Below are 72,089 nucleotides of genomic sequence, written 5' to 3' on the forward strand. Positions count from 1 at the left end.
ATTCACCTAATTAATGCAAGCTAATGATGAATTAATGTCAAATTAAATTCTAGTCTAAGTTGGTAGTTGAAGATACTAACAAGCTCTATCATCTTCCATTTACCAAATTGTTTAATAAAAACAAGCTCTTTGAATTAAACCTAACCTAACTAACCTACTAAACAAGCTCTTAGAAATAGATTGAACGATCTCATTACGTTTTGTGTGAATGGTCCCAAAAACATGCAATACTTCTCACAAGCTCGGAAGCATGAAAACGTGCAATCTTAGTTTAAACCAAAGTTAATCCGATCACAAAATCAATTCGATGTGTGCCACTTAGCATCAATTCATAAAACAATTACGGATTTTACAAATCAAATAACGAGAATGAACTAACCCTAATTCGATGTGAAGCACATTATTCAATTACACTATGACTAACATATATATATATATATATATATATATATATATATATATACCATTTAAAAATATTTTCATATAAATAAAGCTCATGAATTTCTATGAAGTTCATGTAACGGACTTCCAACCAAAACATCCAGACCAGACGACCTTAGTGTGCTAGATTTACAGAAATCCCTCGGGTTTACTTGTCCGAACTTCACAGGCCACAAAGTAGCTTTATCTAAATCTCTCTCTCTCTCTCTCTCTCTCTCTCTCTCTCTCTTATATATATATATATATATATATATATATATATATATATATATATATATATGTGTGTGTGTGTGTGTATGTTTGTTATCATTAAGTTCATGAATTTCGATGGAACCCTGTTAAACCGTTGTCGCACCCGATTTAAACAAATAAAATAATCACTGATGGTTGCACTAAAAATATAGCACATGGAATGAGGGTCAAATTCTTAGGTACACAGCCTAACGGTCAATGCCTTTTTGCATCAGACACATTCTAGTCAAAACTGAAATTATTAAAAAGGACATTTTGAATTAAAGTAGGAACTAAAATTTGCAGTGAAAACAAATTAAAGGAAAATCAATAATAAAAACGATTTCAGCTGTGCTGCGACTTTTCTAATCAAGCAATCAGTTCAGATCTGGTTATTTGAGATGTGGTCTATCTAAGCTAGTACTGAGAAAAACTAACACGCTCAATTATAATCTCTTTTACCTAAATGAGTTAACCAACACAAGCTCTTTGAATTAACCCTAACTTTTTACTGTTCAATTAAACAAGCTCTTAATTAAAATAGAAAAGCAGCTTTATGATTTGTGTAAAATTCCCAACAATACCCAATACTTCTCACAAGCTCGGAAGCGTAAAGATATGATTTTTTCAGTTTATATCATAGTTAAATCCCAACATGGAACCAATCTGATACTTGTTACTTATTACAAGTTGATAGAACAATGATGGATTCTATTAACTGATTAACTCGAATGATAAAAACCCTAGCTAGGTGATTAAACTAACAAGAATTAAAATAAAAAATTCATTAAGTCCAAAACTGAAAAATCTAGATAAAACACAAAAAGAAAACAAAATCTAAAAACTAAGCACATGAAAAGTACTAGTCTATGCAGAAGTGAAAACTAGGGTTTTAGCCAGACATGGATAAAAACGAATCTAAGCTAAATAAAAGAAACATTTACTGATAAATCTAGATAAACTAGATGTGTGAGATTATTCACAACTTCAGATCTTCATAAATCGTTAAAAGGTATCAGAAATCGTCTTTAGAACTGTCTTCCGTCACCTTGAACCATCTAACCTTCTAATCTGATAATGAGAGTCTTATTTATATACGAGATGGAAGCTTCCGGAGAAAGAAAGCAAAAAATGTGATCGCAGATGTTAGATATGTGATCGCAGAATATATGATTTTTTCCTTATTTACCACTAAATGATGTACGAGACTATTTTCAAAGTTTTCAAAACTTTGGGACAAAAATGTGATCGCAGCAGGTGTTTATGTGATCGCAGCAGGTGTTTATGTGATCGCAGATTTTGTTTTTTTCTTCAGATGACTTCCAGATGACTTATTTCGACCCTGGGAAACTTCGTTGAATTTATGCGATCGCAGAAAAAAAATGTGATCACTTCCACGATCATAATTTTGTCATATGTGATCGCAGATTTGGCCTTTTCACATACAAGAAAGTCGTCCGAAATTTTTTCTAGTTTCCGGAACATTTTGAATCTCGTCAATTGGAGTTACGAATCATGAAATATGGTCAAAATAATGACAGGGGGTCAAAGCTGCCAGTAACAGCCTTTAGGCTTTAGATTGCAGCAATCTGTCTTCGTATGATCAATTCGATCGAATGTTTCTTGACCAAAACATCTTCCAAGAATTCCTCAACACCCTCCTTCATTTCCAACTCCATTTAGACTCCAAATATGCATCCAACTACTCCCAAAGTACCGCTCCACTCGAAATATCTGAAAATGACACAAAAATGCTAGCAGTACGGGAATTCTGATAAAAGAGATCAGTTGAACATTATTTAAAAAAATGACATGAAAATTTACAAAATATGATGCAAAATGCTAATAAAAACTACCCTAAAAGATGCATAAAATGACATTTATCAAATCTCCCTAAGCTTGAACCTTAATTGCCCTCAAGTAAGAAAAAGATTAAATATTATAAACAAATGGAAAGATGTAGACGACCTAAAAAGAATTTAGAATAAAAACTAAAATAAATAAAAGGAAACTTAAAAACTTCAACTAAAAATACTTCACTTCTGTTTTTCTTCACATAATCAGATTTCACAACGAGAAAGCTCCAATGAAATCACTACCTAGACAACAGTCTCAATACCTTTATTGCATATTCAGAATTCATATAATAAATCAAACCAAGCTTGAGCAAATAATTTTTACGCCAAATTAAAATTTTTAAAACAGTGTGTTTTTAAAAATAATTTTCCAAAAAATCGTTTAAGAAAAACTTAGCTTGACCGACTCCTCATTTTTTCCGAACTCGTTTAGTAAACGCAGTGAGCTCCATTATGGACAAAAAATTCAAGCTTACCCCTATGATGCTATTATGGAGGGATCTATCTCATTATACCATACATCTTCTTTGTCTTGATCAACTTTTAAGATTTAACTTGCTTGCTTCTTGATTTCGACTTGAACTTGACTTTGATTTAACTTTGAATTTCAGATTTCTTCAAGTTGCTTGATATACCATTTCTAATATATATATATATATATATATATATATATATATATATATATATATATATATATATATATATATATATATATATATATATTGGCTGGGCGCAGATTTTACTTTGAGGACCACCATATCTTCAATACTTCAAAAAATGATAATAAATTGTGTGGATATAACAAGAGTTCCCTCCTAACCTCAAAAGACACCTAATATATAAGGTTCAGTACTTCAAGGAAAGATAAGAGTTATCCAATCTAGGTTCTCATTAAGGCATTTAAGGAAATTATTTCTAAAACAATGTTTGTTTTTCCATCTCACACTTCCATTGTAAAAATTATCCGACTCATATGTTGGTTCATATTTCGAAAACATTTAAACAACTTCTGATTTGAAAATATATTTCTTAAAATTGATTGTAGTGAGACTGTTATTTTCGGTTCCTATCACACTTCATCTTAATAGAGCTATTGAATGTAAAAATATATCCTCATCTCATGTAAAAAAAAATTCAATTTTTTTGATTTTTTTTTTTATTTTTTAAATGCAAAAAAGTAAAAATAAAAATCTTTTTGTTTTTTTTAATGCAGAAAAATAAAAAGGAAAATATTTTTTGAATTTTTCAGATTTTTAATAATCAAATACAATGCATAAAAATAAAATGCAAAAAGAAAAAAGAAAAGAAAGTTTGAAAAATTTAACCTTAAAAAAACTGAAAATTTAAATTTTTTAACAAAAAAGATGCTAATTTGCACACTAACCTCCTCCCCAAGCTTAAAATGATGCATTGTCTTCAATGTTCAGAGAGGAATGAACAACTCAATAAGACATATAAAAGCAAAAAGGTGCAGCTAGAAATGAATGTACCTAATAAGTTTGACGAAATCGGATTTTGACAAAGATATAGAGAAAACTCTGAATTTCAGCAATTATGTCGATCCTCTGATTTCCCCAAGCTTGCTTGGAACTGCGACCATCTCTTTATTGAAAGCAAAAAAAAAAAAAAAAAAAACTAAAAACTACTCCTCGAGTTGCCTCCCGACAAGCCGCCCATTTTTAACGTAGTTGGCTCGACTTTGTCCAACCAGATTTGCTAACTGGTGTCTTTGGGACTTCTCTGAAGCTCAAATTTCTTTCGTTTTCTGATCTTCCTTTTCTTTCCAAAAATCTTCTTTTTGAATTCTTTAGATTCTTTTCTTTTCATATTTTTATCTGATTCTTCCTCAGCAGATTTCAGCTCCTCCTCTTCCACAAGCTTATTTTTGTTTAGCTTCTTATCAGCAGCTAACTTCTCTTCTTTTTCCAAAAGTTTTTCTTTTTCCAGCTCTTCTGATATGGCAGATAAATTTCTATCTACAAATTTGTGTTGCACAAAAACATTAGAAAACTCACAACAGCCCTCAGATAAAGGACTGTTGATAACCAGATAATTAACATAAATATTATCAGAAGTATTATAATCATTCATTTTAAAATTGATCACATCCCCATCAAAATAATTGAGTTTTCATCTGATACGTCTAAATCACCCATGTCAAAAATATAAAAATCACCGGGAAAAATAAGCTCACCCACTTGGACGGGAACATCCTCAATACACCTTTTGGGTGTACTGTCGAGTGATCTGCCAACTAAAAGAGTGTCCCGGTTTTTTGTAAAGTTCCCAATTTTAATTTTTCAAAAACAGAAAAGGGAAGGACATTGACTGATCCACCAAGGTCAAGCATGACATTTGAAGGAAGGTTCCCCAATTTACAAGGAACTGAGAAAATCCCCAAATCCTTGCACTTTGGGGGCAAACCTTTTGTAACATCCCGATTTCCAGGAATGAGATTTCAGGGATTTTCAGGCAAATAAGAAAGCCTACTCGACGAGTTGGAGGCCCCGACTCGTCATGTAGAGATTAGTTATCCCGCGTGAATTTCAGGATCTACTCGATGAGTTGGAGGGCCCAACTCGACGACTAGGAGCTGGAAAGTGAAAACCCTAACTTTTAAGGTTTGCACCCTATTTAAAGATCCTTAACTTCTCTCCTCAGCCTCCCTTAACATCTTCACGACCAGAAAAGAACCCTAAGCGATCCAGCCTCTATTTTTGAGTGTGTGAGGTTAAAAGAGAGTGTGTTTGGAGCATTTATTGAAGAGTCAAGAGCTTGGAACAAGGAAGAGCTTGTAGATCCGACCTCTCCATTGTTGTGGCAGCAAGATTGAGGTATAAAGCTACCACCTTGACATTTCATGGCTTAGATCTTCCATTGTGAAAGAAAATGACCATTCTAGGGGAAAATGGAGTCAATTTCGGGTTTGAGCTTGTCACAAGGACATGATTTCAGATCTGGACTCCTCTAGGCCCCCATAATCATAAAGTTCTAGTCTTTAGCAAGTTATGGCCTTCTCATTACCTAAAACCTTTCCCTTAGCTTGGTTTTGGCATTTAGGACTATGCATGTATGTAAAGTTTGCAACTTTACGTGGAAACCATGCCCTGGGAGGTTAGATCTGCAATTTGGAGCTTTGGGGTGGCTTAAAAACGTCTGGATGAGAAATGGACTGAAGGGACTCGAGGAGTCCCATAGGCGACTCGACGAGTCGGATGAAGATTGTATGTATTGATTCTGCATGAACTCGGCGAGTCAGTAAGAGGACTCGATGAGCCAGTTAGGGGTTTCCCCCGACAATTGGACACACATGGACTCTATGAGTTGGTTGGAAACTCGGCGAGTCAATTAGGGTTTTTATGATTTCTTGAGTTCTTAAGGAACTCGACGAGTTGGGTCAACATGGACTATTGACTTTGACCGTTGACTTTGAATTTGACCAAGGGTTGACCATTTGGACTTTTGAGGGTATTTTGGTAATTTGGGATTTTGATGAACTTGGTCCATGGTGGTTATAGGTGGTGGAGCTCGTGACGGTGATTCAGGAGCTTGATTCTTTCAGTTCAGTTCCACATTGTGAGGTGAGTTATCCTCACTATACTCAATGGTCTAAGGCACCAAGGTCGGCCCTTTTGATTGTTATCCGGATTTGTTACTGTTGTGATATTATTAGTTCGATATCATGGTAGATAGGATGGCTATATGCTGTTATGATATGTTAGATCGGTATCCTGGTAGATGGAATGGTTATATGCTATCATGATCTGGTAGATCGGTATCCTGGTAGATAGGATGTTACTATGCCTAGTGACCTGTAATTCGGTCTGACTGTCTATTTATTGTTAGGTGATTACCTGTTATATGTGCACATGATTGGTTGGTAGTTGAGGGTATTCCATCTTGAGGATGATTGGACCATAGTATGTTGTCTCTGTAGACTGTTATATGATTATCTGATATAGGTGCACATGTTTGATAGTATGTGGGCATTCCAACCCGATGGTTGTGGGCCGAGAGTATTCCATCCCGAGGATGATTGGACTCATAGTATGTGGGCATTCCAACCCGATGGTTGTGGGCCAAGATTATTCCATCCCGAGGATGATTGGACTCATAGTATGTGGGCATTCCAAACTGATGGTTGTGGGTCGAGAGTATTCCATCCCGAGGATGATTGGACTCATAGTATGTGGGAATTCCAACCAAATGGTTGTGGGCCGAGAGCATTCCATCCCGAGTATGATTGGGCTCGTAGTATGTTGGCATTCCAACCCGATGGTTGAGGGCCTGGGGTATTCCAACCTGATGGTTGATTGGACCCATAGTATGTTGTTTGATATTGTATGTGTATTGTGTGTATGGGTATTTTGGGGGAACTCACTAAGCTTCGGGCTTATAGTTTTGGATTTTGTTTCAGGTACTTCAAATGATCGCGGGAAGGCGAAGGCGTGATCGTGCACCTCCTCACATTTTTATGATCTGGATTTCTGGGATACTCTGATGTTTAAACTATTTTGAAAACACTTTGTAATAACTTAATGGTTTTGAATGGTCGAAAAAGTTTTAAATTGGCTTGATTTTTATAGGTGTTACACCTTTTTGCAAAATTCCAGAAATATTTTCACCAGCTTTGATAGTTTCATTAAATTTCATTTTTTCTTTGAATTGCATATATATTTTAGAAATGGAGATAGGGGCTTGTACTCCTTCAGATTCTGCTTAGGTGGTTGTGGAGTTTCTTTTTTTTCCAGCTTTTTAGATTATTCTTCAACCAAAAACTCTTCATACTCATACTCTTCCCTTTTTTTTCTGTTTCTTTTACATCTTCTTCTTCTACCAGAACTTCTCCACACTCTTCATCAACTTCTTTTTTTGGTTCAGATGCGCCTGGGCCTCCATAACTTTTTCCACCTCTCAAGGAAATATCACTCACATTGTGCTTCGAATTATTTTCAATGTGCTCCGGTAATTTTCCTTGAGATTCCAACCGATCCACAGAAGTGGCAAGTTTAGACACTTGTTGTTCCAGATTTCTTGATACTAGCTCTGGTTTCGTTCTGAAATGTTTGGGTGCTCATGGAAAGACTCTTCATAATATCTTCTAAGGCCACACTGGAACTACTGGGTTGCTTATGCGAGTTCTGATTTTGAAAATTTTGATGTTGCTAATTTTGCTGATTCAGATTCTGAAAATTGGGCTAAAAATTTGGTTGCTAATAATTTTGCTCCTGATGGAATCAGGGTGGCATCTGATATTGTTGATTCTGCTGAAAATTATTATGATAATTATTCTGATAGCCTCTGATAACTTTGACTGGAGCAAAATCCTCTTGCAATAACGGACACATATCTGTTGGATGTTCCGTCTTCAAGCTGATTCGACATGGTTTCTTTGCAACAAGTTTTTTGTAACGCCCGTGTTTCTAGGCTAAGAATTAGTATGATAACGTAATAGTTAGGGTCAACAATTGTAACCTATTTTGAAGTGATAAAGAGGAATTGCTTGAATATTATGTGAATTATGTGATTTTATGTGCATTATACTTATTTATAAGATATAATAAATTAAGAATGAAAATAAGCGTCAAAAATAAAATAATATATAGACCCCATATCTATGAAGAAAGTTGTAGTAGTCGTGACAAGGGTTCCAGAGATATAAAGAACACCAAAATCCGAGTTATAACGAAGAAGTTATGACCTGTCGAAGTTTCACGACAAAACCGGCACAACGCTGTGTGCGTAAAAAGTGAGTTTGCGATAAAGTACTTTTTAGCCTTAGAGATCTAAACGAAAGTCGTAGTATACGTTAAACCGAGAGCTTGCATAAAAAGAACGCCCAAATCTGACTTCGTATGAGGAAGTTATGAATTTTCTAAGATTTGACATAACAGTATGCAGCCCGGAGTTCGAATATTAGATCGACCGATTTTTAGCCGATACAACCTACACGAGAAAAGAAGATCTCATTAATAGGAGCTAAGCCATAAAAAGACAGACGAAAACGGACGTCGGATGACAAAGTTATGAAATTTTAACAGACTTTTTCTGTCCCGGCCTGTTAAAATATAACTTTAAAAATAAAGTGAAAACTAGCCAACGGAGTCCAAACAAAAGTTGTAGAGTATGTCTCCACCTACGCGTGGATATAAAGAACGCCGAAAACGGAGCTCGTATGCGGAAGTTACGAATTTTAGAAGACAGAAGTGGAAAATGCGAGACCGCTCAAAAGAACTCCCCGCGTAGAAGAAAAGGACGCCCGGCGTACTCGTACACTAGGTCCGGAATCAGCCACGTCGTTCAATCCGAAGGTCGACACTTGCCCTCTTGTACACACCGCGTAAGCGGGTACGCCCTGTGCACCGAGGTACGCACAACATACCTGCGAGGGTACGCCCAACGTAACCGAAGTTCCAGCGCCAATAAAAGGGGTGCAAGGCCAGCCTTCATTCTTCACTCCTCACCCATTCTTTCTCTCTCTAATATCTCTCTAAACACCCCCAACCCCTAGTATCTTCTTAGTTCTAGAAGAAGGCTCCGGAGCGCCCAAAGGTTCCGAGAAAAAAAGAGCTTTTCGGCTCGGAAAGTTCCGCCCCCGCATATCCCGGTTTCTAGCAAACCTTGCGGTAAGTTTCGTCAAAGGAAAACAAATTATCAAGAAGCGAAGCGCTGCCCAAGTTAGGTATCATCATTTTAACAAGTGAGTGCATAGTCCCTTTCATCTTACACATAAATATGAAGTATTTAATATAAATTACGTGCTATGTGTGCATATTATCTGTGTTCTTGATATCTATGTTGGATAAACGATTTATACATGCTTTAATTAATTTAAACTGTATATGTATTTTATATCTACGAATATGTTGGGTAGAACATGGGTGGATGAAATAGTTGATGTGTGATGGAATAGAATGATGAGAGGTCTCGATGTTTACGATGATCCAATCATCTAGCGGAGTATAGATGACGACCACATACTATTCTAGACAGTCCAGTGGAACGCTAGCAGGCTCGCACCCTGTAGGTGTTTATTTGAACTACGTGTTCACCAGGTGTACTCCATCCCCCTTATGGTTGCTTTATTTGACATGTATTGCTGAGGAATCTCCTAAGCAATGATGTCCTCCCCGATGAAAATCCTTAGACTAGGTCCCTTGAATTAGATGCTTTAGGGACATAAAATGAGGATAACGGGAACGGGTAATCGGGTTGTTTGATTTGATGAAATTAATAAACTTAATTATTTTGGGTTGAAAACCCTATGTGCTCACCAGGCTCCCAAGCCTGACCCACTCAGTTTCTTGTATACAGGTAGTGGCATGAGAGCACATGAGTGATGGTCTAATGAGAGATCAATGGATTATAGGCCACTAGAATAAATAGATGTTGTAAGGCTTATGTTGTTTCTGTTTATGCTTTTGAACTATACTGACAATGACATCCTGAGGTTTTTTTTATATAATGAAAATACATTTCTTCGGAATTGCTTTGATAAATTCTTTATCATATTTTTGGGAACAAATTCCGCAACATATTTCTTTAAAAATATACTTTGATTTTCAAATAAAGCATAAACAAATAGGTCTTTTATGGCCGTGAAATTGGGGATGTCACATTTTTCCTTTGTCAAGAGCAGAACGACTTTTGTCAGTTCAGAAATATGAGACTCCAAATGGGCATTGCTGAGTTCTTTGACACCTCGTGGCTGATCTGGATACTACTTGTCTTCGTTTCCGGAATGTTTTGACTCTATCGCCAGCTTCTCGATCAGTTCTTGGATTTCTATTGGTGTCATATCACCTAAGGAACCCCCACTGGAAGCATTTATCAAACGCCTCTCCATGGGTGTCATACCTTCACAAAAATAGTTGTAGAGCTGGTAGTCACTGATCCCATGTTGTAGGCACCGAACCAACAACTTCTTGAACCTCTCCCAGTAAGTGTGTAAGACTTCTCTTTTTCCTTGTTTGATACCAATGATTTATCTTCTGAGACTGGAAACTTGCGTTTCTGGAAAATACTTCTCCAAAAACAGCTTCGCGAGTTCTGTCCAAGTGTTAATCGAATCGGGTGGGAGTTCATACAACCATTCTTTTCCTGGATATTGAACTGAAAAGGGGAATTCCCTTAAATTTATTTGATCTTCAGTAATAACATGCGACTTCATTCCTGAACAAACCACATGAAATTCCTTGAGGAATTTATGTGGGTCTTCGTTTTCTAGACCTTGGAATGTGGGAAGAAGATGTATCAGCCCCGATTTGAGTTCGAAATTTCGGGCTTCTGGAATGTGATGCAAAGGAGCTGCTAATTGACTTCTTGAGTGTACCACTCTCTGAGAGTCTTTTCTACTTCATCTCCACTCATGGCTGATTCTTCAGATTCGGATTCTGAAGGGTCTTGGTTTCAGATTTAACTGAGGGTGTTGGAGAGCATGTTTTATAAGGGCTGTTTGAAGGTGAAGTTGGGGGGTACTTTTGGAAAAAACAGATCTGGTTTGTTTCACAAGGGAGTGCCTTGTGGTGTGATGATTTATGGAGGTACTAAAGAGAATGAACCAAAGAAATCAGCTTATTGTTTTCTCTTTGCTGCTTTTTTTCTTCAGTTTCCTTGTAGTTCTTTCGATTTCTGGATCAAAAACTAAAGGTGTACGTACCTGTACAAAGATTTCTTGGCATAAAACTATTAGAAAGCACCGTGTCCCCAGCAATGGTGTCAATTTGTTAAACCGTCGTCGCACCCGATTTAAGAAAATAAAATAAGTACTGCTGGTTGCACTAAAAATATAGCACATAGAAGCAGGGTCGAATCCTTAGGGACACAGCCTAACGATCAATGCCTTTTTGCATAAGGCGCATTCTAGTCAAAACAGAAATTGTTAAAAAGGGGGATTTTGAATTAAACTAAAAACTAAAATTTGTAGTGAAAATAAATTAAACGAAAATCAATAATAAAAATGATTTCAGCTCTGCTGTGACTTTTCTAATAATGCAATCAGTTCATATCTGGTTATATGAGATGCGTTCTATCTAAGCTGGTATTGACAAAAACTAGCAAGCTCTAGTATAATCTCTTTTACCTAAATTAGTTAGCCAAAACAAGTTCTTTGAATTAACCCTAACTTTTTAATGTTCAATTAAAAAGCTCTTAATTAAATCAGAAAAGTAGCTTTATGATATGTGTAAAATTACCAGCAATACCCAATACTTCTCACAAGCTTGGAAGCATAAAAACATGTTTTTTTTTCAGTTTATATCATAGTTAAACCCCAAAACGGAACCAATCTGATACTTATTATTTATTACAAGTTGACAGGAACAATTACGGATTCTATTAACTGATTAACTGGATTGATAAAAACCCTAGTTAGATGACAGACTAACAAAAATTAAAATCAAACATTCATTAAGTCCAAAACTGAAAAATCTAGATAGAAACACAAAAAGAAAACCATATATGAAAACTAATCACATGAAAAGTAATAATCTATGCAGAACTGAAAACTAGGGCTTTAGCCAGACATGGCTAAAAACGAATTTAAACTAAATAAAAGAAATATTTAGTGATAAATCTAGATAAACTAAATGTGTGATATGATTCACAACTTCAGATCTTCAGAAATCGTTGAAAGGTATCTAGATAAACTAATAGTGGCAAACGTGGTCGATCATCCGGGACTTGGTTTTAATCAATAAATAAACCAAAATAGTTATGGTTTTATTCAAATGCATAAAAAGTAAACATAGGGGGGGGGGGGGTTGAAAACGAGTCAAACTAAAATGAAATACGGTTAAAGAAAATACTAAAAATAAAAAGTAAAAACAATCTGGTTTCAAGTTCGATTCACCTAATTAATGCAAGCTAATGATGAATCAATGTCAAATTAAATTATAGTCTAAGTTGGTACTTGAAGATACTAACAAGCTCTAGCATCTTCCATTCTCCAAATTGTTTAATCAAAACAAGCTCTTTGCATTAAACCTAACCTAACTAAACTACTCTAAACAAGCTCTTAGAAATAGATTGAAAGATCGCATTACGTTTTGTGTGAATGTTCCCAACAACATCCAATACTTCTCACAAGCTCGGAAGCGTGAAAACCTGCAATCTTAGTTTACACTGAAGTTAATCCCATCATAGAACCAATTCGATGTGTGTCACTTAGCATTAATTCATAAAACAATTACAGATTTAACAAATCAAATAACGAGAATGAACTAACCCTAATTCAAGCGGCCAACATGAACCGAGTTAAGAATCAAACGTTGGGTTATAGCAAATCTAAAATGATTAGAAGAATAACAACATAACATCAAATCATATAATAAACCATATAAAAAGAGAGTTCAAACACAAAACCGGATGTATTAATTTAATTAAAAAATGATAAAAATAAACTAAAAATAACTTAATCGACATTTGTATTATAATCGTGTAATTGTTGGAAAAGCATGATCATAAGTTGTGATTGTGCAATACTTTCTTAAACACTTTTTAGGTTGATCGGGCTCATTAATGAGTTTATCGAATAATGAATCATATTTGTCTAGCACTTGATTACAAGCTTTTCAACCAAGTAACAAAATCATCCAATTAAATCAAGTTCTTCAATTGGAACTAATTCACTACATAATTACCGAACAAACTCTCTATAATTATTTGAAAATTGCATTAATGTTCAAACAAATATATCATCCACAAGTGATTTTATCATATGCTCGGAAAACCAACAATTGTACCAATTGATTTCTTAATGTCAATCAACATTTTACGAAGTCAGTAACATTATTCGCTACTTAAGTTAATTAAATGGTCGATTGCGTAACCAAACAATCAACATAGAAATTCAATCATCTAAACCCTAGTTGAGGTGATCAAGTTCAAAAAAAATCAAGACAATGAAATTTATTTTTAACGGAAATCATATGGATAAAAAGGAAACAAGAAATATAATCAACAATTTCACTAGCAAATCTAAAGTCATTCATATGATTATAAACCGAATATTGATGCCCGTGATTTAACCGTTTAAGACGATTAAACCACTGGAAACTACAAAACAATCAAACAATCAAAGAAAAAAAAACTTACAAACAAAAAATAGAAAATTGTTTTGATGACAAAAACTAAAAGAAATCTTCAAGTCGATCGGTTGCTTTCTTTTTTTCTTCTTCATGCGTCAAGATGAACTCTTCCCAAAAATATGTGAGTGCCTCCTTTTTTAATAACCGATCACTCCCATTTTTTCTTTGCATCTAAATTCTGACGTGGCCTTATCAAACAGGCCTAGTGGACTATTAAGTTGTAACTTGGGCTGCTGCAATAAGATGTGGCCTGCTGGAATAAAATGTGGCTGCTGGAATAAAATTGATTGGTCTGCCAAGTGACAATAATCACACAAATGGGCTGTTGAAATTTTAATTTTGGACAAATTTCCCTGTACTGTTCACAAGGCCCAAACGTGCATCAAACTTTGACCAAATCCGATCTCCACCATTAATTAATATATATATATATATATATATATATATATATATATATATATATATATATATATATATATATATATATTAAAAATGTCCTAAGTTAGCAACAGTAAACTTGGTTTTTTTTTTTTGTCAACTTTGCCCTTAATTTTTCAAATTGACAATTTGGTCCATTTACTTTCCATACTATTATGTTTTTGGCATTAAGTATATTTTTCGTTCCTTGAAACTGTTACCCTTCCAATTGTGTGTATGTCGGTTGTCTTCCATGATAGTCTCTGGTCTCTTCCCAAATCAATGCGTGTTCCATTTACTTTCCACGTGTTCTTTTCCTATGCTATGGATTTTCCCATTTTGGACACGCTGTGCTCCTCCCATCGACTCACCGCCTCATCTTCCAATCAAACGCTGCCTATTCATCTTCCAATATTCCACCTCCTTCCTTCTTACTCCGATTTCCATCTGATCCTTTTTCTATCTACTCCATTTTCCCAATGCGTTCCCTTCGGATTGCTCCAATGCCGGCTTCCAATAAAAAAAAAAGACGAAACTGGTGTAGAGCACCGAATTCAGTCAACTGAAGCCACACATATATCCCTTCAGTATCTCAATCCCCCACCGCCATTATTCCGTTTCCACTTGCTGTTCCCACCGCTTTTTTTCTCTTTCTATTTGTTCCGATCCCGGTTCAAACCCGTGACGTTGACACAGGTGGAGAAGAACCAGGTACCTGCTCCGCTTCCTTCCTGATTGTCGGTGCGACAACTCTACTCGATTAACTTCTTTCCCTTCCGATTATTGCTCTGTTTCATCGATCGATTGAATCGTTAAATAAAACTTCTTCTTCATCTGTTTGTGTCTTTAACTATATGTGTGTAATCTCCACCGGAAGTAAAAGCATTACCCACCCATGTGTTCAATTCCAATTACCTTCAGTTGTAACGATTAAGGTATCGTCCCCGTTTTTTTAATCTTTCTCTGCCTTTCCATGAGGATATGTTTGTAAACTTTGGTAGTTCCCATTTGAAGCTCACAAAGTTTAGGATTGGAGTTTGTTCATGGAGCGATACCAGGTATTGGAACAATTTGGAATGGTATGATAACTTTGATTACATGTTCAAACATTTGCCCACCAGGTGTTTGATAAAAGTTTTGTATTCAGGGGGTTAAGGCATGTAACATATGGCGATTAGGAAAAGTCTAAAAAACCTTTTAGCGGAAATCTTGTGAACCAAAATCATGATCTTCTACATTTGTGGTGATAATAATGTGAAATTTGATCAACTTTATGTCAAGAGTCAAAACGAATTTCGTTATATGAACGTACGTGTAATAAGTTTCACAATTAGTTGATAATCTTGAATTTTTTTCAGGGGATAAATAGACTAATGTTTGACTTTTTTGTTGTGAAAGTTTCAAGAAAGAAAGTATTTCTGCAATTTGAAACGATTAGTAAGGTTGCAGATGCTTATGGAAGGCGATTTTGGCAAAAAGCAAACCTCCATTACTTTAACAAATTTTCAAACATGGAGCAGGATGCAACCCCAGATAAGAGCTCACAGACTGGCCGTGGTGGAAGACAGCGGGATCAAGCAGAAAAAGATTGACAATCAACTGACGATTGATGCTAAGGTCTGTATTCTTGAGATGATGCAAATTTTAACTCGGAAAAAATAAGTTTATTTGATTAAAGAAGCCAAATCTTGCTATTTATTCAATAATTTGACCGAGTAAGCAGAAAAAAGATAATTGAGTTTATTATGTAAACGAAGAAAGTATTCATTTATATATTTATTTATTTATTTATTTATCTTTTCTACTTACCATACAAAGATATGAAATAAAAATGGAGAATACTTCATATCAGTTAAAAGAAGCGAATTATGTATGTGTGACCTGCTCTTTATGCCTCTATGTATATCTGATATGGTATGTATGTGTGTGTCATCTGATATGGTATGTATGTATGTATGTGTGTGTCATCTGATATGAATTGTATATGTTGCCATTTTATCATGGGTTTTTGTTTTTGATTTCCATGCAGGGTCACCATTAGAGTATGAACCCACAACACCTTTTGACCGCTGATTTCACGGTTAGTAAGCCTATTTGATTCGTCTTTTATCCACAAATACAATTTTTTTCCCCAAATCTCTTCTGAAGTTACCGATTACCACTTTCAGTGGGGAATCAATGGTGTGCAAGGTTGAATATGTCGTTGGTTCAGGAAGAAAGAGTTTGATCAAAGCAAGGTCTCTCACCATTTTCAGAATCCAGGTTTCTTTCTTCTTCTTCCTTCTTCTTCTTCTTCTTCATCTTATTCTCTGCAAGAATTATTCAATATTAGTATTAAAAAGGTAACAGCTATAGGAATTGGTATAATTACGCAGTTGTAAGTCCAGATGACTTAATGTTTTTGATTTATAACCAATTTCTAGATGCAATGTGGATTGAGGGTTCAAGTAATCGTTTGTTTAATGTATTATGCTAAGTTCCTAACGATTGGTACCAGTATCTGAACAAACATACCTAAAAATTTGAATGGCTATATAGTATTTTCACACACTGATTGAAAGAACAGAGAAGAACTACTTCTCTAATTTGGATTTTCTTCTTTAAGTACTTTTAATTTTTTACTAACATGGACAAGGAATTACAGATGTTGATTGAGGGTTTTCGCCTCAATACTATAATTAAGCCATATATTAAATCTCAATCTGATATTTTCCTTTTTTGCTTTCTACTTTTTATTGATAATCTTAGCTGCAATTTATGTCATCATATTTCCTACTTGTCCATATATTATCAATGTTCTTAATGGTATTTTCACTTATTAATGATGGCTTTTCTTTTTTCATTCAGTTCTCACTGGTTAGAAATTCACATTGGTGCATCAATGAACACAAAGTCATGTCATTTACTCAACGATGGACCTGCTTACTTTGAACTTAAATGGATCACTGGCCTCATAAGGAAGCTCCTCAGTTACAAGTCCATTGGAATCCAGACAAAATTCTTTGCTAATAAGTACAAAGAGGTAAACCTTCTTCATTCTTCTATAAAAATTAAATCTTTAACCAGTGGAGTTGGTGGAATTTGTATTTACACACGATGTCAATTTTGTATATCCTCTAAGCACCGTAGTATCATCACAGTTCACCAAAAACATCAAGAGGTATTGCATAATACTTACATTCATAAACTTTGTTGATCGTTACATTTTGTTTAATAGTAAACAAAATTAATGCATGATCTTTGTCAGATGAATACATATGGTGAATGAGCTTCAGATAGATGAAACCAAAGTTCCAGACATATGTGCAACACTCTACAGAGATTATTGAATAACAATGACTTGATTCTTTCAGAGATTCAACTTATTAGATATCAAGGTAATATTGTAATTTGAATTGTTGGTTATCAGATTTTTAATTATTTTTTAGTTATATTTTTATGAATTTTGTTGTTGATTTAATCTATATAATGTCTATAAAAGTCATAAAGTGATTTTGTTACTATTACACACATCTTTTTTTACACACACTAATATTTTTTTGTATTCGATTTGTTTATGTTGAAGTTGGCCTTTTTTTGCATGTTTCAATGTTGTGCAATTGGTATGCTATCTTATTGATTGCCAGGTGAGCAAGAACCACTCTGTTCTGTTTTTTATCGCTATATGATGTCGGATTTTAGAGATAATCAAGGTTTTCATGTTTTTTACTATCTGTACCAGATGTAATTGTTTGCAATAAAGTAAAATTGGGGTTTTTATACGTTTTATTTATTCTAAAAAAATAAAAATGATCCAGAATTAATCCATACCAATATTGGTATTTCTTTTTGTCTTAATAAGGAAGTTCGAGGAACTAATGCTTCCCCTATTAAGTCAAAACTTTTCACAACTTTCCTCTTATTTACTATTTACTTTCAATTGTCCAATTGTGTTTTAACTTGCAAATTCGTATAAATGGTCATGGTTAGAGAGTCAAAATAATATTTCTAGATGCATCCAACAGGTTCCTCATGACGACTACCCCTGACCCATGCGGAGCATGGGAAACCTTTCTAGTTCAAATTAAATATCTATGGGCTAGGTAGACACTTATAAAATTTCAGCTCGATCCGACCACGTTTACCCCTCCATCCAAATCACTTTACAAAGACCGCGCATTGCTGCCAAATTTATAAGAAATCACTTAAATCGCTTCGTTTATTGCTTTGTCGTGGATGTTGGTACGAGACTTCAAATGCGGTTGCAGGACTTTCCATGTGACTTCTATCAACACACAAAAATGTCATTACTCATTACCTGCTTACATAAATCTTCACAAATTAAGCTTAAACGAGTAAAATTGTCCAAACAAACAATGTAATAAAACATATGAAATGCATGCTAAATATCAAGGTTCTAAATGGTGTGAGGTGTGGTGTGGCGGCAAGGTCAAGCCTCAAGCCATGACGAGTCATGATGTTTTTCAAGGCGTGATAAGTTTTTATTCATTAAAAAAAATAAATCACATAATTATAGAATTGTATCAAATATAACAGGTTTTTAGAAGTGTTATGTCAACACTTAACATGAGAAAGTTAACAACTCAATTCTTTCATGCTCGATCTAAAATAAAAAATAGAAAATAAAAAATAAAAAATAAAAAAACAAAAAAACCTACGCCTTCGAAAAAACTCATGTCATAACGCGTTAAGGCGCGCCTAGCCACGTTATTTGGGCGAGACGCCTCACAAAGACGTTTTGCATGTTTTCATAACGACTTCTTCATATCTCGCGCCATGGCACGCATTAGCGCCGCCATGACGCATTATTTAAAACACTGCTAAATATACACAATATGTCGTGGAAATGATTAAGAAAATATACTAAAATGATACATGAAAATAAACCTAACATCAATACTTTGTGACTTTTATCAATGATTAGTCAAGGAAGACCTAAGTATACTTTCTAAAGACAAAGGACGGAGATGAAGTGTTTGGATGGTTCAAGGTTTGGAAGACGATGATTGAGAAACAGACTGGGAACCATGTCAGGTCACTCATAATAGAAAATGGGTTGGAGTTCTGCAAGGCTTCGTTTGACAACTTCTACAAAGCAGAAGGTACAATGAGGCATCGCACTGTACGGCTAACACCACAACAAAGAGGAGTGTCAAAACAGATGAACCAAACGTTGGAATAGCATGTCGTGTGCATCCGAGTATCTGCTAATTTATCGAAGCAATTATGTTTGGTCGAATGTATATAATGAGAACTCGAAAGTAGTCTGTGTCAGTAAAGTGTCGAAAGTTGTATAGTTTCGACACTCTATCTATTTACAAGGCAATTCAGTTTCGACACTTAAATGTCTAGTCCTTGTAATTTTTTTGTGAGTCTGTTGTACCCTATAGATAGGGTAAGTAAATAGAGTAGAGTGTCTATCGAACTTAACGTCATTTGCATTTCTACTCTGATATTCTCTTGTACTCTTCAGACATAATTGAACCAAACATATCTTATTTATATCTCGTGTCCTTTACAGTTTTTATTGAATCAATTGTGTTCTTAATCAATCTCTAACTCTCATCAATTGGTATCAGAGAATAACTGACTCAACTGATTGAAGTTTTCTCGTAATTTTTCATTTTTTTGAATCGTTATTTTTTATTCAAAATCTTCCGCAAATTGAATCAGGAAACTGGTGTCAATTGATTGTATTGAATTGATTTTGCACTCTGTGTGTTATATCGATTGATTTCTGATCACTCTCTGATTGATTTCTTTCTTAGATTTCTATTTGAACAAAAAATTCTCTTTCTTTAAAATCCGTATAACAATGGCGAATTTCAGTATGAACATGATGACTAATTTCTCTCACTTGCTCGGATCATCAAAAAAAATTCCAATGTTGATTTTGGAGTATTATGAGCAATGGGCTGACAGGATGGAGGATTATCTGAATGGTATTGATGAAGATCTGATGAGATCCATAAGAAGAGGACCATTTAGTCAAAATATGTTAGTCGTTGTTGGTACGTTTGCAACTTCTGAGGACATGATCACAAGAAGAGGCAAGATGCAGGAAAACGATAAGAAATGTATGCATGAATTATATGGTGCTCTTCCACCAGTAGTTTACAATTATGTTCGAGTATGTGAAACTGCAAAGCAAATTTGGGATACACTGAAGGAGAAATATCAAGGAAATGAGAATACAAAGAAGAGTTCAGTCAAACAATGCTTGCTAGAGTTGGGAGAATTCAAGCAGAAGGAAACATAATCAATCGAATCATATTATGATCGATTGAATGAATTGATCTTCAAGTGTTCTCGCTATGAAGTGACACATTCATCACTCGAGTTCAATCTCACATTTCTCATGGGTTTAAGAAAGGAATAGAGAAATATCAGTTTGATGATCAAGACACAAGAAAGCTTTGATGGTTACTCTCTTGCAAACCTATACAATGTCTTGGAAGCACATGAATGTGAAATTAATGATATTGCTAAAGAAAGTAAATTGAGTTTGGGAGGACCTTTGGCATTGGTATCGAAAGTTGCTGCAAAGGAATCTGAATTCAAAGAAGAAGCTAAGGATATAGAAGAAGGATTCTTATTCAACTCCGATGATGAAGTAGTTGCTTATTACTCAAACAATAAGGTCATGAAATTCATTAAGAAGCCATTTAATGGGAAGTTCAAGAATAACTCTGAGGTCAAGGGTGTATCTTCAACTGGGAAAAAGGTGAAGGAAGCAGTAAAGGTAGAAAAGAAAGAGGTGGAGAGTTCGAATGAGAAGAAGAAGGAATTCAAGTTGAAGGGTGATTCTGGATATAATTGTAACTACTGCAATGGTTACAATCACTTAGCAAAAGATTGTTTGCTAAGAAAGAAATAAGAGAAGAATGGAGAGTTAATGACCAGGCTTATTATGTTGAGAAGCATGAAGAGATTCGATCTCGAAGAAAGGGTGTTTCCCTAATTTCTAGAGGAGATGATGAAGAAGAGGGCACATATCAAATATGGTCTTCAGGATCAGATGATGAGGAAATATGACATCCCACACACGGTGCATTGTATGCGGAACTGAAGAAGATTGTTGACGAGAGTGAGGATGGTGAATAAGAAAGAATTAAAGGCAGATGCCTTGTGAAGAAGGACGAAATAAAATCACCAATGAATGCAAAAGGTACGTGATCTTCTAATCTCATTTAAAATTCCTTCATCTTCTTTTAATGATGTTTTATCTGAGTTTGATAATACATGTTCTTATCTTAATGACATGTTAATCTCCATGTGTAGTGAATCAGACAATTCCAAAACCCTCTATTATGAAGCTAAGAATAAACTAGAAGAAAGAAGGGTTTAGTAGAATCTCTAGATTTAAGGATTGCTAATCTTTTAATAGATAGAGACTCTATTTGAATGGACAATATTATGCTTGTAAAACAACGAAAATCTATTGTAATACTGCTAGAAGGTTGTATGCGAAATTAACTAAACTTTATCATTCTGATGAGATTTGTAGTGAACAGCATCAGAAGCTACTTCCTTTTCTTGCTTTTAAAAGAGAACAAATAGAGAAAACCACATATGAGTGTGACAGCAAGTTAACAGATTATGATAAAATTCCAAATGATTCTTATGCATATTGTATTGTAGATATTAATGAGTGTTTGAATGCTGATGATCTTGTGAAAATTGTGAATGAGACCTTACCAAAAAATGAACAAGTCAAGATTTTAAACATGACTGAGATGTCGACACTTGGTTCTCAACAAAATTTTGCTGATATGGAAGATAATTCTGACAATATCAGTGAAATGGAGGAAGATGAATGTGTCGATTGCTGACGATTGTCTGTCATTAATGTCAATTCAATGACTAAAGGCATAGAATGTAATGATTCAATGTCGAAATTAAACAATGATCAATTTTTGACATCCAAAACATGTGATTCTCATGATTATGTCATGGTTAAGGATTATGTGAGTGATGATGATGAAGTTTCGAATAAGAAACCAATTCCAAGAGTTGTGGTAGATCAAGTCTTCAATGATTCAAAGGAGTACACAAAAGTGTTGAAAGACAAAGGAAAACATTATATTGAATCAAATGCAGTGGTTTATCCTAGGTTTAAGGATTCAAAAGATGTTGTGTTTCCAAATCAAGTCTTTTTTACCAAAGGAAATGGTGATAATGTAGCTCCTGAATTGAACAAGTTGGTAAATGAAGACAATGTGAGTGTGACGAAAGAGGGATTTTATTCCAATCAAAACACAATCCACAATGGTTTGAATAAAAACTTGAAAAAATTACAACAACAAAATAAAACAAAACGTGTTTGGGCCGTGAAAACAGAAAAATCTGTTGTTGATAATAAAAACAAAGGAAAATGTGTTGATTCTTTACCTAATAATCAAAAACATCAAAAGGTGAAAACACAAACTTTCAAAAGGGGGTAAAAATTGTGGCTTCTGATAAAGGGATTTCGAAATCAAAAGCACAAAATAAAGCCTAATGGAAAATGAAAAAGCTTTTCACAAAAAAGGTTTTTAAACAAAAATCTCCTGAAACAGCAAAGAAGTTTTCACAAAATGCAAAGAATTTTCAAAATAAACTATTTCAAAAACAAAATGATTTTCAAAGGAGTCGAAACTTTGTCCAAAATAACTTTCGACAATATGGTTTACAAGGAAATGGACAAAGGAGTTTTGATCAAAATCATGAACAAAGGAGTTTTGCGTAAAATTATGAACAAAGGAGTTTTGGTCAAAGTCATGGACAAAGAAGTTTTGGTCAAAATCAAAATGTTTTTTTAACAAAATAGTGTTGGTTATCAAAACCGGTATCAAAATCGTTTTCCAAATCATTCACAAAGATCATTTCCCAAAGGACAATTTGAGTAATTGGAAGTTAAAGGAAGGAAGAGTGAGCCTTTTAAACCTAAAAACCCAAATTTTCCAAATCCTAATTCGAAACAGAAGATGAAAGCTTCATTCACAAAAGGTAGAAGTGATGTTAAGAACATCAATCATTGGCTTGAAGGAAAAGGAAAACAATATCAATCACGAAAGTATTCTCAAGAGTAAATACGGAATTCTTACGAGAAGTACTTGAATGATTCAATGAATGAAAGTACTTGATCTCAAGAGTCTACACCAACGGTGCGAAAGTGGAAAGAAATTCCAAAGAAAAAAATTGATGTTTCTTAGAAAGTGGATGAAAAAGTGAAAATCAAAGTTGAACCTTCCCCATTGCACAATTATATTTCGATGTCTAAAGCAAATGAAGTTGAATTAATTGACAGTGTCAAATTGAAAGTTCCTAATTGGGTTTTGGGTTCTTCATTGCATAATGTGTTTCAAACTAATGTCCAAGGACCCAAAAGGTCTTGGGGACCTAAATTCTTCTAACTGATTACAGGTACTATGTGACAAGCAATATGATGAAAATTGATATATCGATAGTTGATGCTCGCGTCACATGACTGGGAGGAAAGAAAATTTGACAGATTTTCAAAAGTTGGAAAACTTTAGAGTTGTCAAGTTTGGAAACAACCAGAAATGTAAAGTCAAAGGTTATGGAAAAGTGATGAATGGGAAATTCACCATGAATCGAGTCGCTTATGTTGAATGTTTAAAGCACAGTCTGATTAGTGTTTCGAAACTAGTTATTAGAATAAGTAACCAGGTTCTTTTTGATGTGGAAGGAAGTATTATCTCCAACAAGGAAACGAAGGAGATTATGCTGAAGTCGAAACAAAAGGGTGACATGTTCACTCTTGACATGAAACCAATTGTAAGCATTCCCTCAATGTGTTTGCTATCGAAATAATCTTCAAATCTAAGTTGGTTATGGCATAAACTTCTTTCTCATCTCAACTTCAAAAGTTTAGACAAACTTGTTCTTAATGATCTTGTTTGTGTTTTACCTGTTTTGAAATTTGACAATGATTCATTGGGTGGTGCATGTAAACAGGTAAAACAACATCGTCAGGGTCATCCGATCATAATTGATTAAAAAATCGTTGAACCTTTGGAACTTCTTCACATTGACTTGTGTGGACCTTCGACCGTTGAGTCTCTCAATAAGAAGAAGTACATACTAGTTATTGTTGATAATTTTTGATGGTTTACTTGGGTTTTCTTTCTTCGATAGAAGTCTGAAACTGCTCAAGTGATGATTGATTTTATCAAGAACATTGAAAGATAAAGAGTGATAATGGAACGGAGTTCAAAAATCGAATTTTAGATTCATTTTTGACTGAACTGGGCATCTCTCATAATTTTTCGTCCCCATACACACAACAACAAAATTGTGTTGTCGAAAGGAGGAATCTTTCCTTGTGTGAAGTGGCGAGAACGGTGCTCACTTATGCGAACTTTCCACAATACTTTTGGGCAGAGGCGGTTTCAATTGCTTTTTTTTATGCGAAATTGTTCATTCATTCATCTTCGTTTTAACATAACACCTTATGAAATTATAAACAAAAGTAAACCTAATGTTAAATTTTTCCATGTTTTTGGATGCAGATGTTTCATTATGAATCTCAAGGATAATCTTTCCAAATTTCAGTCGAAAGCTGATGAGGGAATTTTTTAGGGATATTCTAAAAATTATGTAGCCTATAGGGTGTTAAACGAGCAAACAAGGAAGCTAGAAGAGACTTTCAATCTCAAGTTTGATGATCATTATGTCAAGAGAGTTAAACAGTCATTCATTCAAAAACCAATTATTGTTGAACCAAATGTTGAATCTGAGCAAATGCATACTTTTGATATTGTTCTTGATTTAATTTTTGGTATTCCTGATAGGGAAATTTATGCATAGATCAATGTTGATGATAATCAAATTCCTGAGGCATCGAAACATTCATATGATTCGACAATTTCAATTGAAGAAAATGATGCACATTCTTCATCAATCTCGAGAGTTCATATCGAAAGAATGCATGTTTCGACTAATGATCAAGTGGATGGGGAGCACTTGATTTCAACATCTCATAATGAAAGATAAGATTCTCATATTGAGGGGGAGCACATGCCTCATAATTTTGATGTGGAGGGCGAACATTACACTACAAATCCATTGGTTGAGGGGGAGCCATGTGGATCGAATCATGATGACGGTAATGTTCCAAATAATGATTTTCATGATGTAACTGATAATATCTCAATTGTAGGAGATGTTTCGGATGCTGATGACATCTTTGAAGATGCACCTTTTGACTTTGATCCTACATATCCATCGATAAACAAATGGACAAGATATCATCCAAAAGAACAGATTCTTGGTGATCCAAACTCTGGTGTCTTGACACGAGCCCAGATTCGAGCCAGAAATGAGGTGTTAAATGTTTATCAAGAATTTTGTATGTATAATGTCTTTATTTTGAGATTAGAACCGAAAACAGTAAAGACTACATTAGAACATCCTAATTGGGTTGTTGTAATGCAATCTGAACTCGCTAAATTTGAACGAAACAAGGTTTGTAGATTGGTTCATAAGCCTGAAGATGTTTCGACAATTGGTCTGAAATGGATTTTTAAGAACAAAGCTGACAAAGAAGGAAATATTGTTAGAAACAAAGCAAGGCTAGTGGTAAAAGGTTATTCTCAACAAGAAGGTATTGATTATGAGGAAACCTTTGCCCCTGTCTCAAGACTTGAGTCGGTACGATTTTTCTAGCTTATGCAGCTCATAAGATTTTAGATGTATACCAAATGGATGTAAAATGTGCATTCCTCAATGGTGTTCTGGAGGAAACGGTGTATGTAGAGCAACCTCCAGGTTTCATTAACAATTAGTATCCTGATCACTGTTATATTTTGGACAATGCATTCTATGGGTTGAAACAAACATCTCCTGCCTGGTATGCAACTCTAACAAATTTTCTGAAAAACGCTAAATTTAAACAAGGATCAGTTGATCCTACTTTATTTCGAAAGAAAGTAGAGGATCATCTGATGATCGTTCAAATTTATGTTGATAACATTATCTTTGGTTCGACTGATCCTTCATTATCTAAGGAATTTAAGGAATTAATGAAAAGTCATTTCGAAATGAGCATGATGGGTAAAATTAATAACCTTTTGGGTTTAAATATTCGTCAAAGTGGGGAAGGAATCTTTATTAATCAAGAGAAATATACTTAAAACTTGGTTGAAAGGTTTGACACGAGCATTTGAGTCTTCAGGTTCATTTTAGTTGTCGAGGGTCACTTTCTTGTATCAACAATTTCCCCCAAAGTGACCTCGCAGTTAAGTTCTTCATTGATTGAGTTTGAGAAACTTGATGAGAATCCATAAAAATTTCCTAATTTTAGAGATCCATTTTATTCTTCGGGTGATTTCAAACTTCACCTCTTCAGTGGTATGCTTGGATCTTTGTACCGCAGTCATTGTGATCTCCAGTATTTTCTTAGAAAGACGATGAATGGTCGTGACTGGGATGAAGAACTTTGAACTTGTTTGGGACTTCTTGTACACAATCTCAAGCTTTGGAAAGTTTGTTCCTCCGAGATTCATATCTTGATATACATCAGTGATCGATGCAATTGGTTCGAATGGAGGAAAGTCGAACTTCTGAGCAAGTATTAGGTGGATTTCAGCATCTATCTTCCCGAAGTCGCATACCAGGGCTTTAAGAAACTCACATGCCCTTTCAAATTCAATATTCGTCTTTGGATACTTCTCAGCTTTCAGTTGGAATACTCGGGCAATCAAGAAGATTTCTTCAGGGTTCATGAACACGAAGTCTGCTTATGTTCTAATGTAGTCACACCCTCTGTGGGAAAGACTATACTGGAAGAATTCACTTTTCATGAACTTCATGGCCTTGTAAGTCTTCACTCCTTCTGGTTTATCATTTGAGCATATATTTTCAAACTTATCACCATGTCTGGCATGAAAAAGATCCAGCCTTTCAAATTCCATGGGAAGTCTTCGGTCGTCAGGAATGGTGAGTTCAAAGTATTGAAAAATAGGGAAGTATTTGGAGTTGGGTGAGATAGGAATATCCCAATAACCATCATGAGGCGGTTCTGCATAGGCGATACATGGAATGTAGTCTGAGTCCAAGAGTCTTCGGGTAGGATTCACCCAGGAGTTAATCAGGGTTTTATCAAAAGTGGTGTTGAATACTTGTGCTCTTCATATTTCATCTGCAAATTTTGCAGCTCTCCAATCTTGTTTCCTTTTAACCATAGCTAGGGAATCATCAGAATGAATTGATGAAACATCTTCCTCTAAAATTTTCAAATGAGGAGGAGTTTGAGGTCGAGGAGAATGAGGAGGTGTTGACTGCCGAGGAGGTGTTGAATGCCGAGGAGAATCATGAGGATTTGGGTCTTTGTTGTGCTTTGAAGAAGATTGATGACGAGGAGGAGTGTTGGATTGGTGAACTGAGGGAGTTTTTGACTTTGAAGATTTTGAGGATGAAAGAGTTGATGGGTTTTGAGCATTCTAACACTCCTAAGTGTACATGCAACCCTAAATACCTTGGATCTATGTTTTCTCTATTATACATGCAAATATGATTATCCAAGGTATTATCCTAACTAGCATACCAAAACATTGATACTAGGATACTAAAATAGATAGAATACATACCTTGTTGTTGTTGCTTGACTCCATGAAGCTTGAGATCCTAGTGCCCCAAGTGTGACACCTCAAATGGTTCACACAACATCATGAACTCTTGGAATAACCATGAGAAGAAGACATACATGTTCAAATCGGCTAGCCCTCAAAATATGTATCACTAGTGCCCATTTCTTGAACTAAAGGGGTTCTTATATAGTGTGGCTATTAGGGTTACACCATGTAACTCATGACTTTACCCATTCCTTATGCTCCATGGGTTTTAACCTCCATGGAGTATCCATGGATCACCACATGGGTTAAACCCAACATAAAGGAATCTTGGATCATAAGCCCACATATATAAGAATGAATGATTTACACAATCAATCCCCATATATTTAATTAGTCTCTTTTTGATCACTAAATTAAGTCCAAATTAATTCTTGATCAATACTAATTAAATAACATGATTTCATATTAATATATTAGAACTTATAATATATTAATATGTCACAAAATGTCTTTTCCTCATAAACGGTCTATCCAAATGTTCCGATGCCATGCAACCCAAATGGACCATGCCGAGTCGGGTCAAGTACATAACAATTATAGTTATGGACTTAGACACTAATCCAACAGTCTCCCACTTGGATAAGTCTAAAACTATTATTGCGTATGACTTTAGGAACCAACTGGCAATCGTAGCTCTCAAAAGCCGCTGTCGAACTCTGACCTTGTAGATGAACTCTGACCTTTGTCAATGACTTGTCCATTAGATAAGAGATCATATATTCCTCCATTCTAGATATCATATGGACTGAGACATGGATTATAATCATTCTCTCTGTCCATTTGTTGTTTCCCGATTTCCGATTTATGACGACTGACTAATTGAACAAATCAAATCAGTCCTGGCTGGGCCGAGCACTTCCATTTGTCATCATCAAATCATCGAGGGCCCCACAGATATCGCTTTTATCCCGAAGGTAAAAGGAATGGATAAACTTCGACTCATATGGCTTGTTCTACTACTTGTTGAATCATACACAAAGGCACGTTTTATAACACCGAGTTACCGAATGCGTTTTCGTGCAATCAATGTACAACCAACTCATAGTAACAACTCATATCTCTAGGTTTGAAGAATATAAGATATTATCGTCTCATGATCACTCGTGATAAAATCCATGAAGTGATTCCAATGAGCGCGGGTTGAATCCAATACTCAGAACTTATGAGCACTCATGAGTGTTGTAGCCCCTTGTCCAACATCTTAGACCTCTACAAGCCAACCCATGACAATCTTGATTCATATCTACTTCCAACATATGACCGACTGTGGATAGTTTGAATAACTTAGTCAATCAGGAAGAACGACCTAGTTATTCTGGAAGTCAAAACATGGAAAATGAAACACAATAATAATATAATCTAATATGGTATCAAAACCTATGAACATAAATAAAACACCTTTTATTTATCACCATATGATTACACATTATTCATTGTATATTGTTTCAGCTATCAACTTTATTCTTGATTTTAAAACAATAGTTGTCCCATGCTCCAAGCATGTACACTATGTTTTCTAAACACTAGTCATGCCATACACCAAGTATGCATACTATGTTTGTCTATGATCTTCACTTTGTGAATTAGATCAATTGAACATAACTCCAATGATCCTCTTTCACAGTCCCAAATCCTTACTGCAAATGCAAGAATTCCAAATTCATGCCATTTACTGAAATCTGTTAGATTCAAAACTTATATACATTGATCCTCCTGTAATGATTATGCACAGAGTCAGAAAGACTTGACAACAACCATTACAGAGCATTCCAAGGAGATCAAATCCTTGGAAACATCCTTCTTGCATTAAGTTTCCTAATCTTACACAGATTGAATAATTTCCAACTTTGAAACATTTCCATATTCCATTTCGACTATCACTTCTGAACAAGAGTTGCCTCCTTACAGATTATGTCAATATGGTCCTTCCTGAATTAACACTATACTTCCAACTGTCCTTGAGCAACCAATCTTTGGTAAACCTTAGATTGTCCTCGACAATTGCTTAATCCTTTTAGTCATATCCAGTTCTAGACCTTTTCCCTTCTTAATGCCCCAGGCATTTGGAAAATTTTAGAAAGGATAAATATAGCACATGTAATCGATCCTATATCCGAAGCATATGGGACACGAGTCATGATGTCTCACATAAAGACTAAACCAGTCTTTTGCTATAACATTTCCATTTCTATTTGCCAAGTTCTCATAATTTAGATTATGAAAAGGGATGCCGTAATCATAATCGAATTTTAGAACGCAAATAATGGACCCATATATAGAATTTCCTTATGAGTCATTCCAACATGAAATTCATATATATATCCTTGACTAAATACAACTTAAAACCTCAATCTAAGCTTTTAGAATTGAAATGAAGTATAATTTCATCTCCCTTAATTATAGCAAAACAACTTTTTCAACCCCTGCAGCCTCACGAATTGAAACTTTTGTTTTCTATAATTAACATTGCTAACTTGCAATCTTTATCATAATTATCATGCTCCCACTAACATGATGATTATTAGCATAACACTCATGCTCCCACTAGCTTTGACATGTAATCAGAAATCAGCTGGACTTCTAGAAATCAATACTTTATTGACTTTCTTACCAAAGTTCAGATTTCTGATACTAGATTGCTTTGATAAAACTTTATCAATATCATACACCTTATCTTAGATAGCTCATAGGTGTGTCTAAACAATTTTAAGAACTATGAAAAGGGATGTCGTAATCATAGTCTCGATTGTTTAGACCTTTACCACTTCTCACAAGTCCATGTTAGTGTGCTGGTTAACCACACACGCTCCACTAACGACTTTGAGAATGCAAATATCACAATTGCTATCTAGCTAAAATCTACTTAGTGAAAGTGTTTCCTCACCATCATTTTCATGAATCGGAGAGAAACCTTATGACACTTAGATTTTATGGTGTATGAGTTCCTATCCATATGAATTTTGTCAAAACCATGATCACAAGACAAGGTTACTGACAAATCCACACTTATATGGATTAAACTTGTGCAATCTTAAATTCTTGCCATTTGGCAGCTCAAGGGCCTGCCATTGCTTCCAAGTAGTTGTGCAACCAATTGAGAACTCTCAGAACTCCTATGCAAAGCCAACTTGAATAGGCACAGACATGTCGACACGATAGGTTATAAACTTCAAGTCGTGTGCTAGTGAAGAACTTCAGGTTTTATTCTTGATTAGTTCTTGAGACTTTCAAGACCTTTAAGACTCCCACTGTCCTCTTGACATATAAGACTTTCTTGTCAGATATTCAAGAGATAGTGTGGATTCTAATCAAGACAAACACTTCACACAATTGGCCTTAGTTGGTCTTTGTTTTATCCAAAACATCACAACTTACCAATTTCAAATGTACAAGAGTAGAAAACTTTTACTCTTACATTTGACAAGTGTTTTAAACCTTCTTTAAGACATGTCACTCAAGTTACAATCTTAGAGTATAACTCTAAGAATTGTTTTTGGAACGAAGTATAAATCATCTTCTTGATTTAACCACTTCAACAATTCATAGCTCCTCTTCTTAGCTACCAGAATGCACTTAGAGGATGAATTGTGATAAGGTCTCTTAATCATTAAGATGATTATATAACATGAAACTAAAGTACTCTCCTATCTTTTCAGATTTGAGAAACTTTTATCTTTCTGCCTAAGTTGATTCTTCTTATTCGCTCTGCCATACATTGAAACCTTTTCCAATGTCTCAGAATTACACTTAAGCTTGTAAGTATAACCATATTTACTGAATTTTAGTAAATAATGACGAATAGTCTTAACGATTATTTGTGGTGGGCTTGATCAGTGCACAAGAATGTGTACTCGATCCTTTACTTGACTCACACATCCATGTGAACAAGTAGTTAGTCTTAATTTTTCCAATGCTTGAAAGTTCTTATTCATCATGCTATACAACTTGCATGATTCCAAGTTTCTATCCAACTAAAACTTAGGTGATGAGAATCTTTCCTTATTTGGTAAATTTAGACACTACCACAAATGAAAGAATCAAATTCATATTTCCACTCTTGCTCTTAATGGAATCTTATAAGCAACAAAAGTTTTCACAAATGCCATTGTAAGGATATTTTAAAATAAATAAAATCAAAATTTTTTTTTCTTTTATTTTAAAACTTTGCGGAAAAACTATCCTTACAATGCAAAAGCACATGAAACCTTTGTTGTTATTTATTCCTAAGCAATATATCATAACTCTTAAGAAGTAGCTCAAGAATCCGATCTTCAAACTATGCGATAGAAATCCATCTATGCCATCAGATTCAACATATTCTTTCTTTATGTTTCTTCACTTTTTCTTTGATTCTTAAAACATCAACATGTGACCCAGTCACATCATGTATCAAGAATCTCAGAATAGAAACTTAGCAGAGTTAGATAGTGGACTTTACCCAAAGTAGAGTCAAACTTATTGACTTTAATATCCTTAGGTAAATTTGGCAGCTTCGCAACCAATGCCCCTTTCTTTGGCAATAGACCCTTGATAATGAGACTATCTCAGACTTAGCCGTTCTCTTTACCATTTGGTCAACCGAGTTGACTATGGCCGATCCCTTTCCATTGGGAAGAGAGAGCTTTACTGGATATCCAATGTCATCATTGTCAATGTCCATAAAGTTTTAGGAAGTTGATCCTAGCAAATAGATAAGATCATTAAGGGTCTTGTCATAGTCTGTTTCATAGGAGTCCCAAAGGAACTCACTATGTGACTTAGAAAATAGTTGAGGCACCAACTTTCTCAAGACTTTGACACCCAACTCTCCCGGCTTGTCAATATCTGACTACATCTCCAAGATGTGATCACATATAGACCTTTGCTTGAGTGACCTTAAACTTTTCAGGAACTTGTGGGTTAGGGAGAATAATTGGAGGAGGTGAAAGAAGTATGATTTCCATGGGACATCATCTTCATTTAGGAAAGCTTGTTTCAAGAGATTTGGGAAGATCATCTTTTGGGAGATGTTCAAGAGAGTTGATTTAAAGTCCTTAATATAACACCCAATATGAAATATTAAGGCTAGGACCCAACAACCTATTTATAACTGGAAGAGGGATGCCGTAATCCAAGTTATAAAATAGTTGAAGGTAGGTAAATGACGATTTACCAATTTCCACCATGAAAAACGAAATATAAATAAGTTTTAATTGGATTTGAAACTCCTAGATCTTTTGAGATACATTGAACTTTCAATGGCATGTTTGAATCTCGATTGTGCCCTCTCAAGTTTGTGACTGGGATGCCGAGGATCACAAACAAGGTGTGAATAACCATGCAAATTGACTTGGTACCCTTAACTTTATCACCTAATCGATGTGCCGGTTAACCACACACGCTCCACCGATCTATAATAGAGTCAAGTTACCCTTTGCCACTCTTACTAGTCCTTATTAGTGTGCCGGTTAACCACACACGCTCCACTAATGACTTGGTAAGGTACAAAGTGTAATTTCATGGGTTAGAACCTTTTCACATTTTCCTAAGTAACTAAGATTGGGAATGTACAAGTGTTTAGTTACTTAGTATTTATCATTAATACTTTTAATGAAGGGAGAATTATAGTCCTTTCCTACCCGTTCGGCTAACGACCCTCCACCAGTCAAGGAAGCAGTGGGTGAGAGTGGACACCCATTAAACTGCCATTTTATAGGCAGTAACCTTATACCCCCCTTATAGACCGGCTTCGTGAATGAGGCCTACTAACGGTAAGATTGACTTTATCTTATACATATCTATATAATTAAAATTATAATAATAGTATAAGGGTTTGAATTTTAACTTTTAAAATTCTAAGGGCTAACTTGGAATTAAAGTATTCATAAGAGAAAACTTTTCAAATTCCAAAACTTGAGGGCAAGTTTTGAAACTATTCAAAACTAATTAATTCCATAACTTATGTGTTTAAAGTAGTTTTAATTAAAAAAAAAACTCTTCAAGTTCCATAACTTGAGGACAAGTTATGGAAGACTTTAAACTAATAAAAGAATGTAACTTTTCTTTATTTTGTAATTTATGGAATTAATTAAGGTTACACATTTTATTACTTAATGAAGTGACTCTTAAACCTCCATAACTTGAGGACAAGACTCTTCATTTTTGTAACCATTACCAACTTTTATGAGTTTTATGAAACTTAAATGTGACTTTTTATATAACTTGAGGACAAGTTACAAAAACACATTTTAGAATCAACTCTTAGATTAAAATGGATTGAAAACACATAATCAATTAACTTTTCTATTAATCTAAGCAACTCATAAGAACAAGATAATTTAATCAAACTTTTTCATGTAATTAGCCTAATCACTAAACTAATACAAAACATGAATCTAATGACAATTATCTTTGAAATTGGATTAGTATGAACATTACCACATCAAAAACAGGATTATAGGTTCAAAAACAGCTTATGGTAATGTTCCTAGTCCATTTCTAGCCAAAACACTCGAAGATATGCTGTCAGGGGCTCCTACTCGTCGAGTATATCAACCTACTCGCCGAGTAGGATGATTTTCTTCATGGACGCGGCGAGTTCATCAGTGGAATCGGCGAGTCCAGTGCCCAGAATGCCCGAAATTCGACTTTTTCAGCATTTTTCAGCAATTTGCATCAAGTATAATTGAAAACAAGCCTAGGCTCTGATACCACTGATGGGTTTTGAGCATTCTAACACTCCTAAGTGTACATGCAACCCTAAATACCTTGGATCTATGTTTTCTCTATTATACATGCAAATATGATTATCCAAGGTATTATCCTAACTAGCATACCAAAACATTGATACTAGGATACTAAAATAGATAGAATACATACCTTGTTGTTGTTGCTTGACTCCATGAAGCTTGAGATCCTAGTGCCCCAAGTGTGACACCTCAAATGGTTCACACAACATCATGAACTCTTGGAATAACCATGAGAAGAAGACATACATGTTCAAATCGGCTAGCCCTCAAAATATGTATCACTAGTGCCCATTTCTTGAACTAAAGGGGTTCTTATATAGTGTGGCTATTAGGGTTACACCATGTAACTCATGACTTTACCCATTCCTTATGCTCCATGGGTTTTAACCTCCATGGAGTATCCATGGATCACCACATGGGTTAAACCCAACATAAAGGAATCTTGGATCATAAGCCCACATATATAAGAATGAATGATTTACACAATCAATCCCCATATATTTAATTAGTCTCTTTTTGATCACTAAATTAAGTCCAAATTAATTCTTGATCAATACTAATTAAATAACATGATTTCATATTAATATATTAGAACTTATAATATATTAATATGTCACAAAATGTCTTTTCCTCATAAACGGTCTATCCAAATGTTCCGATGCCATGCAACCCAAATGGACCATGCCGAGTCGGGTCAAGTACATACCAATTATAGTTATGGACTTAGACACTAATCCAAAAGTAGTTTCAATCCTTATTCCCTGGTTTGGATCACTTCCCCCTTTTGAGGAAGCAGGCTCCATTTGCTCATCAAACCAAGATTTCAAGTCGTCAAGCTTCTGGAAAGTGGTGTTGAACTGGGTTGCCATCTGAGCACTCACTTCCTTGTTGGTCAGCATATCAGGGTTGAAAAGTGTTTGATAAATTCCCTTGGTAAGAGGAAGGATTTCATCAACACTTTTTTTGCAGTAAGAGATCATCTCAACCCTTTGATAGTGTCTTCAAGAACCGAAAAACCTGTTTCATAAGTTGTGTGAGTCTCATTGATTAGTTGCCGAGACTTGTTTTCTTGTTCTTGCATGGTTTTCTGAAGTTCGGTCTTAATATCTTTCATCTCGTTGATGAGAGCAGAGGCTTTCGAGATGAACTCCCGATGATCAATGGTTCGTTTATTATCAACTGACAAGTGCCCATTTCCAACCGCATGAGCATTTTAGCAGCAGAGAATTTCTCTCTTGTTTACAAGGCTTGAAGTCTATCGACCAGTGATTATTGAGTTGAGTCTTCAGTGGTCTTCGGGGTTGCAACTACAACCAATATTTGATCCACCTTAGACTGAAGATCTCGAAACTATTTTCTTGACACTGCCAACTTCTTCTTTTTCTTGTGCTTGGGTTTGGAAGTAGAATGATGTGACCTGCTGGATTATTCGTCATCAAGAACCATAATAAAGTCATCGAAGGGGAGGGGTTGTTGAACTTCATCATTATTGTCATCATCTAACCCGAAGAGAAGTTCAAAACTTATTTCAATCTTTGTCCCTCCTCGTTCGAATCATGCACTTCGGTGTTGGTGGGAGGAGGCTTTGAAGCACTGACATTGTCTTCCATGGCTTGATATCTTTGAACTATGTTTTCCATATTAGACATCCATTGCTGAATTGTTAGGATGTCAGACACGGTTTTGGAATTGTTGATGGAAGTGGCACAGTACTTGTCAACATGAAGAAACAATTCCTCTTTTTGTTGTTGTTGTTGAAATTGCCTTGCTTTCCTGGCCTGGAGTTCCCTTTTGAAGGCTTCAAACTTCCTTATATTGATTCAGTTGTTGTTCGATACCGATACCATGTGTCATCACAAGCATATCCATCAATTCCTTCATGCACCGAGGTGTCCCTTGGGTCCATGGATCCTTGCACAATGGTGTTGAACATGCCTAGGCCGCTTGGTCGTAATATCGATGGTCCAGGATTTCCAGAGCTTCCTCGGTCTCCTTGGTATGAAACAAAGTGTAGCCTCGGATTTGTTCTGGAAAGGGTCTCTGAAAAAGGACTCTACAGTGCAACTGGTGTTTGAAGTGTTTGTATGAGATGAAGAAAAATGGAGTGCAATTCCTCAGGAGTTACAAAGTGCAGACGTGAAGCCCTAGAGACCTTATGGCAAGTATCGACATCTGGATCCACTTGGAATCCAGATTGGGTTTTGTCTTCATGTTCTAGTGAAAATGATACACTCATTGTATCAAAAGTGGATGGAAGGGGTTGCTTCGGGTGAGCCAGCATGGACTCGAACGTCTGCGGGAGTCTTTTGAGACTTGAGCATCTGCCTGGTTTTGATTTTGGCCATGGGTAGGGGTAAGCTTCAATTTCTTCCTTCTGAAAATGCCTTCGGAATCTGAAGGCTCATTCAAACTGTCATCAACCACGTTAATTGGTGGATCATGAGCCTAGGATGGAGAAGGTTTAACACGATGTGTGGACTCTACGGTGGTGGATTTTCTCTTCTTCGAAACGCCCGCACCCTTGGATACAACATTTGAAGGAGTGGGTTTGACAGCCAGGGATTTGACCCTTTTTGGCTTGGGTTGTGGGGCCTGGACCTCGGTTAGCTATGGGGGGCTTGGCGGGGTAGAGCGGTATGGGGAAATACCACTCATTGCCACAATGTGATCATCTACCTCAAGGTTAGTGATTCCAATAGACTCGAGAATATACATAAGAATACGTCTAATGGGACCGAAAAGATATTGGTCTGTGGAAGGATTGTACCTTTTGAGATCTCTACCGGAGAAGATGTTCGTATCATTTCCGAGACTGAGCTTTTCATCTTTGTATAGATCGACCAAACACCATGACCAATACCTTGTAGAGGTAAGTTCCATCATCCCTTCCTTCGGGGTTCCCTTGCTGACATATTGGAGGAAATCATCCCAAAGGATGTTTCCATAGTTCACCGGATTTCCAGTAAAGATGCTCCATACGATGTCGAGTAGTGGCTTGCCCATGTTATGAGTACCACCAGTTCTTCCAGACAGACATCTGATAACGTAGTGGGAAATGTATTGCCAAACAGCAGGCAATTTCCCTTTCTTGAATTCAGCTACCCCTTTCAGTTTAGCTTGATACCCAATCTGGTACAAGGCAGTAAAGATGTCGTTGGTGCTGGAAGTGTAGAACTTAGTAGATGTTAAAACTCGTAGATTGATGGCTTCCAAAAACTTTTCCTTGGTTAGAACAACCAAGGAATCATCAATCAATCGGAAATGAACTTCTTGCAGTTTGTCCAAGGGCCTAAATGCAGAGAAGGCACACTTGAATAAGATCGCTTGTGGAACTGCTTCAGTGAGGGAATCAAACACGCCAAATAGTGGGTGAGTGGGAAGGTATTTGATCATAAGCTTGATGGATTCATTATAGATTTCATGGTCATTAAAGATTCCTCCGTAGTTGCTTGCTGTAATGGAGGGAGAGATGTTCTTGATGGTTCATCCAGAGCCAATAGGTTTAGCAGAACAGGAAGCCTTGGATTGCTTCTTTGATGCACCAGATTTCACCATTGTTATGAAAAGGGGTTTGAAGAACATGCACAAAAAAGGTTTTTTGCAAAAAGATGAAGAAGAATAAGATCGTCGTAAGAGTTCAGAAAGCGTAAACTTTCTTGAGGAAGAAAAAGGGGTTTTATACTTCCAGATTTCAAAATTGATTAACATCAGTTTAATGACAGCTGGTGAAAAACCTTTGGATTTTTATCTTTATCGGTTAAAAATAAATCAAAAATGTTTTCCGGGAAAAGAGGGAGCATTAAATGTTGTTGAAGGCGCGTGATGATGCGTTGGACAATCGTGGGGTGAAAATGGTTTCATCCGTTGAATAAAGTGGTGGATTGGAACGGATGTGACCCCAACGGTTGCTTGATGGGATAGGTTAAGGAAAAAGATATTTTCAAAATAGATTTCTTTTAAGGAATATCAACATGTTTATCCTATACCCAAAAATAGGCCTGGTTAAGAAAAGTCTTTTAAAAAGCAATCGTTTTTCTTGTGCGACAAATTAAATGAAGAATAAAACATTTTCCTTTTGAAATATTGATGTTTCAGATTCATTAAATAGCACACAATGAAATTTAATATGTCTGATGCAAGATGGATTCGGTTTGTTGGATGAGTCTGTGGGAGATGATACTGAAGGGCAACTTGAACACAAAGGTTAGAAATACAAATAATAAATAGACCCGAGGAGTACATAGATCATAAGGGGTCTTCGGTATACAGATCATACCGAGGAGAAACTTATGAAGTAGGCACTACATCAATTATTCAAGAAATAAATAAGGTAAGTAAAATGCTTCAAGAGTTTTATTTAAAAGAAAAGAAGCAGATTTAATTACACCCGAAGATCATGAGATCTTCGGTCGTTATCCTTTCAAGAAGAATTGAGGGTCTGGGTTCATAATTCCTAACATTTCTAAAAATCCAGTAAGTTTTGTGGTGTCAAGTACTTTTGTGAAAACGTCAGCTATTTCCTCGTGAGATGGAACCAAGATAAGTTTAATATTACCTTTGAGGATATGATCCTTGATGAAACGATACTGTAGCTCTATGTGTTTCGTCTTTGAGTGATGAATAGGATTGTGTGAAATGGATATTGAACTCTCTAAATCACAATAGAAAGGTACCCATAGCATCCTATACCCGTAATCAATAAGTTGAGTTTTCATCCAGAGGACCTAAGAGCAGCAATTGGCTGCGGCAACATATTCAGCCTCTGCAGTGGAACGTGAAACACAATTTTGTTTCCTTGAAGACCAACTCACTAATCTTCCACCTAGAAATTGGCATCCTCCCGAGGTGCTCTTTCTATTAAGTCTGAACCCTGCACGGTCTGCGTCAGTGAAAGCCTGCAGACTAAAGTCGTTTCCCGCTAGATACCAGGACCTAAGGCCTTACTCCCTTTAAGATATTTGAATATCTGCTTGACTGCGGTCAAGTGTGATACTTTGGGATCAACCTGGTATCTAGCACATAGACCCGTGGTGAAGACTATATCTCGTCTACTTGTGGTGAGATACATCAATGTGCCAATCTGTAACATCACGAAAATCAAGGGTAAAAATTTCGTTTTTATTATATTCGAAACACTAGTGTAATTTCATCCAAACATTGAAAAGCATTTCAAAATAAAACAATTATCAGAGTTCATTCCTAAAATCACATATTGCGGAAAAACACGGGAGTATGCGTTGCGATCAAGTCGGGCGCTTCCCTTTCGAACTGAAAGTACCTGAAACCATAAACCACAAATCTCAGTGAGTTCCCCAAATACCACATACCAAACATATCAAACTAGACATACATATCATACATATCTAATCAATCAATAAAAGTGCTAGGTGCCAACCATAGTCTTGCCATTATGCCACGAGCCGCCTCGTGGTCTTCCTTGCCAGGCCGGGGGCAAAAACCATGTGTCGTACAAACAAGTGCCAGGAGCCATCTCCAGGTCTTCAATTCAAGTATCACAAAGACAACTAGCATACAATCTACACTACTTAACTAATTAACTGCCAGAGCTCAGACTCTGGTCTTGCATACAGTTTGCTAGGAGCTGCCTCCTGGTCTTTCATACAAACTGCCCAGGGTTACCCCTGGGTCTTCCTACAATACATAAACCAAATGGTCCAGCATTGGTGCCTTCGGCCCATAGAACAGTCAGGAGACTCACCTCGATCGTAGAAGCTCACTGAAAGAAATCCCTAGCTGCTGACCTGACGACTCCTCCGAGCTATCAATACCAAAATAACTCCCAATTAGCAATTGGGTGCCAAACTATGATCCATAATCCATACTTGGGGTAAAATGACCATTTTACCCTTGACCCAACATGAACCAAAACTGAGGCCCAAACCCAAAACCAAAAAGGCCCAAAACTACAAGATCCATAAAAGCCCACTAATGGCCCAATTTTCCAAATTGGGCCCAACCCCATATGGGCCTTATCCTAAAACCCAAAAATTCCCTTGGTCCAATAACTGATCTCAGATGGCCCAAAGGCCCAAGCAACAAGTCCAATAAGGTGGCCCAAAGGTGTGAAGCCCAAAAACACATCAAGCCCACTTCACGCCGAACGCGGGGCGTACGCTCAACTACGTTGGGCGTACTCGAGGAATCCAGATCGCGATCTCAAATCAGTACGCGGGGTGTAACCTGGCTTAATCCAATTTCGACTTTATGGCTTATTCACTTAAGCCCTTTGCACCCAAACTTCAGAGGACCTTAAATTAAGGCTGTTAATGCATAAAGTCGGCACCTTCATGCATTTGCATGGGTCAATGGGACCCAACAACCAACTTAATTCATTAAGACCCATTCTAATCCAACTAGAACATGCATTGACCATTCTTCAACATCAAGAAAGCATTTTTATTAACTATAAACATCAGAAGAGGCAAGATCTATCACTCCAAGCTCCTGGAGTGGCTCAAACTCACAAGAAGAAATTAATACACTATAAAAACCCTTAATCTTGCCCTAAACTCAAACTTGCACAATAAGAAGTCAAGATGAGAACTTTATACCTTGAATGAGCTAGAAATGAAGCCAAAAGTCTGGATCTAAACGTCCTCCTTTGAACCACAAGCTAGCACCAAGCACCCTCTTCTTGGAAATGAGAAAGAACACATTAAAAGGCACACTTAGATCTCTCAAACCCTCAAAATGATATTAGGGTTTCCGAAATGTGGCTAGAAGCAATGGAGGCTGAGAAATGAATGAGCCTTGAGCTCATAAAGATACTTAAATAGTGCCCAAACCCTAAAAAGTAGGGTTTTGCACCCTGACCATTACGCTGGGTGTACCCCCAGCTTACGTTGTGCGTTCCCAACCAGACACGCGCATTCCATCCTTCCATGCATGGGACCGATTTGCCAACTATTTCCATTAGGGGCCAATTCTGCCAAAATCTTCAAAATGCCATAACTTCCTCATCTTAGGTCCGTTTCCAACGAAACTTATATCCATGGAAAGGTGGCGTGAAGCCCTAGGCTTCTAACAACACACCGAAGCCATAAAACATCCCGAACAAAACCCAAAATCCATGAAAGACCGAGTTATCAAATTACGATTATATCATTGGCCTCCGAAAACACAATCGAACACTTGGATCACTTAAACCATAACACCTACACCCGAGAAGGGCCAGATTCTTTCTTCCCCAAGGCCCTAAGCCTCATGACAACTAATGATTGGGCCGCAGCCATGAACAAAGAACTAAATCTGAAACCGGGTGTTACAACTCTCCTCCACTTAGATTAGATTTCATCCTCAAAATCGCTACTAAATAACACTCGCATCAACACAAACAACCTGAGGAACGTAACCAAAAATTTTGCGCATAAAACGACCTTCCCAAGACAACCGAACCCAAACCAAAACTTCCATCCTGAAGAAAAACAAACCCTTAGCCCCCGAAGAAACCACTTATACCTTCCGAAATCTGGAATCTACATTGGTCTGACTCGCCGGCAGACCACCCACGCTGAAACAACTCTATGCCAAGTCCTTATCGAAAACAGACCAAAAATAACACTTCCAACCCTGATCATCTCGATGCCACCAACCGAACAAATTCACTGACCATAACCAGATGCAGAACGCCCATACTTAACAGGTGGCTCGAATAAGCCTTCGAGTCGAAGATCCATCCCTGCAACGGTTAGACTCAAACGAGAGCTGCACAACAGGGTCAAATCAATTACTCTGAGATTATTTAATCCCACTGCAAGTGGCTTAGCATTTCCAGATCAACAAGCTACCCCACACACAAGAATCTGAAATCACTACTACTGCCCAAAAACATCACGATACCTCGTAGCAGCCCTCCAAAACCAGCCGAGACCTCCCTGGTCCCAACTTTTCTGCCAACTATTTGAAATACCGGACTCCCGCCCGGTTGCTGAGCCAAATGACACTTACACAGTAGCCGCACGCGACTTCTGAAAGTAGACCTCGACTCGCAATAATTACCCGAACCATCACGACACCAAACTCGATGCTAAACCAAACGCTACAGGACCAAATGTAGTCTTATCTCATACCCGGTCTCCCACGACCTACCAATTCCTGATTCCAAACATGATGTGGCCCTCCCACATCCTTTGCGAGCAGACCCACCTTGGCTTAAACCATCTGAAGAAATTCGTGACTAAATCACAGATTTGCCACAATCTCACCGCTTCATAGGGACTGGTGAATGCTACGGGTCACCCTACTGTTTTACAATACTTCCCACACCAACGGCTAACTAGTGAATGCTACGGGCCACCCCGCAGTCTTACAACATTTCCACCTTGCCACAACCGCCGCCCAATGCTTTACCGCTAATCTATTAGTTCGAACACATCCAGAGTCGAGCATGCACTTGAACAAACACTCAAGCCGAACCCGGGTCATGACTGGAACCCTAACCCGGGTCCCCCAAAAGCCTATTATCCGATACCAAGAAGACGCGAACCAAATGTTGAGAATTTTCCCAAACTCCCAACCCACACAAGCCTCAATCCAGAAGGCCACTTGGGTCGCCTCCCCCCCCCCCCCCCCCCCCCGACGGGGATGCGAAACTCATTCTAGTTTCAAACCTGCTTCTGATCCTGAATACCTAAACAATTCTCCCCCACTTTGATTTGACTAAGTTCTCATAGAACGCGAGAATTTAAGGATTCCCAATCCATTTTACCCTCAAATTATCGATCTGCTGACAACCAACACTTACCAATGCTAGTGTTCCATCACTAACCATCCCAAAAGACCGCTCAACCCCTGAAGACCAGCTGAACACTTCCCGAATCCCATAAATACTGATAACCTCGGATGCTTAAAATGATAGCACACTCAAATCTTGAAGTCCATAGAACGGATGCTCCAATCAAAACCTGAACAACATACCACTTCCCTCGGCACCCCCCAAAGGCAAATCCAAGCCCAATTGCTAAAACCACTGAATTGTGGTAATACTGGATAACTAGCCGGCTAAATCCTAACCATAAACCTTCCACACAATTCACTGAACCGATCTCGACTACAAACCAAGATAACACCAAACTCTCCAAACCCGCTATAAGAGAAACAACCCTTCACTCAACCAATAATTATTCATGGCATGCAAATGACATATAACATTTCTTAAAGATATAACCCAAACATAAGCAGAGAAATAACCAAAGATACGCTTACCCAAACCGATGCAAGATTCCAAACAACAAAATACAAATAAAACTGAAAGGAAAGCAAAAGATACATACCCGCAACATCGCCTGCTGGAGTCCTGACCTCCCATGTCTGACACTGCAAAGCCCAACTCCTCTCCGCTAGGGCTCGTGCCCTACCCTCTCGTCTACTGGTGATCCTCAAAGTAGCCAAAGCAAGCTCACTCATTGTTCCTCCCCTCAACATCGGACAATCGGCCTTCTTGTGGCCCATCTGATCGCAGTGAAAACGTAACGGGCTTGCCCCCCGAGGACAATCCCTGCTGACGTGACCAACCCTGCCACACTTCTAGCAGCCCAAACCCCTGGAACAACAAACTCCATCATGTAGTTTCTTGTACGTGCTGCACTGACCCCGGCCCTGCTGGCCTCTTAAATGATGATCAGAAGTCTTGGGTCTCTTCCCGGGACCCTCCACTGAATGCACCTGATCTGATCCCCTCTTCCTAAGCTGCTCCAAATCGATCTCCCGCTCTCGAGCTCTAGAAATCATATCATTCAGGGTCTCGCACCCTGAAATACTCATAAACTCCATGATATCATCCCACAGTTTATCATGATACCTCACTTTCTTCAGTTCCTCATCTACTGCATACCGTAGAACCAATAAAGCCCTCTCCCAAAACTTGGCAGTGATCTATGCTACAGTCTCAGTAGTCTGGCGGAGATCCAGAAACTCTCACGCCAACTGTTGCACCTCAATCGACGGTGCAAACTCAGCTTGGAACCTGGTCGAGAAGTCATCCCATGAAATTGTTGAGTTATGAGCATTCTAACACTCCTAAGTGTACATGCAACCCTAAATACCTTGGATCTATGTTTTCTCTATTATACATACAATTATGAACATCCAAGGTATTATCCTAATCTAGCATACAAAATAATAAATATAACAAGATAGAATACATACCTCTTTGATGTAGAATGTCTTCATGAAGCTTGAGTGCCTAGTGCCCCAAGTGTGACACCTCAAATGGTTCACACAACACCAAATACACATGGAATGACTTGAGAGAAATGGAACACTCCTTGAAATCGTCTAGCCCTCATATTCACACATTAGTGCACGATTTCTTGAGCCATGGGATTCTTTTATATGGTGGCTATTAGGGTTACACCATGTAACTCATAACTTTACCCATTCCTTATGCTCCATGGATTTTAACCTCCATGGAGTATCCATGGGTCACCCCATGGACTTAGTCCAACATAAGAAATCTTGGATCACAAGCCCACATATATAAGAATGAATGATTTACACAATCAACCCATATATTTAATTAGTCTCCTTTTGATCACTTAATTAATTCCAAATTAATTCTTGATCAATACTAATTAAATAACCTTATTAATATATTAGAACTTATAATATATTAACCAACCTTAAGTGTTATTTCTCTCATTATAGTCTATCCAAATGCATGATGCCATGCAACCCAAATGGACCATGCCGGGTCGGGTCAAGTCTTACCAATTATAGTTATGGACTTAGACATTAATCCAACAGTCTCCCACTTGGATAAGTCTAAAACTATTATTGCGTATGACTTCAGGAACCGATCAGCAATCGTAGCTCTCAAAAGCTTCTGTCGAACTCTGACCTTGCCGATGAACTCTGACCTTTGTCAATGACTTGTCCATTAGATAAGGGATCATATATTCCTCCATTCTAGATATCATATGGACTGAGACATGGATTATCAATCATTCTCTCTGTCCATTTGTTGTTTCCCGATTTCCGATTCATGATGACTGACTGATTGAACAAATCAAATCAGTCCTGGCTTGGCCAAGCACTCACATGTATCATCTTTAAATCATCGAGGGGCCCACCGATATCGCTTTTATCCCGAAGGTAAAAGGAATGGATAAACTTCAACTCATATGGCTTGTTCTACTACTTGTTGAATCATACACAAAGGCACGTTTTATAACATCGAGTTACCGAATGCGGTTTCGTGCAATCAATGTACAACCAACTCATAGTAACAACTCATATCTCTAGGTTTAAAGAATATAAGATATTATCGTCTCATGATCACTCGTGATAAAATCCATGAAGTGATTCAAATGAGCGCGGGTTGAATCCAATACTCAGAACTTATGAGCACTCATGAGTGTTGTAGCACCACTTTGTCCACCAACTTGGACCTCTACAAACCAACCCATGACAGTCTTGATTCATATCTACTTCCAACATATGACCGACTGTGGATGGTTTGAATAACTTAATCATTCAGGAAGAGCGACTTAGTTATTCTGGAAGTCAAAACATGCAAAGTGAAACACAAGAATAAATGAATCAAATATGGTATCAAACCCTATGAATATAAATAAACACTTTTATTTATCACCATACTGATTACTCATTATTCATTGTTTCGGTTTTATCAACTTTATACTTGAATTTAAAACAATAGTTGTCCCATGCTCCAAGCATGTACACTATGTTTTCTAAACACTAGTCATGCCATACACCAAGTATGTATACTATGTTTGTCTATGATCTTTACTTTGTAAAATAGATCAATTGAACATCACTCCAATGATCCTCTTTTCACAGTCCCAAATCCTTACTGCAAATGCAAGAATTCCAAATTCATGCCATTTACTGAAATCTGTTAGATTCTAAACTTATATGCATTGATCCTCTTAATGATTATGCACAAAGTCAGAAAGACTTGACAACAATCATTACAGAGCATTCCAAAGGAGATCAGCTCCTTGGAAACATCCTTCTTTCATTAAGTTTCCTAATCTTACACAGATTGAATAATTTCTAACTTTGAAACATTTCCATATTCCATTTTGACTATCACTTCTGAACAAGAGTTGCCTCCTTACAGATTATGTCAATATGGTCCTTCCAGAATTAACATTGTACTTCCAACTGTCCTTGAGCAACCAATCTTTGGTAAACCTTAGATTCTCCTCGACAATTGCTTAATCATTTTAGTCATATCCAATTCTAGACCTTTTCCCTTCATAATGCCCCAGGCATTTGGAAAATTTTAGAAAGGATGAATATAGCACATGTAATCGATCCTATATCCGAAGCATATGGGACACGATTCATGATGTCTCACATAAAGACTAAACCAGTCTTTTGCTATAATATTTCCATTTCAATTTGCCAAGTTCTCAAAATTTAGATTATGAAAAGGGATGCCGTAATCATAATCGAATTTTAGAACGCAAATAATGGACCCATATATAGAATTTCCTTATGTTGAGCCATTCCAACATGAAATTCATATATATATATATATCCTTGATTAAATACGATTAAAATCTCAATCTAAGCTTTTAGAATTGAAATGAAGTATAATTTCCTCTCCCTTAATTATAGCAAAACAACTTTTTCAACCCCTGCAGCCTCACGAATTGAAATTTTTGTTTTCTATAATTAACATTGCTAACTTGCAACCTTTGTCATAATTATCATGCTCCCACTAACATGATGATTATTAGCATAACACTTATGCTCCCACTAGCTTTGACATGTACTCAGAAATCAGCTGACTTTCTTACCAAAGTTCATTTCTGATACTAGATTGTTTTGATAAAACTTTATCAAAATCATACACCTCTCTTAGATAGCTCACATGTGTGTCTAAACAATTTTAGAACTATGAAAAGGGATGCCGTAATCATAGTCTCAATTGTTTAGACCTTTTCCACTTCCCACAAGTCCATGTTAGTGTGCCGGTAAACCACACACGCTCCACTAACGACTTTGAGAATGCAAATATCACAATTGCTATCTAGCTAAAATCTACTTAGTGAAAGTGTTTCCTCACCATCATTTTCATGAATCGGAGAGAAACCTTATGACACTTAGATTTAATAGTGTATGTGTTCTTATCCATGTGAATTTGTCAAAACCATAATCACAAGACAAGGTTAGTAACAAATCCAAACTCATATTGATTAAACTTGTGCAATCTTAAATTCTTGCCATTTGGCAGCTCAGGTGCCTACCATTGCTTCCAAGTAGTTGTGCAACCAATTGAGAACTCTCAGAACTCCTATGCAAAGCCAACTTGAATAGGCACAAAAATTTCAACACGATAGGTTATAAACCTCAAGTCGTGTGCTAGTGAAGGACTTTAGGTTTTATTCTTGATTAAGTCTTGAAACTTTCAAGAGCTTTAAGACTTCCACTGTCCTCTTGACATATAAGACTCCCTTGTCAAATATTCAAGAGATAGTGCGGATTCTTTATCAAGACTAACACTTTACACAATTGGCCTAAGTTGGTCTCTGTTTTATCCAAAACATCATAACCTACCAATTTCAAATGTACAAGAGTAGATAACCTTTTACTCTTACATTTGACTAGTGTTAACAAATCCTCTTTAAGATATGTCACTCAAGTTACAATCTTGGAGTATGACTCTAAGAATTGTTTTGGAACGAAGTATGACTCATCTTTTTGATTTAACCATTTCAACAATTCATGACTCCTCTTCTTAGTCATAAGAGATGACTTTAGAGGACCAATTGTGATATGGTATCTTAATCATTAAGATGATCATAAACATGATACTAAAGTACTCTCCCATCTTTTCAGATTTGAGAAACTTTTATCTTTCTGCCATACTTTGATTCTTCTTATTCGTTCTGTCTCACATTGAAACTTCTCCAATGCTACAGACTTATACTTAAACTTATAAGTATAACCAAATTTACTGAACTTAAGTAAATCATGACGAATAGTCTTCTTGATCTTTTGTGGTGGACTTGACCAGTGCACAAGAATGTGTAGTCGATCCCTTAGTCCTTTCCTTATTCACATAAGGAATTAGTCTTAATTTTCCAAGCTGAAAGTTCTCATTCATCATACTATACAACTTGCATGATTCTAAGTTTCGGTCCAATTGAACCTTGGGTGTTGAGAATCTTTCCTTATTTGGTAATATTAGACACTACCACAACCGAAAGAATCAAATCCATTTTTCCAATATTGCTATCAATGGAATCTTATAAGCAACAACTTTTCACAAATGCCATTGTAAGGATACTTAAAATAAATAAAATCAAAACCTTTTTCTTTTATTTTAAAACTTTGCGGAAAAACTTATCCTTACAATCCATATGAAAACCTTGTTGTTATCTATTCCTAAGCAATATAAATATCATAACTCTTAAGTAATAGCCCAAAATTCTGATCACCGAACCATGCGATTGAAATCCATCTTCGCGATCAGAATCAGCATGTACTTAATAGAGTTAGACAATGGACTTTACCTGAAGTAGAGCCAAACTTATTGACTTTAACATCCTTAGGTAAATTTGGCAGCTTCGTAACCAATGCCCCTTCCTTTGGCAATAGTTACCTATGGACCCTTGATAATGGGACTATCTCAGACTTCGCCTCTCTCTCTTTACCATTGGGTCAACCGAGTTGACTATGGCCGATCCCTTTCCATTGGGAAGAGAGAGCTTTACTGGATATCCAATGTCATCATTGTCAATGTCCATAGCATTTTAGGAAGTTGATCTTAGCAAATAGATAAGATCATTAAGGGTCTTGTCTTAGTCTGTTTTATAGGATTCCCAAAAGAACTCACTATGTGACTTAGAAAGTAGTTGAGCCACCAACTTTCTCAAGACTTTGACACCCAACTCTCCCGGCTTGTCAATATGTGACTACATCTCCAAGATGTGATCACACCTAGACCTTGCCTTGCCAATAGGGCTTGAGTGACCTTAAACTTTTTAGGAACTTGTGGGTTAGGGAGAATAATTGGAGGAGGTGAAAGAAGTATGATATCCATGGGACATCATCTTCATTTAGGAAAGCTTGTTTCAAGAGATTTGGGAAGATCATAAATGTCTAGACCAGACATCTTTTTGGGAGATATTCAAGATAGTTGATTTAAAGTCCTTAATATGACACCCAATATGAAATATTAAGGCTAGGACCCAACAAACTATTTTATAACTTAGAAGAGGGATGCCATAATCCAAGCTATAAAATATTTGAAGGTAGGTGAATGACGATTCACCAATTTCCACCATGAAAAACGAAATAATTTATTAGGTTTTAATTGGATTTGAAAGTCCTAGATCTTTGAGATTCATTGAACTGTTCAAAGGCATGTTTCAATCTCGAGTGTGCCCTTCAGGTTTTGTGACTGGGATGCCGAGGATTACAAAACAAGGTGTGAATAACCATGCAAATATACTTGGTACCCTTAATATTTACCCCTTAATCCGTGTGCCGGTTAACCACACACGCTCCACCGATACTATGATAAATATTAAGTTACCCTTTTCCTACCTTGTTAAGTCCAGGTTAGTGTGCCGGTTAACCACACACGCTCCACTAACGACTTAAGCAAAGTGCAAAGTATAATTTCATGGGTTAGCACCATATTCATGTTTTCCTAAGTAACTAAGATTGGGTATTAATAAGAGTTTAGTTACTTAGTATTTATCATTAATACTTTTAATGAAAGGAGAATTATAGTCCTTGTCCTACCCGTTCGGCTAACGACCCTCCACCAGTCAAGGAAGCGGTGGGTGAGAGTGGACACCCATTAAACTGCCATTTTATAGGCAGTAACCTTATACCCCCCTTATAGATCGGCTTCGTGAATGAGGCCTACTAACGGTAAGACTGACTTTACTCTTATACATATATATAAATATTATTAACTTATAATATCCATGGGACATCATCTTCATTTAGGAAAGCTTGTTTCAAGAGATTTGGGAAGATCATAAATGTCTAGACCAGACATCTTTTTGGGAGATATTCAAGATAGTTGATTTAAAGTCCTTAATATGACACCCAATATGAAATATTAAGGCTAGGACCCAACAAACTATTTTATAACTTAGAAGAGGGATGCCGTAATCCAAGCTATAAAATATTTGAAGGTAGGTGAATGACGATTCACCAATTTCCACCATGAAAAACGAAATAATTTATTAGGTTTTAATTGGATTTGAAAGTCCTAGATCTTTGAGATTCATTGAACTGTTCAAAGGCATGTTTCAATCTCAAGTGTGCCCTTCAGGTTTTGTGACTGGGATGCCGAGGATTACAAAACAAGGTGTGAATAACCATGCAAATATACTTGGTACCCTTAATATTTACCCCTTAATCCGTGTGCCGGTTAACCACACACGCTCCACCGATACTATGATAAATATTAAGTTACCCTTTTCCTACCTTGTTAAGTCCAGGTTAGTGTGCCGGTTAACCACACACGCTCCATTAACGACTTAAGCAAAGTGCAAAGTATAATTTCATGGGTTAGCACCAAATTCATGTTTTCCTAAGTAACTAAGATTGGGTATTAATAAGAGTTTAGTTACTTAGTATTTATCATTAATACTTTTAATGAAAGGAGAATTATAGTCCTTGTCCTACCCGTTCGGCTAACGACCCTCCACCAGTCAAGGAAGCGGTGGGTGAGAGTGGACACCCATTAAACTGCCATTTTATAGGCAGTAACCTTATACCCCCCTTATAGACCGGCTTCGTGAATGAGGCCTACTAACGGTAAGACTGACTTTACTCTTATACATATATATAAATATTATTAACTTATAATATTATAAAGTATAAGGGTTGAATTTTAACTTTTAAAATTCTAAGGGCTAACTTAGAATTAAAGTATTCATAAGTGAAAACTTTTCAAATTCCAAAACTTGAGGGCAAGTTTTGAAACTATTCAAAACTAATTAATTCCATAACTTATGAGTTTAAAGTAGTTTTAATTAAAAAAAAACTCTTCAAGTTCCATAACTTGAGGACAAGTTATGGAAGACTTTAAACTAATTAATAAAATAAAATAATTTTTTTTTATTGTAACTTATCGAACTAATTAAGGTTACATTTTTTTTTTAATTTAATGAAGAGACTCTTGAACCTCCATAACTTGAGGACAAGTTATGGAGTCATAAAACCATTTAATTAGAACTAGACTCTTCATTTTGTAACATTTGCCAACTTTTATGAGTTTTATGATTCTTAAATGTGACTTTTCATATAACTTGAGGACAAGTTACAAAAACACACTTTGGAATCAACTCTTAGATTAAAATGGATTGAAAACAACTATTTCACACAACTTTTCTATTAATCTAAGAACCCCATAAGAACAAGATAATTCAAATCATCAATCTTCAAGAAATTAGCATGAACATACAAACTAATACAAATCTTGAAATTATGACAATTATCTTAGAAATTGGATTAGCATGAACATTACCACATCAAAAACAAGTTTATAAGTCCAAAAACATCTTAGGGTAATGTTCCTAGTCCAATTCCAGCCAAAACAATCGAATATATGCATCCAACTCGATTTTTCAGCTACTTTTGCAAGTATAACAAGAAAACAAGCCTAGGCTCTGACACCACTGTTGAGTTATGAGCATTCTAACACTCCTAAGTGTACATGCAACCCTAAATACCTTGGATCTATGTTTTCTCTATTATACATACAATTATGAACATCCAAGGTATTATCCTAATCTAGCATACAAAATAATAAATATAACAAGATAGAATACATACCTCTTTGATGTAGAATGTCTTCATGAAGCTTGAGTGCCTAGTGCCCCAAGTGTGACACCTCAAATGGTTCACACAACACCAAATACACATGGAATGACTTGAGAGAAATGGAACACTCCTTTAAATCGTCTAGCCCTCATATTCACACATTAGTGCACGATTTCTTGAGCCATGGGATTCTTTTATATGGTGGCTATTAGGGTTACACCATGTAACTCATAACTTTACCCATTCCTTATGCTCCATGGATTTTAACCTCCATGGAGTATCCATGGGTCACCCCATGGACTTAGTCCAACATAAGAAATCTTGGATCACAAGCCCACATATGTAAGAATGAATGATTTACAGAATCAACCCATATATTTAATTAGTCTCCTTTTGATCACTTAATTAATTCCAAATTAATTCTTGATCAATACTAATTAAATAACCTTATTAATATATTAGAACTTATAATATATTAACCAACCTTAAGTGTTATTTCTCTCATTATAGTCTATCCAAATGCATGATGCCATGCAACCCAAATGGACCATGCCGGGTCGGGTCAAGTCTTACCAATTATAGTTATGGACTTAGACATTAATCCAACAGAAATAGCATCAACAACATCATCACCCAACTCACTACCAACCTCTTCCCACCAATCACGAGCACTGTCCTTCAACAGGCAGGAATCATATATGACCTTCGCCTCCTCGGGGCAGAAACTCGTCCTAAACGCGTTAGCCATATCCGCTAACCACCTCCTACTGACAATGGGGTCCCTCTCCCCATGGAACGCAGGAGCTCCACAAGCACGGAACTCCCGCAAAGAAAGAGTGTGAGATCCAATGATAGCCATAATCTTAGCACGGAACGTGCCCAAGCGCTCATCCAAGATCTCCGAAATACTGCGAGATATCTCCTATGAAATGAACTCCCGCATCTGTTTGCTAATTGACTCAACATCTGCACCTGAACCGAAACGAAACCAGAACCAGAACCTGAACCACCTCCCTGAGTGCTCATCTCCAAACTGAAATACAAAATGCCAAAGATCAAAACATTCTCAAGAATCCTCCTCCCATAAGCTTCTTAGATTCTCCAAGACTCTCACCGATTCGAGTATGGATCCCGTGCTTTCAGTAGTACGGGCCCAATACTACCTTCCACACCTATCCATACTTTCCTCAACAATTGTCCCGAATCCTCTAAGTCACTTCCTCAAACAAATGTACCAAAATTCACTAAACCGCACCACTAAACCCACTGAAGCATATCCTAGGCTCTCCTAGGTTACCGACCTCACCCAGCCCTCGGCTGGTGAAGGACTCCTACCAATGTCAACTAGCTTCCTCATGAATATAGTCACATGCAACAGAGATCAGATAATCCTTCTAGTAAAAGACTCAACCCTAAAGCGGTTGGACTCAAACAAGAGTTGCGTAATAGAGTCAAATCCATCACTCTAAGATTCTTTAACCTGTGCCACATGTGACTTAACATATTCACTTAGCAGTCAATTCACATCACTAAGAGTCCCACAAAGCACAAAGCAAGCAACATTCAGGTAACGGAAAATCTAATCAACATACACTACTCAGGCCATTCTATCCACTCATATGGAATCCATACTAGCATGCAATTCTAAAGCTCATACAATCAGGCATAAAAAAGCATCTTTCCTATCATACAGTACTAAGCAGATCCTTAGCCCTGATCTAGCTTGAAATTCTCATAATCATAGCATATATCATAATAAATATGTATTGGTATTCTGGGAGCCACATACTTGAGCTCAGCCGATTGCACGCATCCCACCCCTTTCTTCGATTACGAATTAAATGTTTATTTTATAAAAACTTTCATCAAACCCTCAGTTTGAGTCCAGGCACACCCTAGAGTATGCTCGAATCCCTCAAACTAAGGCTCTGATACCAACTTGTAACATACCGAAAATCAAGGGTAAAATTTCGTTTTTATTATATTCGAAACACTAGTGTAATTTCATCCAAACATTGAAAAGCATGTCAAAATAAAAAAAATTATCAGAGTTCATTCCCAAAATCACATATTCAAGAAAAATATGGGTATATGCACTGCGATCAAGCCGGGCCCTTACCTTTTGAACAGAAAGTACCTGAAACCATAAACCACAAACTGTAAGCACAAATCTTAGTGAGTTCCCCAAATACCACATACCAAACATATTAAACGAGCCATACATATTATACATGTCCAATAAATCAATAAAAGTGCTAGGTGCCAACCATAATCTTGCAATTATGCCACGAGCCGCCTCGTGGTCTTCCTTGCCAGGTCGGAAGCCAAAGCCCTAGGTCGTACAGACAAGTGTCAGGAGCCACCTTCGGGTCTTCCATGCAAGCATCACAAAGACAACTAGCATACAATCTACACTACTTAACTAATTAACTACCAGAGCTCAGAATCTGGTCTTGCTTACAGTTTGCCGGGAGCCGCCTCTTGGTCTTTCATACAAACTTCCCAGGGTTACCCCGGGTGTTCTTACAATACATAAACAAAATGGGCCGACATTGGTGCCTTGGACCCATAGAACAGTGAGGAGACTCACCTCGATAGTGGAAGCTCACTGAAAGAAATCCCTAGCTGCTGCCCTGACGACTCCTCTGAGCTATCAATACCAAAATAACTCCCAATTAGCAATTGGGTGCCAAACTATGATCCATAATACATACTTGGAGTAAAATGACCATTTTACCCCTGACCCAACATGAACCAAAACTGAGGTTCAAACCCAAAACCAAAAAGGCCCAAAACTATAAGATCCATAAAAGCCCACAACCTCATATGGGCCTTATCCTAAAGCCCAAAACTTCCCTTAGTCTAATAATCGATCTCAGATGGCCCAAAGGCCCAAGCAACAAGTCCAATAGGGTGGCCCAAAGGTGCGAAGCCCAAAAACACACCAAGCCCACTTCACGTCGAACGCGAGGAGTACGATCAACTACGTTGGGCGTACTCGAGGAATCCATCTCACAATCTCAAATCAGTACACGGGGCGTAACCTGGCTTAATCCAATTTCGACTTTATGGCTTAATCACTTAAGTCCTTTGCACCCAAACTTCAGAGGACCTTAAAATAAGGCTCTTAATGCATAAAGTCGGCACCTTTATGCATTTGCATGGTTCAATGGGACCCAACAACCAACTTAATCCATTAAGACCCATTCTAATCCAACTAGAACATGCATGGACCATTCTTTAACATCAAGAAAGCATTTTTATTAACTATAAACATCAGAAGAGGCAAGATCTATCACTTCAAGCTCCTGGAGTGGCTCAAACTCACAAGAAGAGTTTAATACACCATAAAAACCCTTAATCTTGCCCTAAACTCAAGCTTGCACAATAAGAAGTCAAGATGAGAACTTTATACCTTGAATGAGCTGGAAATGAAGCCAAAAGTCTGGATCTAAACGTCCTCCTTTGAACCACAAGCTAGCACCAAGCACCCTCTTCTTGGAAATGAGCAAGAACACACCAAAAAGCACACTTAGATCTCTTAAACACTCAAAATGATATTATGGTTTCAGAAATGAGGCTAGAAGCAATGGAGTCTGAGAAATGAATGAGCCTTAAGCTCGTAAATATGCTTAAATAGTGCCCAAACCCTAAAAAATAGGATTTGTCACCTTGACAATTACGTTGGGCATACCCATCCAGACACGCGCATTCCATCCTTGCATGCACGGGACCGATTTGCCAACTATTTCCATTATGGTCCAATTCTGCCAAAATCTTCAAAATGCCGTAACAACCTCATCTTTGGTCCGTTTCCAATGAACCTTATATACACGGAGAGGTAGCGAGAAGCCCTACGCTTCTAATAACACACCAAAGCCTTAAAACCTCCTGAAAAAACCCAAAATCCATTAAAGACCGATTTATCAAATTACGATTATATCATTGGCCTCCGAAGACAAAATCGAACACTTGGATCACTTAAACCATAACTCCCACACCCGAGAAGGGCCAAATTCTTTCTTCCCCAAGGACCTAAGCCACATGACAACTGATTGGGTCGCAGCCCTGAACAAAGAAGCAAATCTGAAACCAGGTGTTACACAATCATTCATCGGTATATCTTTTCATCAACTGACTCTCCAGGAGGGTCAGCTGAGATTTTGTACCCGAAGTCTGTGGGGACCTTTTCTGAGGAGCATTTGTCCATTGAGAATTTCTTCAACAGTTCAGTTGTGTATTTTACTTGACGGATGAAGATTCCTTAAGAGACCTGCTTGACCTGAAGATCTGGAAAGAAATTAATCTCTCTATTCATGCTCATTTGGAATTTGTTGGTCATAAGCTTTGCAAAATCATCCACCATTCCTTGATCAGTTGAACCGAAGATAATATCATCCACATATATTTGCACGAGCATCAACCGTTTTCCATTTACTCGTCTGAAAAGAGTGGAATCAATTACACCTCGTTTGTACCCGGAGTTGACAAGAAACTCTGAAAGAGTTTCATACCAAGCTCTTGGTTCTTGTCTTAAACCGTAGACCGCCTTCTCCAGCTTATAACAATAGTTGGGAAAATATGAATTTTCAAAGCCTATGGGTTGCTGAAGATACACTTCTTCTTTCAATTTACATTGAGGAAAGCACTTTTCACATCCATTTGATGGACTTTGATGCTCTTATGTGCTGCATACGCAAGAAAAATACGTATGGCCTCCATCCTTGCAACCAGAGCATATGTTTCATCATAATCAACTCCTTAAAGTTGACTATATCCTTTGGAAACTAGACGAGCTGTTTTGCGTATAACCACACCCGATTCATCTAGTTTGTTAATGTAGTTCCATCGGGTTTCAACTACAGTATGGCCTTTAGGCTTCGGTAGCAGCTTCCATACCCTTTTCCTTTCAAACTCTGCCAGTTCCTCTTGCATTTCCACAATCCAATCAGGCTCTAAAAGAGCTTCTTTCGTGGTTCTGGGCTCATTTGATGACATAAATGCTGCATAGTGACAACAATTAGTTAAATCAGAAGAGGAACGAGTTTGTATACCTGCAGATGGATTTCTGATGATCTGGTCGGGTGGGTGGTCTTTTGTCCAGATATGTAGACGGGATTGTTGATGTTCAACAACTGCATTAGAGGGAATATCCTCTACTTCATAGGATTTTTCGGGTCTGTTTGTTGAAGGTTGTTCCCCCTCGGTTTGTGAGCATCCCGCAGATGAATCTTGAACTGTAGGGATTGGTTCAGCAGCTGAAGATGAAGGTTCCCCCTAGACTAATGACGGTTCCCATGGGACCGATGATGGTTCCCCCTAAACCAAATATTGAGTTAGTATCCTTGGATCCTCTTCGGTATAAATATTTTCAACTTCTTCATCCTCTGAATCTTCAGAGACAGTTGATTGATTGGTCACTTTGTAGACAGGTACTGGAGCAACATCTTCAAGTACTGGAACCTGAATGGTTGCGATTTATAAAGGAGTTGAGTTTTCCCCCTCAACCGGCAAGGTGAAAGTATTGAATGAGGTTCCTTCAGAAATGGTTGGTCCAGATACTTCTAAATGTTGTTGTTGTGCTACTGGAGACACCAATATCTCTGACATATGTGTAGTCTCTGCGAGATCAAAGAGGTCGTCATAGTTAACTTCTACTATGTTTAAGGGTCCCGATCATGATGGAATGTCACTTTCTAGGATGAACTTGGTTTCTTTGATGGGAGCTGTATTGCGGACATAATAGTCATTAGATTTGAAGTCGAAGCTTTCAACTATTAGTCCTGTTCTTCAGATGAGAACACGACATGAAACCTTGTTTGTTGACTAACCCAAGAAGATTCCTTCATCATATTTTGGTGCAAATTTGTTGAGATGATCCTTCTTGTTGACCACAAAACACCTGCAACCAAAATTGTGAAAGAAACTGTGACATCCCCTAATTTCTCGGCCAGAAAAGACCGATTTAATTTATGCTTTTTAAAATAAAATCATAGAAATCTTTGTAAAAGATGTTGCGGAATTGGTCCCCAATACAAAATATGATAAAAGTTTGTCAAACCCTTTCTTAAAGAAATATATAATTTCATTACATATCAAAACCTCGGGATGTCATGTTCCGATACAGATCAAAAGCATAAACAAGACATTATAAGCCTTTCAACAGTTATTTACAACTACTGGCCTATAATCCAAAAATCTCTCATCGTCTTCCGACTATGCTCGGGGTCCACTACCTGTAACATAAAAAGCTGAGTGGGTCAGGCTTGGGAGCCTGGTGAGCATATAGGGTTTTCAACCCACAGTAATAATAAACTTATTAAGTTCATTAATCAACAATAACCCTGATTACTCGTTCCCGTTATCCTCACTTTACGTCCGTAAACACTTTTCACAAGGGACCTAGCCTAAAGAATATCATCGGGATGGACACTACTGCTAAGGGGTTTCCTCAGCCATACATGTCCTAAAGGCAACCATGAGGGGGATGGAGTACATCGAATGAACGCTCAAGTTCATTAACACCTACAGGTTGCGTGCTTGCTAGCGTTTCCACTGGACTGTCTAGAAAAGTCTGTGGTCGTCATCCAAACTCCGCTAGATGACTGAATCTCAAATCACATCGAGGCCTCTCATCATTTTATTTCATCACTCACCAACTATCTACCCATGTTTTACCCAACATATTTGTAGATAAAATACATATACAGTTTAAAACTTGTATAAAACATCGATTCAACAGTCACTTCAATTAAACAATTAATATAATTACACGTAGCACGTATTTCATATAAAATACTTCATATCTAGGTGTAAGATGAAGGTGACTATACACTCACATGATTTGATGAAAATCGGGCAGCAATTCGTTTCCTAAAACGTTCGTTTCTAATAAAACCGGGAGTTTTATTCAGAAACCGGGCTCTGCGAGGGTCGCGCTTCGAAACCGAAAAGATAAATTTTCCGGGCTTCTCGGGCTCTTCGTGGCGTCTTCCGGGGGTTATAATCGATACCGGGGCTTTGGGGGATGTTAAAATGAAGAAAATATGGAAAAAGGGGCTAAATGTAGCAAAATTCCAAAATTAACCGAGAAGGCTCGCAAGCCCTCTATTTATAGGAGTCCGAAGTCGGTTAAGGAGGGAAGAGTCAGCATGCGAGGACACGCGACAGCAGGGCGAAGGCGCGCAGCACATGGCTCGCATGTGCGAGGGTCTCGGTGGCAACCGCTGATTGGACCGAGGTCTAGTCTGAGGCTTCGGACGTGGCACCCCCTGCGAGACTCGGACATGTGATAGAAGACACGCGTCGGATCCTTACTGGACCACTTCGGATTTGCTCTTCGGTTCGGATGAATCATGAGATCGGATGACTCAGCATAATTTTGGACACGTGTTGGATGCGAGGCGAGGACACGTGGCCGAAGTCCACGTGTGCGAAAATTCCCGGTTTTGACATTATTTCTCGATTTTCGCGCCAAAACTTCTAAAATCCATAACTTTCGCGTACGAGCTCTGTTTTTGACGTTCTTTATATGCACACGTAGGTAAAATTACGCTCTACAACTTTTGTTTAGACTTCGTCGGCTAATTTTGAATTTAATTTTTATATTATTATTTTTAACAGACCGGGACAGGAAATCCGTTAAAAATTCATAACTTCTTCATCCGACGTCCGTTTTCGTCTGTCTTTTTACCGTTGTGCTACTATTGACTAGACCTTCGATTTTTGTTTAGGTCGTGTCGGCTAAAAATCACTCGATCTAAAATTCGAGTTTTTAGCTGTCTACTACTAAGCTGAAACTTCGAAAAATCATAACTTCCTCATACGAAGTCAGATTTGGGCGTTCTTTTTATACCTACTCTCGGTTTAACGAACACTACGCATTTCGTTTAGATCACTAAGGCTAAAAAGTAGTTTATCAAAAACTCACTTTTTACGACATTCGGTCCCGTGCCGGTTTTGTCGCGAAACTTCGACAGGTCATAACTTCTTCGTTATAACTCGGATTTCGGTATTCTTTATATATCCGTAATCCTTGTCACGCCAACTACAAGTTTCTTAATAGATATCGACTTTATCTAATCTTTATTTTTGACGCTCATTTTTATTCTTAATTAATTAAATCCTAATAATTAAGCATAAAACACATAATTCACATAATATTCACATAATTCCTTTTCATTTCTTCAAGATGAGTTACAAAGGTTAACCTAGACTATAATGTCAATATTAATGCCTAGCCTAGAAACACGGGCATTACAGAAACGTACATTGAGTTTTTTGTTGTTAAGACCTTCATATGGAGTTATGTTGAGGCGTTTGCAAATGATACTTCAATTTTGAACAAACATGCAGTTTCCACGGCTTCATCCCAAAACGAGAGAGGTAAGTTGGAAAAGTTGAGCAATGATCTAGCAGCTTCAACCAACATTCTATTCCTCCTCTCCACTACTCCATTCTGTTATGGTGTATATGGTGCCGAGAAGTTATGGATGATTCCTTTGGATACTAAAAAGCAATTCAAAAGCTGATTAGTGAACTCAGTGCCATTTGTTAGGTCTAAATTTATGGTTTATACTTTTTTTTTCTAGGCATTTATGGTTTTCGGACTAGGGCCGAAATCCCCATGAGTTTCCTTGTTGTTTGGACCGAAATCACATGTGATTTCGGTCTGGCCTTTAGGTTTTGGGCTTGGCCTTTGTATTTAGGTCCAGGCATATATATAGTGTTCTTTAGGTGTTAAAATAGAGACAATAAAGGAGGGAACATTCAAGGAAGGGCTGCCATATTGTTGGAACGTGTTTTAGAGAGAGAAAGAAGAGAGAACGTGAAAAAGAGTCAATCTTGTGTACCAGATGATTATTGAATACATTGTGTGAATTGAAGATTCATCTTGTTGTTCTTCTTCTTCTTTATTCTATCTTGCATCATTCACTTGATTGGGATTCCGCACCATCAAGTGAATCTAATTGATACATCAAAGCTAATTTGGGACTTACACCATTGTCACTTCTTATCCGTATAACAAGCAACTTGATTTGTAGCTCTATCTCTTTGATAAAGTTGATTAGAATCTATGGCGTGTCTGAATTTAGTCTTAGAAAGAAGACCCAAGTAAAACGAGTTTAGTCATAAACTATAACAATAATGTATTTTTATGATGAAGACTGGCTACAGTCGAAGGACCGAATAGGTCTATATGAAGGAGCTCCAAAGGTTCAACAATTGAAGAATTAACTATCAGAGGATGACTTCCTTTGGTTTGTCTACCACACTCACACGCTGGGCACAAAGTATCTTTGTTGAATTTCACAATCGGTAGTCCTCGGACTAGCTCTCCAGTCACCAAATTGTTGATGTATCTAAAATTGAGACGTACAAGCTTTCTATGCCATAACCAACTGACCTTGGAAACTGCTTTCGACAAGAAACATAGTTTTGGTTTGCCAATGATTAGAGAAACATCCAGTGGGTACATTGTCCCTTCGGCTTTGGACTTGATAAAGCACTTGTTTCTGTCATTTGTCATGATGTAGCAATACTCGTTGTCGAACTCTACCCGATGACCAACTTTACACAATTGACCGACACTGTCAAGTTTTGTTTTAAACCCTCTACGTAAGCTACTCGTTGAATATAGAAACTTCCCATAGTTAACACACCATATCCCCTGGTTATCCCTTTTGCATTATTCCCGAAGGTGACGTGTCGGCCACCACTGATTGGCCTGAAGTCACGGAGGTAGTCTAACCTTCCTGTCATGTGCAAGGAATATGCACTATCAATCAACCATTCTTCTTCATGGTCCTCCTCACACATAGCCTGCATAATTAGTTGATTAATTTGGGCACCTACACTAGTTTGGGGCCCGTAGTAACATGGGAAACATTCCTAACAGATGTATGCAAGTGGGAATGATGAAAATATTTCTCTTTCCATATTTGTTTGTATCCATGATATTTCACTTTCTTTTGGACAATGCGAGTTGGGATTGGACGTGTCCCTCTTGACAGTGGATAGAAACAAAAGGTGAGGTTCTTTTCATTGATCCACAAACCGTACTTGGTCAAAGGTCTGGAGGGTGTGGTTTGGTTCTTTTTCCCGGTCCTTGGGTTGTACCTTACTGAAGAGTCTGTTGTTTTTGAAGATGACTTGCTAAAGGACCTAGACATAGGTTTTGATTTCCTGATGGATTTATGGGATTTTGAAAACTATGGAGTGTGAAAAATACCCTTCATTTTTTAATCTTTTAAGGAAGTTTGTGACAAGGACTTGACCTTGTTGTGAGTGGGTACAGTGTTGTTGATTTTGAAAGATTTAGCCACTGTACATGATTTTTGACAAGATCCATCGACTGCAGTGTCATTTTGAAAAGTTTTGGCAGTGGTGGATTTGTCCAAATTCCATTTGTTTGAAAATTTTGGCCTCAGTTTTAAAAGATTTAATTTTTGATTTAGCTTCCCGCCTTTCAAGTCGGGATCTGACCTCATTTTTCAGAGCCAATTTTGCCTCAATTTTTGGTGTGACAACATCAGAAGCATTTACTTGGGGGTTTTTTTGATTCTTTGATCTAGACATTGATCTAGGGGTTGAATCATCGGAACTATAGAGTTCATAAATTTGGGTGCACTGTCCAAACTCAAAGTTGTTAATGGGAAGTTCATGTGTGAACAGCTGAAGAGTCGATGTGGACTTGACTGGGGTATGCGGGATGTCATTTGTTGGTAATGAGGACTGAAGTACCGCAGAGTAGGTCATTGGCAAATCTTTGTCGTGACATGTCTTAGAGGACAGAGATGGTTCATCTAAGATTATTTCTTTACTAATAGCAGAGGTTGTGTAACACCCATAAATTTAAGAAGCAACTTTGAGTATAATTCCCTTTTGAGAATTTGACACTGCGTGTTGGAGGCACCAACACGGCATGTCTAGATAAGGAAATGCGTGGGTTTCATTTTAGCAACACGGCATGTTGATGGCTAGGAATGAAACCCTAATTTTTTCAAGTTTTACCGCCTATTTAAAGGAAAGTGGAGGCTAGGGTTTGTTCACCCTCAACCCCTATTATCCCCTCAAGCCTTGAAAGAACCCTAATCATCTTTCCCTATCATTTTTAGCTAGTGTGGTGTTTTTGAAGCAAAATAAGGAAGAAGGAAGCAAAGATCCAGCAAGCAAGCTCCCATTCTTCAGTTTGGCACTCTTCTGGACCTTTGTAAGTGTTCAAGATCCGATTTTTATCATTCAAAGTTGCTAGATCTTGAGTTTTGTCCCTTGTTCTTCTTGTTCTTGGATGTTGGAATGGGTAGATCTCATAAAGTTTGCAACTTTATGAATCTTCGAATCAAGGTGACCTAGTGGTGCCTTGGATCTGATCTATAATCGAGTTATGATGCCATGCTTAGAAGTTAGGTCATAAACCCTCATTTTGACCTAATATGGGTTCAAGACATACATTAGACATGTATGTATAAAAACCACCAACCTTTGGGATGGTTTAGGTGTTTAAATCACTTCTGGAAAGGATGGACTTTAGACCTTAAGGATTAAGTGCATTTTGGGTTAAGCCTTGCATTATCAAACTTATGATTTGAGTTTTTGAACCTATTTGGTGGTCCCCATGGATAAAGTTGGAAACTTTATCCTTCTTAATCACATTTTGGTTTAGATCTGAGCTTTGGAGCTCTTGGAGTCGAAGAAAGCAGCTTAATGTATTAAGATGTTGGAACTCGAGAAAACACGGCGTGTTTGCAAGTCAATACGACGTGTTGGCTGGGGTTTTCCCGACTATTTGGATGATGGCGGAACACGACTTCTTGTCAAGTTAACACGGTGTGTTTAGTCAACATGGATTGCTGACCTTGACTTTGACTTTGGACTTTGACCAAGTTTGACCTAAAGGGTATTTTGGGTACTTTGGTATTTAGGGATTTTTATGGATTTGGTCACTTGGGTGGATAGGTGTTGGTTGGAGCTGAGATTCGGAGTCGGTACCTCATCAGCTATGGATCTGATTGAGAGGTGAGTTTTCCTCATTGTACTTGAGGGTCGAAGGCACCAATGCCGACCCATTTGATTGATATCCGGTTATGCATGCTATCGTATTGTAGTGATCTGTTGGATCGGTATCATGGTGTATAGGATGATGCTAAGCTTAGTGATCTGTAGATATGCTTGTCTTCCTGTAGACTGCTTATATGCTTATTTGTATTTGTTGTTATTTGTGGACATATTGTGTTGGATTGAGATTATACTGCTCTGTGCTGTAGCCAACAAGCCCTGGAGCATTCCTGATATGAGCTAAGGGCGGGGTGGGGCATGCCAGTCTTATACTAAGGGCTCAGATGCATTCCAGATACGAGCTGAGGACCGGGTGGTATGCCAGACTCGTATTGAGGGCTTAAGTGTATTAGAGCATTCCAAATATGAGCTGAAGGCCGGGTGGGGCATGCCAGACTCATACTGAGGGCTCATTAGCATTCCAGATACGAGTTGAGGACCAGTTGGTATGCCAGACTCGTACCGAGGGCTGAACATATGTATGCCAATCTAATGACTGATTGGGCTAGGGGGCAAGTCATACGTAAGTTATGGGCCTCGGGGCAAGCCAAACTTATGTTGTGGGCTTAGGATCAAGACAGATATGAGCTGTGGGCCCGATAGGTAAGCCAGACTCATAATGTCGGCTCAAGGGTAATCCAATCTTTTAGCTGTGAACCCAGTACAAGCTGTTATTATATGTGTGCTATTTGATTGTGTGTTGGTACTTTGGGGGAACTCATTAAGCTTCTTGTTTACATTTTTGGTTTATGGTTTCAGGTACTTTAGTGGATCGTGGCAAGGCGAAGGCGTGACCATACACATCCTTGGTTTTACTACCTATTGGATCTTGGAAGACTCTGATTTTAAATAATGTTTTGGAAATAATAGTTTGTAAACACTTTTATTAATAAAGGGGCTGCTTTTGAAAGGTTTAAATTTATTGAATATTTTGGGATGTTACAGGTTGAGGACGATTCAGGTCCCTCCAAAACAATTTCCTCGTCCACTACGGAACTGGACTGGGAACTAGGACTAATCGTACCGATGACATGCAAGAAACTTTATGAGTTTCCCGAGGATTCTGGATGAATCTCCTTGATCACACAAGTTTTACTAAGATCATGAAGCCTACCAAAGTGACATCGAATGTCTTAGGGAAAAGTCTTGTCATTGATTGGGTAATGAAAGGTCCAGTCTGGTGGGACATAATGACGTTCGACATCGAACCGAGGAGGAGAGTTCTCTTCGACAGAGTACCCATTGGACCATCCCCAATTATATGTGTCATCAACAGTCCCATTATTAACTAAGTTTTCAATGGCCTCACTTTCATTAAACAACTTTTCAATTAAACGATTCAGACGTACAATTTCCTTTCGGGCTAAATCCCGTTGATTGAAAGCAATTTCTAACTGAATCTCACTAAGTAACCTAACATATTTTTCTAATAATAAATCTCTTTATAACATTGTGATCTTAAGCTTCTTGTCTTCTAGTCTTCATCTAAAGTGATAAAGCTCTTGGTTCACTATATTCTTTTCATCTAAGGCTTTGTTGTACTCTGTAAGGACGGCATAATACTTTTCTTAAGTCTTTATAGGTGAGGTTCACAATCATGCATGCAAAAATTATTAGACTGAGTCATAAGTTTTACCTGTTCAACGATGCTGAGTGTCCCTTCTCTTGCCATGTAGCAGTATTTCTGCTTCAGGTTGGTTGATCCATCTTCTTCACTTGCTGCCACCATGCATATTTTTCCTCTCTTCCTTTTGTTGTCAGTTTCCTCATCTTATCTTCCATCTCTTGAGCCATTCTAAGATAGAATGCTTTGTCTTTCATCACATTTGTTTTATAGTCTCTTGCAAAGTGATTTTCCTTGTGACATTTGTGACAGACAAGAACTCCATCTTTGTTGTCTTCGGTAGTAGTACCGGAGTCTGGTGATTTGTTAGTATGCGGTATTTCCGTATGATTTGAATTCATCTGAGGAGTATTCTAAGGATGAGGTTGGTGATGAGGGTTTCTGGGATATCGTTGATGATTGTTCTGTGGGTTGAAGTTCCGGTTAAAAGGTGGTTTAGTGAAATGTTGATTTTTGCGAAAAAGTGGGTGGTGGGAGTCAATTGAGCTATTGACTGACGAGGGCTATGGCATTTTGGAACTCTTCCTCATCATCTAGTTCGACATCGGCTTCATATGACTGCAGTGAGTTGTCATATGGATGTTGATATGATGACTCTCCGGGATAGGGATATTAAGGTGCTTTGATAGCATACTGAGGATTTTGAGCCATTAAAGCAAGTGACACACCCATATCTGCACATTCCTTTAACATTGTGGATTCTTGAGCCTGAAGTTCACCGTATAGTTTGAACAGTGAAAGAGTCTGGATCTTCCTGTTTCCTTAAACTATCATTTTTGCAGTCATCCAATGTCTTCCTAACCCATTCAGAAATTGCAGGTTGGTTTCATGGTTGCTTCTAACGGTACTAGCATTTGAGAGTTTACTGATTGTGAGGTTGAATCTCTTGAAGGAATCGTCAAGACTTTCACCAGGTAGAGCTTTGATGTTGGTGAACTCGTTGAGAGCAGTAGTGAGTTTCTTGTCTTGATCTTGTTCAGACCCTTGGTAGAGATTTTTTAGTACATCCCCAATTTCTTCGGTAGATTCACAGATGATGATGATGTCAAAGTTGTCTCGAGCAATGCCACATGAAATTTCGTAGAAGGCAATTGCATCTTTCTCCATCTTTTCGAGATCACGGTTGGTAGGTATGTTCATGGCCGCTGGACTATATCTAAGTCTTGCCTGAGCACCATTAGCTGCAATGGGAGTGAGAATAGGGACATGAGGTCCTTCTTCTACAGATCTCCAAACATCTCTTCCGAGTCTCTTTAAATATCTTTCCATTCTTGGGGACCAATGATGATATTCACTTTCAACAAGTATTGGAGCTCTATTAGAACCTCCAACACTGTTTGAAATGTTTAAAGAATAAGCTTGTGCCATTTTCCCTTGTTTTAATGAGCTTTGAGTTTTATTGAAAAGAGTTTCGATTTTGAAAGGAGTTAAAATGCAACCACTTTGGCTCTGATACCAATTGTTGAGAGAAGAACTTAATAAAAGTTAGTAATGAGATATTATATTGCGAAATAATAAGTTAATCTTATTGGATCCTTGTTAGCTCAACAGTAATATTTAGATTGCGGAAAGGTAAGGAATGTAAATAACAACAAGTTATATCAATAAGCATTAAACAAGTAGACACTTAGTTGAATCGTAACATGGTCTGCATGCAAACACAAGTTAGTAAATGATGAACAACATAAGTGAAGAGGAACTCGGATAAAGTATCAATCAGATAACTTTAGCTAGTATAGAGATGAATAGATCTTCTATTGATAAGTTCAGAATTGGTGCATAAAACATGAAGTGGAACCCTCTATTTATAGAGGTCCAAAAGTTACAGGAAAATAATAAACAATTACAAAGTGACTGACTTTGGTGACACTGAAGGGTACACCAGATAATACTAAGTTTACACGCATAGTCAGTAAGATAACTTGTAACAATCTTCATGTTCTCATATGTCTTCGGGTATTCTTCTCGTCTTCGGGCTCCAAAAGATGACAAACAGTCTTCAGTATCCACCTCTCCGGTTCACACGAGCATTTGGATCTTCGGGTTCATTTTAGCTGACGAAGGTCACTTTCTTGTATCACTAGGCACAAATTGCTTGCTCGTCCTCATCAACCAATCTTGCGGCGTTTCGTATCCTCCTTCCATCTTCCTATTAGTTCAAATAAATTTCCAGCTGTGTGTGACTCTTTTCAATTTAGCAAAAGACATCATTTTCATCTTCCCATATCTCATGTTTCATCTCATAGACCTTTTACTTTAATCTACACGGAAGTTTGGGGACCTTCACAGTTTTTTCGATGAATGGTCATCGCTATTTTGTTCATTTTATTGATGATTTGCACCAAGTTTGTATGGATTTACTTTTTATCTCACAAATCTCAAGTTTCTCCACCTTTATTCAATTTAGAAAAACGATTCAAACTCAATTTAATTGTGATATAAAATGCCTTCAAACTGATTGGGGTGGTGAATTATGAAATGTATCCACTTTTCTATGAAACCATGGCATTGACCATAGACTTTCATGTCCCCACACACCCGAAAAAAATGGTGTTGTTGAGTGTCGCAATAGTATCACTGTTGAAAGGATCTTACTCTTCTTGTCCAATCATCTCTTCCACAACTCTTTTGGGAACACACTTTTCATACAACCACCTATCTTCACAGTAGAACTATCACTCCCTCCCAAGATTAAAAATCTCCTTACAAATTTCTATACAACCGAACACCAGATTATGGCTTCCTTAAGAATTTTATATTCCTTTGTTACCCATTTTTATGCCCATATACACATCACAACATCAATTTTCGATCCCTTCCATGTACCTTTCTTGGCCATAGCCCCTCCCATAAAGGATATCTTTGCTTTTACAAGCCTACCTCTCGTCTTTATATTACTCGCCATTTTGTCTTCAATGAAGATATTTTCCCTATCAACGTCCCTTTCCTACTTCTAACTCCCCCGATGTTGCCTAAAACTCTCAAATTTCACCAAATCTTCTCTTTCACGCTGCATCTTTTTTTCTCTCTCCTCCTACGCCGTCCATTTCCTTTCCAACAACCACTTCTGCTACCTCCTATGTGACAACTTCCGATTTTGGATCCAACAGAAGTCAAACGAGACAAAAAAAGTCAAGTAAAGTCAACAAGTCAACGGCTTAGGACCCAAACCATTGTGATTTCAGTTGGTACCTAGACCAAAATCACCATGTGATCTCGGTTGGTGCACGGACCGAAATCACTAGGTGATCTCGGTGGTGCTAGATCGAAATCACATGTGATTTCGGTGACCCTATGATGGATTTCTGTGGGAAAGAAGAAGAAAAGAAAGGGTTGACTTTGTGACATGAGGGTTCATTTTTTCCAATATAAAAATACTACCCAGCATGTATCAATGCAATTATCCAACAAATAACAAAGCAAACATCACCTCATCCCTCCCTATTTAATCACGGCCGAGATCATCCCCAAACCCCCCACCATTTCCATTTTCTTCAACTTACTACATATTCTCTTAAGAACAAAGCTTCTCCTCATTAGGCTAATTATTTCAAGTGATTCTTGGCATTTTGGTAAGTGTTTTCTTCAAAATCTAGTGTTTCTACACACTTTTATACTAGTTTCATCTCATTTACACACATTATCATGTGTTAAAACTCTTAGGATAATACCATCTTCAAAGAGTTCATCAACCAACTTCAAGTGTTCTAGGCATAAAGATCTTCACCATCATATCTTCAACCAACCATAACTACACTCAAGGTGAGTTCATACCCCCATATTTTTCGAGTTTTTCATGTTTTAGGGGGGGGGTGATACTAGTAAAGTTTGGTTTATAACACAAATACTTGCATGTTTCATTCCTATGTTGAATATAAAGCATTATTTGTATAAAATATGGTTATCACTAGTTTTTAGAAAATTTATTTGTGGTATGTTAGTTTTGAGATATAAAACTAAGTGAAACAAAACATAAACTATGTTATATATTCATGAGAAAAGTTATAATTACAAAACCACAAAGACTAAGATTTTCTTTGGACAAAATATGGTTTTTCTAGCAAATATGGTTATAAACTAGTTATTATACCATTTTTGTGGAATAAAACCCAAAATATATTGTTTTGGTCATACATTTTGAAACTAGACAAAATATCAAAGAGTTAGTTTCACAAAAAGAAAACTCAAGAATCTATCTTTTATGTAGAAATGGATTTTAAACAAAAATGGACATAACAAGTTCATGACATCATTTTGTGAGTATTAACTAAAAATATATAGTTTTTCAAACATATGAATCTATTTTGAGTTAAAATCTCAAAAAGGTTAGAAACAAGTTTTATCGAGTTATATTTTCCCACTTACCGGTAAATATCGTCAAAAATGGGCAAAAGCTAGAAATGGACTTTTTCACCCAGATTTTCTCATACTTGTGTTAGATGTTAGTTTTATGATATAATCTTCTAAAAACATCTAGTCAAGACAACTATTACGTATTTATGTAAATGTTTATATAAATGGATTCAACAAAACATTCATAATGAACTATAATTGGTATAGTTTGGAAAACATAAATACTACACTATCATTTTAGACGAATCATATAATTATTTCTACACTATGTAACCACTAAGGAAGGGTAATTCCTTCATTACAAGAAAAAGGGTTTTCATTACACTAGACATAAACCGGTTGATATAATTTTGTGAGACATTTGGCTTCACCGTACCTTCCAGAGTACACACTAAAGTCCTACATTATAGCCAAAGTCTCTTGTAGGGAGAGCGTGAAACTTGTGTGTAGATCTATACGGGATTGACAACCCCGCACCCAAGCTGTTAGCTACAGTTAGACCGGCAGGTCTAGGGTGGCAAATGTCATAACATTCCGACGCCTGAAGAACGTCGTAGCAGACCACTAGTCGGTAGCATGGTTATGAGAACTCACATGGGGTATTAACAAAACATTCAAGTAGTTTTATATACAGATAAAACTTCATAATACTATTTTCCAGTACAACACCTACTTACATTTTTAGTCTTTGGATTTAAGACTTACAGCTCATTTTAAAGAAATATTGGATTTTCTGAAAGTACACTCTATCATTTCTACAAGGAAAAGTTACCAATCCTTCTCATACAAAACGCTTATGAACTCACCAACTTATTTGTTGACACTTTTCAAAATCACTTGTATTCTCAGGAAATCAGTAGACAGGTAACCGAAATGGTTTTGAGAACGGGACGTCGCAGCATCACGTCATTTATTTTTGTCATATGTATATGGTATCAAGTAAACAATGTTTTGGATACAATGTAAACTCTTTAATTATCAATATGATGGTTGTAATGCTTTGATCACTACTATTCATTTGTTATGATATTGTACATGAAGTCATCCACCCCCAGACGTTTCCACTGTTCTGGTTTGGGGGTGTGACAGATTGGTATCAGAGCATTGTTTATAGTGAACTAAGTATATCAAACCATGTAAGATATACACCTATGAATACAATGGGGCTAAAACACTCTGACTAAGAAGTATACTTTTAAAATATAATAGTATTTTTATAAAAGTATACGTACATGCATACATACTAGAACAGTGTCATAATAACAACCAAATAAAAGTATTAAGATAAGTTGGACGCTACGATTAAGCCTAGATAGTAATCTAATCATATATGGGATAGATATAGCCTGATCAACTATATTTATGCGAGATATGACTAACATGTGTTTGGGAATGGTCGTGGTGGACAATGAATCTAAAACTTACCAACCCTATATACCAAGAAACTCTAGAATCAAAAATCAAGTATAAAATACTATAGGAGTATTTTAGAATACTACAGAGTCATACACTTAAACCCTTATGGTATTTCTCATATCCCTTTTCTTGCACTGGCTTCATGGCAGGATTCCATATGCTCGGAGACCCTCATTCCCCTAACCAGGGAAATGGCGGATGGATCGAAGAAGATCCCAAAGAGGATCCTGAGGAGATAATGAATGAAGATCCCGAAGATGATCCAGAGGAGGAAGAAGACGAGGAGGAGATAGAAGAGGACTCAGACGCAGAGTCCGAAGTCATTAATCCACCCTATGTTGCCCGAGTTCCCGCACATCGTCTGGGCTACCAGGGCCCACGCCCCGTTGGCCAGAGGACCTGGAGAGGTGGAGCTGGCAGCAACACCAGCGTTCTCCATACGGCATGGAGCGAGGTTTCTA

At 37.2% G+C, this 72,089-nt stretch overlaps 1 protein-coding gene across 2 annotated transcripts; it reads left to right on the plus strand.

Annotated features, from left to right (window-relative positions):
* The first annotated feature begins 14,332 nt into the window (after positions 1-14,332).
* Positions 14,333-17,793, plus strand: LOC145157112 (protein IQ-DOMAIN 10-like). 2 transcript variants are annotated; one of them, XR_013737100.1, is made up of 7 exons: positions 14,333-15,090; positions 15,180-15,340; positions 15,431-15,649; positions 16,062-16,112; positions 16,201-16,294; positions 16,880-17,054; positions 17,280-17,793. XR_013737100.1 is itself a non-coding variant. In XM_079076238.1 (7 exons), the coding sequence occupies exons 2-4, from the start codon at positions 15,257-15,259 to the stop codon at positions 16,071-16,073; spliced, it is 315 nt and encodes a 104-aa protein (XP_078932364.1). In that variant the 5' UTR covers positions 14,333-15,111; positions 15,180-15,256; the 3' UTR covers positions 16,074-16,112; positions 16,201-16,294; positions 16,880-17,192; positions 17,280-17,793. The 2 variants fall into 2 exon arrangements, 1 of the variants encoding a protein (XP_078932364.1); XM_079076238.1 differs by having other exon boundaries at positions 14,333-15,111; positions 16,880-17,192.
* The last annotated feature ends 54,296 nt before the right edge of the window (positions 17,794-72,089 follow it).

Source organism: Lactuca virosa, chromosome 2, assembly GCF_052849685.1.
Source record: "Lactuca virosa cultivar CGN04683 chromosome 2, Lactuca_virosa_CGN04683_v6, whole genome shotgun sequence".
Lineage (NCBI taxonomy): Eukaryota > Viridiplantae > Streptophyta > Magnoliopsida > Asterales > Asteraceae > Lactuca > Lactuca virosa.

What these genes read in the sequence shown, in the direction of transcription:
- LOC145157112 (XM_079076238.1), top strand. Translation starts at nt 15,257, where the DNA reads ATGATCTTCTACATTTGTGGTGATAATAATGTGAAATTTGATCAACTT. An exon ending in ACGAATTTCGTTATATGAAC is followed by an intron (nt 15,341 to 15,430) that starts GTACGTGTAATA and finishes TTGTTGTGAAAG; the next exon opens with TTTCAAGAAAGAAAGTATTT.